At 33.1% G+C, this 69,391-nt stretch overlaps 4 protein-coding genes across 5 annotated transcripts; 2 read left to right on the forward strand and 2 right to left on the reverse strand.

Annotated features, from left to right (window-relative positions):
• Window positions 1-7,526: 7,526 nt before the first annotated feature.
• Window positions 7,527-8,914, reverse strand: LOC145624527 (transcription factor MYB59-like). Of its 2 annotated transcripts, none has more exons than XM_081677578.1 (3): window positions 8,699-8,914; window positions 8,473-8,602; window positions 7,527-8,339 (listed from the first exon to the last, which is right to left on the reverse strand). In XM_081677578.1, exons 1-3 carry the CDS (start codon window positions 8,811-8,813, stop codon window positions 7,817-7,819), a joined length of 768 nt encoding a protein of 255 aa, XP_081533704.1. In that variant the 5' UTR covers window positions 8,814-8,914; the 3' UTR covers window positions 7,527-7,816. The 2 variants fall into 2 exon arrangements, with proteins under 2 accessions (XP_081533704.1, XP_081533702.1); XM_081677576.1 differs by having other exon boundaries at window positions 8,670-8,806.
• Window positions 8,915-25,872: 16,958 nt separating this feature from the next.
• LOC145624528 (protein SOSEKI 5-like) lies at window positions 25,873-29,851 on the forward strand. Its single transcript, XM_081677579.1, has 3 exons — window positions 25,873-26,358; window positions 26,449-27,369; window positions 29,258-29,851. The coding sequence occupies exons 1-3, from the start codon at window positions 26,078-26,080 to the stop codon at window positions 29,418-29,420; spliced, it is 1,365 nt and encodes a 454-aa protein (XP_081533705.1). The 5' UTR covers window positions 25,873-26,077; the 3' UTR covers window positions 29,421-29,851.
• A 22,441-nt stretch (window positions 29,852-52,292) lies between these two features.
• LOC145619969 (methyl-CpG-binding domain-containing protein 7-like) lies at window positions 52,293-57,080 on the reverse strand. The gene is made up of 7 exons (XM_081674642.1): window positions 56,667-57,080; window positions 54,568-54,699; window positions 54,434-54,481; window positions 54,167-54,316; window positions 53,083-53,202; window positions 52,747-53,001; window positions 52,293-52,644 (listed from the first exon to the last, which is right to left on the reverse strand). Exons 1-7 carry the CDS (start codon window positions 56,859-56,861, stop codon window positions 52,606-52,608), a joined length of 939 nt encoding a protein of 312 aa, XP_081530768.1. The 5' UTR covers window positions 56,862-57,080; the 3' UTR covers window positions 52,293-52,605.
• Window positions 57,081-65,626: 8,546 nt separating this feature from the next.
• Window positions 65,627-66,750, forward strand: LOC145619979 (uncharacterized). The gene has a single exon (XM_081674649.1). The coding sequence runs from the start codon at window positions 65,755-65,757 to the stop codon at window positions 66,502-66,504; it is 750 nt and encodes a 249-aa protein (XP_081530775.1). The 5' UTR covers window positions 65,627-65,754; the 3' UTR covers window positions 66,505-66,750.
• The last annotated feature ends 2,641 nt before the right edge of the window (window positions 66,751-69,391 follow it).

The raw sequence follows: 69,391 nt of genomic DNA on the forward strand, positions 1-69,391 counted from the left end.
CCCAACTTTTATCAATTTTTCTACAATAATCCCAACTTTGGATTATTCTGGAATAATCAAAACTTTGGGGGTTCCTTTTTTTCATCAATCCCAAACCGGTCAACAAAAGTCAATGACCTATTATATCAGGTCACTTGACACGTGTCAAGCCCTGATTGGTCCATAACATTTAAAAATTATAATTTTTTTTAAAAAAAAACAAAACAAAAAACCTAAAAAGCCCCAACCACCACCAGCCACCTCATCTTCCCCCACCGACCCACCCTAACAACCACCTCACTGACCAGCCTGCCGCTCGTTAGTTGCCGACCATCTGCGTAAAGCAACCTCCACCGCCTCGTCGTCTTCCTCCCTCCCCAAAACACCCCCTATTCCTCACGAAATCACCAACAAAACCCGAATCCATCACCCCGAAACCCCAAATCCACCGACGAAACCCCTCCCTACTGCCAAATTAAAACCCCCAATCGTTTTTCCCACCACCCCGAAAAACCCTAAGCGGCTAGGGGTTTCGACGGTGGGGGAGGAGTTTTGGGGGGTTTCGGGTTTCAGAGAGGAGGTTTTAAGTAGGAAGGAGGTTTTCGGGTTTGCGCAGGGGGAGGGAAAGGGGAAAGCGGCGAGAGGTAAACCGTCGCCGGTGAAGGGGAAGGGGAAGAGGAAACCGGCGCAGGGGAGGGGTTAGCGTCGCCGTTTGGGTTAGACTAGTTGTTGGGGTTGGTTGGTGGTTTTTGGGGTTGCTGGTGGCTGAGGTTTGGTTGTTTTTTTTCTTTTATTTTTTTAAAAAATTTGTTTTAGCCAATTCAGTTGTGACACGTGTCACTTTAAAAAAAAACAAAAAAAATATTAACCTATTCAACCGGTCACCGGTTTTTGGGATTGAAGAAAAAGAGGAACCCCTAAAGTTCGGATTATTCCAGAATAAATCAAAGTTGGGATTATTGTAGCAAAATTGATGAAAGTTGGGATTATTATTTCTAATTTTTCCTAAAAGTAAATTACGTGTCATATATATACTTTCAAACAATTCATTTTAAATTTTTTATAGTTATGAAAGGCGATTAAAGTGTTACCTGATCTAAATTATGCATTGGTTAATAAGTTTGTATTGTACAAATTATCATTTAACTCGAGTGCACCTGGTTTTGTCGTAACTTAAATGGTGCAATCTCTATCCCGATCTTATAAAAAGTACTCATTCCGTCCCATTATACTTGAGACGTTGGGGTGGACGCATAATTTAAGAAAACTACAAGTGGGTCTAGTAAAAGCATTTGTTTATTGTACAAAGGAACCTCTTTTGTAAGTTTGTATTGCAAAAAAAGGGGGGGGGGGAGTAATGAGGGAGAAAATGATAACAAGTAATTCTATGTTAATTAGTTATACCGCACACATCACAAGTGTTGAAATCCCTATTTAAAAGAAAAACATAAACAAACAAACCATGTGTACTTAGAGCCCTTTCCCTAAATAATGTTGGAAAATTATCTAATTCTCAAATTACAGCTAGTCTTTTTTTAATTCCCACCATACCGTCCACGTCACCGGTTCAGTGGGAATTTTTTTAAAAAACGGGTTTATTAGAAAACCGCTACTTCAAGTAGCGGTGTGCTACTAAAAACTGCTAATTCAAATAGCGGTTTACGTATTAGAAACCGCTACTTGAAGTAGCGGTTTGTATTTACTAATTACTGATTTACAGATATTTTGATTTTAAAGAAAACTTACCAAACAAACCCATAAACCGCTACTTGAAGTAGCGGTTTTAATTTCATAAACCGCTACTTCAAGTAGCGGTGTTTTGAGGAAAACCGCTACTTGAAGTAGCAGTTTATGAAATTAAAACCGCTACTTGAAGTAGCGGTTTGTTGCTGGACCGAGAAAAAAAAATCGGTTTGTTTTTCTTAGCTGACGTGGACGGTATAATGGGAATTAAAAAAAGAGTAGCTGTAATTTGGGAATTAGATAATTTCCCAACATTATTTAGGGAAAGGGCTCGTGTACTTATCATTAAATTATATTACACTTATAAACCTTTTCTTTAATGACGTTGTTAATTACTCTTAATTACTATAGTTATTTTTATGTAGGATGCATACTCTACCCATCACAATTCCAAGTGGGTTAAGATTTTTCCCAACGAATTAGTTCCCCATCGCTTTCGTTGTGGCTTTAGATGTGCAAACTTCCAAGTACAACATTAAATAAGAAATTAATGACGATTAGGTACTACAACAACAAGTCAACAACAAACTCACTTATCTAAAAGACTAAGGGTCTATTCAGTAATCAGTATAGTTCAGTTCAGCTTCAATTAGTTAAGTTCAGTTTGCTCCTAATTTCCTTCTCTTATAAACTATTCATTTCAACTCTATTCAGTTCAATTTAGTTCAGTTCTTAAGTTTCCTTTCTCATAAAGAATTCGTTTCAGTTCCAATCCGTTCAGTTTAGTTGTTTTCAGTAAATCAAACACAGGTCCTAAAACCAATTACTCCTTTCATACCAATTGGCCCATTTTCCTCTTGAGTAAAGGGCAAACAATTGGAAATAGAGGAATCATGTACTTCGTATATTGAATGATCCACAAAGCATTTGATGTTTTTCTACATATCACCTATAAATATTAAACATCAACATTTTCACATACACTGAAATACACTATTAAAAAAAATGTTTATTATAAAGGAAAATTTGCCATGAATAATACCACCTTTCACCGGTCTTCCAATAATAGAACCACCTTTGGATTATCTCAAAATAACACGACCTTTGACACACATCTTCCATAAATGGAACAAAAAACCGGTAACCTTTTTTACAAGTTACATTTGCCACGTGTTGCGTCATCATTTGTTAATATTTTATATTTTTTAACATTTGTTAAATATTAATGGTTTAATTAAAAAGAAAACCTTAAAACTAAAATAAAAAAAAATAAAAAATCCCTTTACCCAGCCCCCTCCCCCTTTCACCGGAATACACCTGCTCCCTCCACCAACCTTCTCCCCGGAAACCCCATTCCCCTTTCCTTCCCACTTTTTGGTTCCCCCTCCCCTTCTCGCCATTGTTTCCGACCCCCCCCATCCCCTTCCCATTTCCGTTTCCGACCACCCCTCCCTTTCCCGTCCTTGATTGTAACACCCCATTCCCACCATGTCCGCGATTTCGGCCCCCCTCCCTTTCTTGTCCTCAACCGCGGCCCAACTTCTACCTCATCCTCAATTTGCGCAGCCTCTATCCTTTCCCAAGAGGTTAGGGTTTCGGGGAAATGGGTTTCGATAATGTGGTTGTGCGGCCATAGGAGCGGAAGAAGGAAAATGGTTTTGAGGTCATTTCTGGGAAGGGTTGCGGGGTTGTTTTCGGTAAGGAGAGAGGTCCGAAATTGCGGAGGGGAAGGGGTGGTGCCGGGATTAATGGGGACGGGAAAGGGAAGGGGTTTGGAATAGGGTTGTGGGCTGGTGGAAACCGATGAAAGAGAAGGGGAAGGGGGTCGGAATCGGGGACGGGAAAGGGAGGGGGTCTGGAATCAAGGACGGGGTAGGGAGGGGGTCTGGAATCGAGGACGAGGAGGGGGGTCGGAAACGGGGACGGGAAAGGGAGGGGGGCCGGAAACAGGGACGGGTAAGGGAGGGGGGCCAAAAACAGGGATGGTAAAGGGAGGGGCATCGGAAACGGGGATGGGGGACTAGGAAGGGGGTGGTTTCCGGGGGTAGTCTGGTAGGGTAGGGGGTTGTTTAGGGGTTTTTTTTTTTTTTTTTAAGTTTTAAGTTTTTTTTTTATTATTATTTTTATTTTATTTTTAGTTTTAAGGTTGTTATTTTTTTTTAAAAAAACTGACCAATAACATTGTAACACGTGTCATAGGTAACCTATTAAACAGGTTACCAACAGGTCACGTTCCATTTTTGGCGGATGCGTATCAAAGGTCGTTCCATTTTGAAATAATTCAAAGGTTGTTCCATTAATGGAAGACCGGTAAAAGGTGGTATTATTATTGGCAAATTTTCCTATTATAAATGCCTAAAGTTCTCTTTATTCTCCTTATGAAAATTCCAAATGAATCAAACAAAAGGAAATACAGGAATAATAATAATAATAATAATAATAATAATAATAATAATAATAATCACATGTCTAATGAGAAAATACCCCGTATAAGTTCGCCCAAAGTCAAAATATGTTGGGAAAACAACATTATAATGTTAATTTAAGGACGTTACATTTCATGTTAGATAATTCTGCAACTTGAACTTGTTACCTTAAGATTAAAATGTTAATCCTCCACAAGCTCACCAAACATGCGTACATATTCGATGTATCAATGACACGAATGGAATACTAGAGCACATTTTTTATTTTTAAAAATGGTAAGGAAGACCTAAATTAGACTTCAACCATCGTAGTTTTTGGTCCATTATTTACGAGCTACGTACCAACCTTAAGGTTAAAAAGTAACAATCTTATCACTAAATCAAGCTTAGTTTGGTTGCCGGTAGTGTAAACTAGTACGACTGTACGAGTATTTCTATACTAGAGCACTATTTGTAGGTTACTCGTACAATTGACGAGGTAAACTATTTCTACAATTTTCTATTTTGCAGTAAAATAAAAAACAAAACCAACCCAAAATTCAACCGAAAAACCTTTACGCGGGAGCTTCTGTAATGTCATTGAGTCGATCAAACCCTAAAATCTTCGCGCCATTGGTACTTCACTTTCTCTCTCTCCTCCTCCAATCTTCAATTGATTGCTCATTTTTTTTTGTTGATTATCAGGTTATAATTAATGGCGATTTCTACAATGGCGTCCTGAATCGGCGAATTCTGCTGAAGGTATTTTCAAAATTATGATGATTACTTTACATTTTTCTGCAAATCTGCAATTCGTTGTTATTTTAGCTTTTTGTAATTGTGTTTACTACAATTGTTGCTAAAACTTCGATTTTAATTGAAATTATGTGAATTTATTGGGATTTACATGAAAATTTGGAGTTTTCTAGGTTGAAATTTCCGAATTAATTGACGAAGAAGGTGGGGTAGCTATTGTCCCTACTGAAATAACAAGAATAGTAGTACATTAGGAAAGTCCAATGTTTCTCTGATATTAGAATGCAGAACATAATCTCGGAATCATGATTAGAAACCACTAGTTAAAATTGATAGGGATCTATGAAGAACAAATGATTTGTAGTTGGAAAATAATTCAGCCCAAACACGTAAAACCACAAATTCCGCCATCATTTGTCGTCATTAAGTGTATTTATGCGCCATTGCGGTCCCGAGTTATCATCATTGTTATCTTTTCTTATCAGACGTGACTTAAGTCGTTTCAGTTTGCTAAGTTGATGCTTGATGGGAATAGTATGTAAAGAATAGAGTATAATCAGTTATATTCCTTTAATTTTTTTTATTATATATATATTTTTTCATGTAGAGAAGTTAAGTTTTGCTTCTTTAAAGGGAAAAATGGCTTTATAGACACTATCTTTTTGCTTACTTTTCCAGCTCAAAGGAGGAATTGAAGCTTTATGTGTGCTGTTTCTATTCAGATTCCTGTGTTAATATTCTCACTACAGTTGACTAATCAAAGTGGAATCGTTTTTTTTAATTGCGTGTGTGTGTGAGTTCTTGGGGGCTTTTTTTGATAAGTTTTTGATTTTGGCTCAAATGTCATTTTTTTTTTTGCTTGACTACCGGAACCACTATGAAGATATCAATTTTGAGACACTATGTTGGTTTAGAATTAATATATTCTTATGTGAAAAGAAGATCACTCCGATTTTAATTATTTACTCAAAATATTGTTTTAGTTGGTACTTAATATAATAGTAGTAGGTGGACAAAGAATAAAGTGATGATCATAGATTATACAAAAGGCTATTTGCTATGCTTTGATAATATGCTGAATTTATGTATGAGTAAGGAGGAAGTATCATGCTTTTAACACATTTGTACTATAAGACATTGAATGGAGTATCCAGCCAGAAATTCTTTACTGCAACTGCGGAACATAGGATGCTTTAAATTACTTTGTGCTGTTATATCATCTTCAAAAGCCTTAGTAATGAAGTTGGTAGAACAAGAGAGTAGTAGTTTCGTCTTGACCATTATCAAAGAGTTTTATGATTTTTTATTTTTAACTTTTGTCATAGTTTTTGCGTCTCCTGTCTAGGCATTATAATTGACTTGACTCATTCCAAACACCATGCATTACTCATTCCAAACACTATCATGGCATCACATAATATTGAAACTCAAGGAAATGTGATCTAATTACCCTTACAACCTGTTTGGCAGGTGAAATTAAATGGCAGTAACATGAATAAATCGACGTATAAGTTTGATTAGAAATTATCATCCTAATGTCCATAGTATTGCTATTGCATCCCCAAATTTGTAATTTCCCATCAATTATGGCTATTACCCCTTAAGTGATTATATATGGTATTTGAAAAATATGAAGAATAAGAGAGGATGAACTAGCATCACCACTTGCATTGACATAGTACTTACAAATATTTTAATTTAGATACAAACTCATTCTCATTACCACTTGTCAGATTTTTCTGTCATAGCATTTGATGAAACACTTTTTTTTTTTTAGACTTTGATGATTTGCACGCATAAAGAATTAAATTGGACTTCGGTGTAATTTAAAATAAGGCTCCTACCTTTGCTATTCACAATTTTAATGTTTACCTCTCCTTTGCTAATTTTGGAGTAAAGGTTGTCTTTTTTTTTTTTTTTTTTTTTTTTTTTTTTTTTTTTTTTTTTTTTTTTAAAAAAAAATTGTGTCAGATTCAGCCAGTATTCGGAAATTTATTCTTTTATTCATATTTCTACTTTGAACCTTTTTGTTTCCTTTTTCCAAATTTGTATCTCTTGAGTCTTGATAGTGATCTTAAATCATCTTGTTGAAAATCATTGTTAACACAGTGATATTGCTCAACGAAAGTATGAAACTACTAGTATGAAGCCTGAATTAGAATTTAGAACTAAGATAACCAACACTAAAGGAGAGCAGGTGTAGGAAACTAAGTGAATCAGATGTTTTGTATATCCTTTTAATGAATTCCGTATTAAAGATCACACAATTGCTTTATGATGATAAACATAATGCTTACCAAGTACCAACTGGTTGGTTGTTTCTCAGTTTGTAGGAACTTTGACTGCCACTTTCAATCCATGCATGATTATTGTTTATAGAGTGAAAAAGGAGTTAATTGAACAAAGAATAAGGGAAATAAGGGGATGGAAAGAGAGGGTCAAGTTAAAGGCAGGATAAGCACTAACTTTAGGGCTTTATATGCTCTAAGAGAATGTATTTGGAGGATATATCATCTCTGTTTCTTCCATAGCTATTATTCAAACAAAGAATGTGATCCATCTCTTCTTTTATTTACACTTCTCTTACGCCCTAGCATAAAGAACTGTTATAGTGGCATTGTTATTTTTGTCATTTGTGACATATTGAAGTAATTGAACACACACATATCATACACAATCAAGGGAAAAGAGAATTCTGGAGGGTGATAGTGGAATACATGAATATACTTTCTCGTTCAACTTCAACATAAGTGATATGCTTATGATACATTGTTTTTAAGGCACATACAACTTATTGGAACTCATACAAAAGCCAGGAACTAGAAAGTGAAAATAGGCACTACCTAAGGGCTAGATGTATATTGTTACAATGCTCATTGGACTATGGGTGGTGAAAGAAAGCTAAGTTTTCTATTATGGGCCCTTACTATACAGGTCAAAGTTCATTGACATGATATTACCTATTTTGACATAGATAATATAATTACGCTAAATTAACCAGTTAATGACATGTTCTTTTGCTGGCAACTGGGAACAAACTGATCAGGGGAGGAAAACATCTTACTTTCATCTACATCCATTCTCCATAGTGTGTCTGGACAATATTCCCACAAAGGAGAAACCATTGTTGAGCAAGAAAAATTGCTTCCTTCGCGGTAGCCATCGAGAACTGGTTTTATTGGTTCTTCTGAAGTGATGTCTTTCCATATGTCATCCATGGAATAAATTTCTTCCTCCCCGCTCTCATCTTTCTGAAATTTCTTTCCTTGCAGAGCTGATGTATCAGGAACTACTGTGCTGTCAAAGCTTTCTGTTGTCTCAGTAGCAGTTTTTGAATTCACTGCTCGATTGTTTGACGAAGAGGAGAAATTTGATGTTGTTGTAGTTGTTGATGATGATGTTGATGGAGATGTTTCTCGCTTCTTCTCTTGTGCTTTCTTCCTCATATGCGTCCTCCAGTAGTTCTTTATCTCATTATCGGTTCTCCCCGGTAATCTTCGGGCAATCCGTGACCATCTGCATGGGATCAGAAGGTAAACTTAACAGTTGTTAAGCAAATGCTTGATTTTGAACTTTTATGTATAATATAGTTTTGTTAATATTAGATATTGAATTATTAAATTTTACTGTAGGATACTGAAATACATACCTATTTCCCCACTGAGAATGAAGTTCAAGGACAAGTTTTTCTTCATGAGGAGTCATCTTTCCTCTTTTGAGCCCTGGATGCAGGTAATTTACCCATCTTAAGCGGCAGCTCTTACCTGTTCTTTTCAAACCTACAAGAAAACTGTGGTTAAAATGGATGCTCCTTTTAAAAGCTCCCCATTCTTCAAACAAGCATACCTATCATTTTTCTCCCGCCACCTTCAAACCTGAAACTTTAGCTATGAAATCCCATCGCCGGTCCCCAAATAATCCCACAAAGCAGACCAGTTGAAGGTCTTCTTGCTCTGTCCATGGACCCTTCCGGATTTCTTCTTGAACCATTCTGACCTTTTAGTTTCTTTTGCTCCGACTTCTTCTAAGATTGGTTTTATCTAGTAATGGTCTTATGGATACATGGGGAGTGCTACATACTACTGGTATTTATATTAAACAATTTACAATATTTTAAACTTATAAGATAATCTTGATATTATTTGAAAATGCTGAATTTTATCATCACCTTACATGTGTTCCCCACACTTTTGTCTTTTGATAGGCAACTTATGCATGTGATGTAAGCCACTAAAAATTAATTTATCTTTAGAAGAATTGATATATGGCTATTAACGTGATTGGCTGTTGTTCTCATCATATTAAGTCATAGTGATATTACTTGTTATTAAACCGGTTAGGAAGTCACACTTTTTCCATAGATACAACAGTTTTAACTTTTAAGTGTTGCCTCTGTAAGTCTGTAGTTTGTATAACCTAAAATTAAGTCACAGTGTTATTATATGTTTTAGAACCGGTTTGATTGTCACGCTTATGCATAAGTATTCCTTGTTTCATGTTTCTAGCTTTTCAGTTTATCCTTTTTCTTTTAACTATATATATATATATATATATTTTTTTTTTTTTTTTTTTTTTTTTTTTTTTTGGGGGGGGGGGGGGGGGGGCGGAGGGGGCGGCGTTGGGGGTGATTTTGTTCACACCTGTCCTGTGCTCTAGATAAGAATTCAAAGAATCAAGTATTCCCTTACTTATCTGAGCAAAAGCATTGTCAGTTTTGTCGCTCTAATTATATAAAATAGATAGTTAAATTTGAAGGAATAACTAAAACTGGAAATCTATTTTGGTGTCTGTCATTTTTTTAAGGTATTTACTTTTTTTTATGAAGTTGGTAGATCAGCGCCCTACCCATCCAAATTGTGATGTGCTGGTGGCATGCCTTGACTTTGGTGGAGGCCACCCATATGAAGCTGGGGATAAAGGAAAAGTAGATAAAGACAAAATCTTAAAAGTAGTATTTGCTCTATTAATCTCTGATAGTTTGTTTTTTCAGCAGACTTTTCTCTGCTTAAAAGAAAAAATAGTATTCCTTTTTAATTTGATATAATACTGCAGCATATGCTGCTGCTAAAATAAAGCTTTTAAATGATTGCAATTATGGAAATGACAAGCTATGGAAGCTTATAATTCAATGATGTTTTTAAGTTTTAGTTTCTTAAGTGTACTGATAGATTATCTGAATTTGTAGTGAAGAAAGTTGCTTTGAAGTTTCCAGATATTTATGTGATTATCGATATACCATGCTTAATCCTAGTGGAGCTGGTATATATTGATAACTACATTTTACTATGTGAAGGATGGCAGGATGCTATGATCTTAAACATCTAATAAAGCAATAAGAAAGGAATTAGAATTAGATTTACATACATTTATTTACTATCATAAAGGAATTAATGATTTGACAAAGAGTGTTGCCTCTATATTATTTATTTTCTTTCTTTCCTTTTTTTTTTTTTCCTTTGAGAATCTAGTGCTTGGATTGATTGAGAAACGTAAACAATTAATGATTGGGAAGTAGAAGTACTTGGTTCATGGAGTGTGGAATGGGCATGAGATAATATTTCTCCATATTTCAGCCTCTAAATCTCTCTCTCTCTTTCATTTTTTGTTTACTTTAATTTGGTGAAAGATTGTTTATGAAGGCAATTAGACAAATATTGTATGCCAATGATAAAGATCCCTGATATTTGGTTTAATGATGAGTTGTATATTCATAGACTTGTAGAGGCCTTGTACGAAGAGATTGGTCAGCTTTATTTAATTCCTTCCTTTATAATTTTTGTTTCTCATCTATTCTCCATCAGAAAGTAGTCATTCTTCCTCCAATACATCTACTTGTTTGTTTATAATTATATGCTCCTTCTGTTTTACTATGATTGTCGTATTTTCCTATTTGAGATGTTTAATGTCGCTACCATAGTTACAATCTTTTTCTCTATGCGTTGAAGCCTTATTCCTTACAACATCACTTCGTACTTTTATCGTTCTTTTGACTTTCTCAATATATATGCATTTATGGTCAATTATGACAACTAGTAAAAGAGAGTTATTAATATACTTGATAACTTTAATTCTGATTTTTTTCTCCATTTTTTTTCTTGTTCTGCGCCAGTAATATTTGTTATCAATACACATCTAAAAGCTCTCCATGCAAAGAGGGGGAAAAAAAAAACACATAGCTCTGAAAATTAAAGATGAAATGCTTTTTCAAGCACTGCAATTTCTATGAGTAGATCTGTAGATGTGATGCCGTCCTCTTTGATGACAAAGATACTACTACTCAGATTACTTTTGTCCTTGGTTAAGTATATTGATGATTGGGGTTGTAGCAGTTTCATCTAGGAACTGAGATAATATTTAAAATTCCGGAAAAAGAAAAAGACAATTAATTTCTTTGCATTCGATAATCTTATTTGATGGCTGATGTGTGGCTATAAAAGTTCCTAGTGAGATAATATTAACTAATTGAATTCATAAAATGTTTCTTTATGTTAAGGCTCACAATTTGGATGATTTTGGGTTGAGCTAGGTGCCTAGGTGTACTCTTATGGAATAGCAAATTTTCATTTTTGATATTTAATTATGTATCTGTTATATGATGATATTGTTTTTTGTTTTTTTTTTTTTTTTTGTTTTTTTTAAGCTTTTCAAAAAAATTATAAAAGATATTGTTTTTGGTGCTTGTGGATGTCTGTGATAACTGGTAATTGAAGTGCTCTATATTGACTTGCCTAATGTCTACAATCTATTTATCATTGCTTTCCAATTTTAATGCTTTTATCCCTTTTTAGATCACTTGCTAACCCCCCTGCTTTAGTTTGTTCGAATGTGCCTTAACTTTCAATTATTGTTAAGAGATCTGGAATTGAGATGCTTGGTTGAAAACAAAGAAAAGCTGTGGATCTCCATGGCTTACAAAATTACAATTACTTTCATAGGAGCATACGATATTCTTTTCTCTTCTAGAAATTATATACTTAGGCAACTATAAGGTAGCACTGTGAAATTGTAAGATGGGAAGATGTCACTATATGGGATATGGTATTTTATAAGCCATTGGCATAATTTCCAATATCTTGTTTGTGGTAGGGATGCTTGCACTGTATTTGTTATTGTGTTGAAAGAATGATCCATTAATAAATTAGATACAATTGACAAACATGTATCAGGTTGCTTCCGTGTTCGTGTCAAAGTTGAACGAGTTGAAATACTTGTTTAATTAAACGTGTCATGTCATGTTGATCTGCTTAGTTAAACAGGTTGGAAATCTTTGACACTAACTTGCTTTTCTTCGTGTCCGATTTGTGTTGAATAAAATGAAGTTGGCTCGTACTAAAGATTTTGTATGGATTTCAAAATTATATTAAATCATTTGTTATTTCTCTTAGGTGGGATAAGTCGTGTCAATTTCGTGTTGGAAATCTCAAAACTAATTGGACCTGTTTAACTAAACGTGTCATGTCATGTTGACCAGCTTAATTAAATGTGTTGTAAACCCATAACACTAACTTGTTTTTTTGTGTCTTGTTCGTGTTAGCTTTTGCCAGCTCTAAAATTAGATTCTCTTTCGTATCTTTAGGGATCAATATAGTGGAATGAGAGTGAAATCGATTGCAAGAAGATGAACCAGCATGATATATTGATCACACATGAAGTCGACTCATAATTTAACCTTAAATTTTATAACATCTGGTATGAGGAGGCAGCCAAAAGAGACTCTTTTGACTACAAACCACGGAAGATGAGAGAAACTCGTCTACATTATTACTTATTGATCTTCCCAGCCTCTTGAACCCTCACAAAAATACTTCAGAAAGATACGAAGTAGTAATAACTGATATGACAAAATAATCTAATGCTGATGCCACTTCTTGTTTTTTGCCTGTTTATCAGTTTGTTTAGCTGGTTTACTTTATCTCTGGCCTAGTTCGTTATCAGATGTGGAATATCATGTAATTCTTCAACTTAATTATTGTTTATCTTGAATAATTTATGCCACTCCTTATCTTGTGCAGCTAGTGTTGTAACCACCACAAAGGAAAAATCCAGATAAAAATAGTATTCCTTGATAAGCTGATATCAAGCTCTCAAAATACTAGGACTGGACCACTTGCTTTGTTCAAAAGGTATGCTAAGCATTCATATTATATAAAGATTAGATCTACCATGATATGGTTTTTAATGATACCTAATATATTGTTTTATCATACTCTGCCTCTTTGGTTTTATGTGCTCATTTTTGAGGGTGAAGGATGTGATTAATTCTATTGTTTCTGAAGTTATTTTGGAATATTGTCTAATTGTCTGTTTGAGGAACACATGTGTCTGAACACTACTGATTGATGCCATGGCTCCTGGAATCTAGGACTTTGTCGCATAATAGGATCTATTTTATCACTGTTATTCCTGATTTTGGGTTTAATATATATTATTGTTGTATTTAAGGAGCCTCTGATAGTGACATTTGTGATATGTACCTGTATACAACCTTAGTGTTTGGCCTTTCCTTCCTGAAGAATCGATTGAGAGTCATGATTATCATGATTAATGAGTAGATAATAAGTGAAATAACCTGTGTGTGTACAAGTGCCGAAAAGCTTAGGTAGTTATCAAGGAGCCATTGTTAGGATTAATTTTTTATGACTCCTTGTGTCCACTGTCGGATTGTCGCAGGAGAGAATGGTACTTAGAATGCCGTCCTCTTCTAGCAAGAATTCATGCCCTTCCTAATTTTTGTATTGTTAGTGATTCCTTATGTCTCAAAAAGAAAGTTCCTATTATTATTTTTGAATGTCCTAAAATGAAGTTATTCTTTCCTTTTCGAGGTATTACTGTTAAATATATCCCCTTAATGATTGGCTGTTTGGAATTATTGATATTTATAATGTAGGCTGATCCAAAGAGTACTAAAAAGCGTATTAGTTACATGACAGGCCTTAATATGTGTGTCATAAGTGAAGATAATCTTTATTTTGGGACAAAGGAAGTAATGTATTGAAAAAGAAATTGAGGGAACGAATCTCAGTAGAAGAGCTCTACAAATTATATGTTGAGAAAAATTGTTGAAAACTTGAATTTCAGCATGGAATTATATGTTAACATGTTGAGTTGGATAGTAGATATTTACAATATCAAAGGAATTCTTAGTTCTTCATAGTTGATTTATTTTATTTCTGCTTATTATATTGGGTGCCAAGTGCATGGTTATTATTTTTTAATCTAAAGGAGAATTTTATTGCCATTTTATATCTCAAGCTAGTAGATTATACATTGGACTGGCCTTACTTTCTCTGAAGCCGTAGAGCAAGGACCATGCCTTTCTTCTGTTATTCCCCTTTTTTTTTCATCAACCTGCTCTTTATAATTAAACTTGAGAAAAAGGGGAGGAAATGAGGGTGGGGGTGGTTAAGGCTTAGGCTATATATATCAACTCTTCTGCTGAACTGTAAATTGACTCTTCTGCAACAGTAGAGCCAATGCTGAAAGGTTTGTTCAATAACCGATGAACGCGGTTATGTAATAGTTTTTGTGATAGAATTTGTGAAAAATGATATCCTAGTGTTGCTTTGAACGTTTACTTCCTCCAAAACTTTTGCTTTATTACACAAGCTGATAAGTGCTATATGATGTTGTGCACGTTTATCTGCAATAAAAATTTCTGCACTAGTGTGAGGGAGAGTGCGATATTGTGACAATTCCATTCAGCAGGTATAACGTAAGCATTTATTTTCTCCATCAAAGTTTATTAGTAGGTGGGGTGTGGGTCCAATTTGTGTTTTGTGCTGTTTGACATGGATGGGGTCAGTAATCTCTAAATACTTTCATATTTTGTGGTGGGAATTTTAAATGAAATTCTTTACTTGAAATTTAAAGTGATTACCCCAAATTGTGATGGGACTCTTGGGAGAATGACAAAATTGATTTTTAAATATGTGCACTTAGCAGTAGTATAATGTGGAACTTGGAAAAATACGTTTCTTCTTAGGCCAATTGGCCAAACATGGTACTTGAAAAGATGTAGCTATTAGATCTATTTGTGGATTAAAATACTAAGGAATTTCTTTTATTGCTTATCTTTTTGAGATATGAACTACTCCGTATTGAATGTGTGCCTTTTAATGGTATGAGTATTATATTTGTCTATTTGCTGAAAAATTATTATATGCATTCTGAATTAACTTTAAAAAAATACGTTTTTTCTTCTAAGGCCAAACATGATATTTGAAAAGATATGAAGTGGTATTAAAATACTAAGAGATTTTTTTTAAAATGCTAATCCTTTTGAGATATGAACTACTCCGTATTGAACGTTTGCCTTTTAATGCTGAGTATTATATGTGATGAAACATTATTATATGCATTCTGCATTCTATTATTTGTCTGGTTATGCAATGCATGTACAGTGTTGTATGGGTGTACGGTGTTGTATGTGGGCAAAAAGGGATGTAATGAGAAGTCTTTTATTCTGGTCTATTAAGATCCATACACTACTGTGGAATAGCTTTGATCTCAACTCTCTTTGCCAACTAATCTAATTAGCATCCTCATAATCTCATTTGTGGAAGTAGTAATAAGTCTTTAAGATTGAGAAAGCAAGATTAAATTGCTTGCACTTGGATTGACCAAAAAAATTTAGCTACTTTTTTGGGGACTAAGTAAAAAGGAGGGGAGCTTTTCTTTTGATGAGGCTATTCTAGTTTTGGTTTATACTCTTGGGCCTATTAGCCAAAATTGCCAAATTATTTGAGTATTTTTTAATAAGAAAGGGCAAAATGTGTGTAATTGGAGACTCTTGTATCTCCAGAATATGATTGGGGGCACTTTTATCTTATTAATTCACCCCCAAGTTCTTCATTATTTTTTTGTAGTGGTAAAAGTATTTCTTGCCATTGCATTACATATTTACATGAACACCTTGAACCAGCTTCGTAAATTTTGATCTGATCTGGAGCAAAAGGTCCCTAGTTGAGTAATCCTTGAGGTTCAACTTAGCTACCTTCAAACCTTTTATTTATCTAGATCTATGTAAATTGAATTACTTTCACCTCCTTCTTCATTGAAGTTTTTATACTTCGTACTTGTATTATTTCCAATTGTTAACCAATTCTGTCTTTCCTAGTTATAACTGTTGGACAGGACCTTTTAATGTGTATTTGTTTGTAATTCTGGAATGAGTGAAGTTTGCTGTATTGAATGTCTTATAGTATAACTTAAAACATTCTAATGGTATACACTATATGCAATATGAAGGCTGCTGTATTGACTGTCTTATGATAACGAGGAACTAGATTAAATTACCATAGGATTATCATGTGTGATTCCTAAGATTCAAGTCAAGTTGTGAGATTGCTAAATTATGTATGATATACAATCTCTGAATTATTTTTGGAAATTTCTGATATGAACAAAACAACAAGTTTGAAGATGGAGTTGCATTACCAAAATACCATCAACTAGCCTGAAAACTCGAAAAATATTACTATGTATTTCATTGTTATTACTCTTATTACTGCTTACCAAATTGGTAATCGAGATTTTAGCTGAGAGATCATTTTGATGTTTTTCCTGGTGTAATCTAGACTGATGAAAAGCCATAGTCGGTAACTCTGTGATCAACCAGCCACTGTCCACTGTTACAATGGTACCCTTTCTACTCCTATAGTTCTATTTACCTGAAAAAGGAAATGATTTTGGCACATCAAAATTGATTTTGGCACACCTCTATGTAAGAGCACAGTTTTCTATGCTCTTCTCACACAAAGTGCTCTTCTCATACAAGAGTGTGCTAAAATTAATTAAGGGTGTGCCAAAATTAATTTCTCCTGAAAAAGTAGCAACAGTCTTAAGATTTCTATTAGTCATCACCAAACCTTAAATACTTGTGTTGGGCTGCTTAATGTGTTTATCAAAATGCAATTAGACCGAGCAAGAAATACTGTCGGCAGGTGCCAGACTGCCTTTCTTCTAGCTACTTTTCCACTTTGATTTTTTTGTTTCTTTTAATTTAATTTTCTGGATGATTAGCAAATATAGCATGGTCTCTGTCTTTTTGGGAACTTTTTCTCTAACATCTAATGACCGTTTGGTAATTGGTATTAAATAATGGTAATGAAAATGAATTTATACATAAATTTGTATGAGACTTAATATCCAGTCCCATGGGCCATGGTAATGAATAATGATAATGAACCTTAAACTGTCTCTTTTTGTTCACAAATTTCTATTATTAGTGGGATCGGGTGGTAATGGACATGTATGAAGGAAAACAAAAGTTTGAGGATGAGCTTATATTATTGACATATGAATGTTATTTTGCTGGTTAAATTACTATTGAATTCATTCTCATTATTAGTATTTATAACCCGATTACCAAGTAGGGTTTAAGAGTATGTTTTTTACTGTAATTTCCTCTTATGGCATTGAACCTAATATTCCTGTTTTGTACCCTTTTATAGTCATGAGTTGTACTTTTAGTTTTAGCCCTTATCTGATCTATTAAGACTATTTATACTTTTATAGTGCTTTCAATCAATCAATCAATCAATCAATCAAAGCCTTAATCCCAATTTATAGTGCTTTGTGATATGTTTTTATTTTCCTCCACATACATTTATTTTGAAAGGTTTACAGATTAAGGCCTTATATTTTTATTTAATATTTTGAATTCAACCTGTAGCTTAAGGCCTTAGACATAATTTTCCTTGGCTGATTGAGATTAGTTATAATGAGTAATTCGAGTTAAGCAATGTTAAGAAATATTTCTTTCTGTGACTAATCAACCCTTTGTTGAGCAATTAGTTAAGCGTTAGATAGCTCCGGCCTCCGGTAGACCTCAAAATTGTCCTGAAATCGAACCTTGTATATAATTTGAACTTCATTCCAGATGTCCTTGAAGTATATTCACCTCCTGCTTCAAATTCTTGACCATCCAGGAGCATAATTTTCTTTTATTTAGGCATTGGAGAAATTGACGGAATCATGGTTGTTGGAAATATTACATTTTGGATGTTTGCCAATCGACTATTCAATTATAAGCGTAGCTCTAGTGGAATAACTTGTACCTTTTTTTTTTTTTTTAACCTTTTTGACGTAAAAATGTAAGAGGTATATTCTCACTTTTGGTACCTTTTGTAAGAGGAAAGCCTATTGAAATGTAATTTTAGTAATTTGTGGAAATCTTTTTGTTACATTTTAGTTATTTTTTAATTGTTTACGCACCAAATAAAGGCCACCACCAAAAAAAATATTGTCCGCAAAACATCAAAAACTTTGCAAAAATCAGTACCCATTAAGGATTTGGAAAGTCATCCTCAGTCTTGATCCTGATATGGCAACAATCCACTATACTCACCTTTTCTGCTTTTCGGCACAATTCCTTTCCACCACAAATCTTTGGAGAACCAAAATCATATACGTAAATCACCTGTATATGACAAATTTGTGTGTTTGAGTGTGCTTTTAGGCATTAGTAGATGACAATATGTGTGAATAGTGGCAACAAAAATGACAAATTTTTAAGGAGTACTATCTATTATACACGGATTTTTATTATATTATTATAACCATTAAATTAAGGCCTAATTGGTGATATTTATATGGTACTTTGTATTGTAAAGTGATAAAATTACAAACAGTAAATACTATACTTCAAAGAAAATATACTAGTACATATTTTAAAAAGACCTATATTTAGAATAATAACTTACAAAATCAAGAAATTTTGCGTATAAAACAAAAGTGCTTATACGAAAAAGAATGTCTTTTTTTTTTTGAAAAAATAAAAAGCCCTTGGATTTTAAGGTTGTTTAAGTTATATTGTACTTGACAAATTATTTGAGCTAAGCTAAACTGAATTTATTATTAATTTATTACTTAGGGTTTGTTCACATTTTACTTCAGCTTCATTTCATTTCAGTTTGGTTTAGTTCCAATTAGTTCAATTCAATTCAGCTCCTAATTTTCTTTTGTAAAATATTAATGTTAGCTTTATTCAGTTCAGTTCAATAAATATGAACAGACCCTTAAATAATATAGAATAATTACATTAACAATAACAATAATTGTTTTTTTTTTTTTAAATGACCTTAACTGAGAAAAGTTCAAAAGAATTAGGCGTAACTTCACAATTATTAAGTAATGGCGATTTCACTTGAGCAATATGGCTACCTTATTGTAATAGAACTCCGCAAGTCCTTATTGGCTATCATCTTGTCCGTATATCATGTAATGGACACTACTACTTGGACTTGGACTTGGACTTGGACTAATGTCTCAAGGGTGAGCGACAAATGTAGGACTTTAGCTGTAAATGGGTGTTTGATGTGGGCTTCCTTAGTTATTAATTATTCCACGCTGGCCCAAAAGTTAGCGGGTATCAATTTAGACATTTGTTGGGTTTCACTATCCAAATATTTGGGCCCATTTTTTTTTATATAAAATACCAATGTAGCTTATAGCCCATTCTCTTATTTGCTTGAGAAAGGTTTTTTTTTTTTTTATAATTTTTTTTTTATATATATAATTTTATTTTATTTTTTTTTAATTTTTTGAGTAAAGAGAAAGGTTTTTATTTGCTGAGGTATGAGTTTTCAAATTTTGCAAATTAATCTATTTGTCTATCATATAATTACCCTACCTTCTTGAAATAAAAAGATTCTCTAGTAAGTATACTATCTATCTCTGTAAAGGGAGATGATGTAGACGAAAATGTTATCCCCCCCCCCCCCCCCCCCTTATTAATGGTAAACCATAATTAATTTAGGTTTATCCTAAGGAATCAATTTCAAAAATCATAACTATCCCTCGTTGTTTGAATTTGTGTGTTTTCCGCCATACTAATGTAAGTATTTATTTGGGATACTGTTAAATAAGCTCTGGTAAAAGAGTGTAGGATGTGACTTTTTAAAAGTGTGAAAATCAGCTTAATAATCTGGCAAATAGATGTTGTGTACCCTCACACTAATACTGTGATTGGACTACTCTAACAAATATTATTGTGGGTGTGTTTGAGCACTAATACCTGGATTTGACTACTCTTGTATTATTCACATGACTGTCCCTCTTTTTTTTTTTTTTTTTTTTACCATCCTACTTTTATTTTCATGATTCTGTAACTGTAGAATTTCAAAAATAAAAAATTACTTTAGTAGATGGATAGTATATAATTGGGTACAAATATAGTTCATCAATTGCCTGATCATTGTTGTGCTTTTTTGTTTGTTTGTCTACTTTAGGAGGTTACTTTGTCATTTTAAATTTGTCTAGAACTACTGAATTCTCCATTATTCAAGATTCTAATTTGAGTTATTTCTAGGCAATTGTGATTAATGATTGATTTCCTATGTGTGGTTAGTGAAAGATCATAGCTTGTTATGGTTTATTTCTAACCTGTAAGTATGCTCGATTTCGTGTAAGTTCTAACTTTCTAAGAAGCCGATTGTTTGGTTAAACAAAGGAAGTATCACATTCAATTCCATGATGTAAAACTTCCCGCTTTCTAAGCGAATTGTTGCATAGTAACTTATCCTGTAGTCTTGCTCTGCCTTCCTCTCTACGAGTAGGTTCCATGAATGAGTATCAAACAATTATTACTAGTACTGTAAGTGTTGTAACTAATTGAGTAATTGTGTTAATTGAGAAAACAATACTTGAATGTAATTTTTGTCTATTTTAGAATATCACTGCAGTCCTTGTCTTTCCTATATTTGAAAAAGTGATGCATGCTACTGGCCACTGGGCCATCAGAATATAATTATGTGCCATTTAAGTGTTGTGTTTTTTTAGTTTGCTAAGGACTGATATCATTATATGGAGTATGGATTATGGAGTGATAATCGATGAGATATTAGTTTTAAAATATTGTTCACGGATGAATTTTAGACAGTAGAGTCAAAATGACTTTATTGTATATGTAGGACTCGAGAGTTACAGCTTGGCGACTACATTATGAATTTAACATAATAAAATTGACGTAAACATTTTTTTTTAAGGGTGTTTGAAGAGCCACAAGGACGAATGATGATCTTAGGATCTCGTGGAATTGAGAAAGAATTTTTAACCGCTTGAGTTATTCTTTACTCTCACGTAAACAAGTTTGAATCTAGTCCCTCCATTTTATATGATTGGGGACAATTCGGGTAATTGGAATAAATCAACCAAGGTTCCTGCTTCTATCATGGAATTGAATTATATAATCACAAAGAATTTCTCTTTGATATCATGCATATGCAACGCCGTCAAGACTAAGGTCGACTATTCAAAATTCCGCCGATAAATTGGACTGTCCACCCTATAAATGATCTGCATGAATGAATTTAATCCGATGCTACACATATTTCCAAACACTCCCAAATCTTTGACAACTTTGGATTTATTTGTACAAATAATAAAATGGACCCTATAAACATTATATTGGTCCCATTTATTAACCTTTGATTATTACTATACGAAAAGGATGTCCTATGCGTGATAGATCAAGAGTCAAGCCATTGATTCATAACAATTTAGTGTTTTACTAGAAGATAACCAGTTATAATGTTCTGAATTTTCACTTATCTTTATTTATCTACAAGTAGTATATTTAAGAAGTATGTGTGTATATTGATGGCAATGTGAACCATGTATTATATTGCTCTTACAAAGTATTGTCATTTTCTTGTTATTTAATTAATTGGAATTGGCACATTAAAATCTAAACTTTAAAACCCTCTAAATTCATATATCTCATAATCAATTTGTTTGACTTATTAGAGTTAGTTTGACTTTTTACCAAAAAAGTTTTACACTAGATTGTATTTGTATTAATGCATGAGAATACGGGATACTTCTAAAATTGTTATATACACAGTAAAAGATAAACAACACTTTTTAAAATACGGTACTAAGTTAATGTAATACAAATTTTAACAATATATGGATGAGATTGACTGATTTGAATGTAAAATTAATTAACAACACTTTCCTTTATAAAGGCTCACATATAATTAGGTGCTTCATACAATGTCTCTCTCACAAGAATTATAAGAAAGAGGTAGAGAAGAGGCCAAGGATAACACATTGGTCGGAGATTGTGATATAGGTGAAAGAACTAGAATTCGTATACTCTGTAGTCCGTATTATTGGATATATATTTTTAATACTTTGAAATATTTTAAAAAGTATGATGTTCAACACAGCCTATGATAGAGTTTCAAATATGCACGTATGCTCTATGCACAAAATCATACTACTTCTGTTACATATTATTTGCAACAATTAGACATTTTTTCTCTCTACTTTATGTCAAATTGTTGCAAATAATATGTAACGGAGATAGTATTATGAGTAGTAATCATTTTCTAGTTTGAAATCTTTCAAATATCTCTGTTCATGTCTCAAATTTTTGTAAGAAAAACTTGAATTGAACAATGAAAGTGAAGAGAGGGATGAGTATGGGTATCTCAAAGTCTCAAAGATAGATTCTTACGCCTAAGATATGATATGATATGGTGCAGTTGATTATAGAATCCTGATCATGTCAAGGCCGTATGATGACGTTGTCTCATCAATCAACAATCATTCATTTTATATCTTAATGTTGAATTTTATGGACGGCAGTCAACGCAACCTCTAACACGTGTCTTTGTGGGCCAGGGCCTTGTATTAGCTGGACTGATGACATGTCAAGTCCATTTTATATTTATTTAATTTTGTTGGGGTTTGGTGAGACGTTGAGCAGCGCATTCATCGCAAGTAGCGACTTGAGTCAATGGTTAGGTGGCAGTCAAGTTTAAACCAAATGCTACTGTACTATACAGACCACTACTAGTCCTAGTACTATATTTAGTCAACGCTTTTTTCTATTTTTATTTATTTTTAGTAAACCTTGTTTGAATTCTTAATGTGAAATCAAACTCTTTGCTGTAGATTCTCACTTTTTCTCTATCTATCTTAAGACAAATTTAATTAACTTTCTAAGTAGGGTTTTGTGTTTTTTTTTTCAGCTTATCATGGAAGACTTTAGCATTTCGAGGTACTATGTGGTATATTTTCTTCTATGTTGCACATAAACAAAATTATGAAAAGTGGCTTTTTAATAAAATGATTGGTCAAAACTCAAAAGAAGTGATTAATTTGTGAGCAGCCCTATTACTGTAATTTTAGAGACCTTGAGAGTATGTAGTACAACTGTACAACGGCGTAGTCTATAGTCCATACATGTGCTTGTTGTTCACACATAATATTGATTGTAATGTTGTACCCCGTACTATGTATAATGTATTTAAACTAATTAAAAAGCTCCATTTTTTAGATTTATTTTCAGTTAAGTTCATTTTATTTACAGTATTATTTTACTTCAAATTAGTTCAATTTAACTCAAAAGAACATGGTTTAAGAAGAGAAGTATATTCACCAAGTATGCAACATTATAGAAAAATGCACATTCAAAAATTCTACTTACAATAGTTACAACACTTTAAACCATGTATTAATGAAACCAAAATTTTTGACTTTCAATTTAATTTTATTTTTTTGCAGCAAAGTCTTCTTTGATGTTAATTGAAAGAAAGAAGAATTTAACCATTATTTTCAAAATTGCTGGGTACTCCTTATTAATTAGAATTTGCAAAACTAAGATCAATGTGAAGAGACCTAATAAATATTGGTACTTGTATTCTAATTCAAAGTTATTTTCAAAATAGAGTACTCCCTAACAAGATGAGTTGGCCTATTCATTTGGAAATTATAAGTCTAGGTCTTGTTTTCAGTTGGATATTTTAAAAATTTTGGTCTATTAATTGTTTGAAATGGGAAGATGAGTTCCTCGATAAAGATTTTCTTCATTGATTGATGTTAAGTATAGTCAACATATTACAATGGTTGTAGTTTAGTTATACATTTATGAGGATACAAAGTGGTTGCAATTGATATTTGTGATTAAACATAATTGGATTTGACCGATTGTTGTATTAGCAGTTAAATTTATAAATGTAGCATAATTATATATTGATTTACGAAGTACTAAATTCATGTGAAGTATTATATGTTGCGTAATATTTCAAAGTATTGTGTCAATAATTAGCACTTAAAATAAAAAGTGATGTTGTAACAAAAAAACCATATTATTATAAAACTAATCGATAAAGTATATCTTGATTTACAATATTGTTATATGATGAAGTTATGTATTATGATGTTAATTAATTAAACCATAAATTAATATGATTAATCGATTGTGAACACTTCTATAAGTCTATAACGGAGTAATAGCCATCAATGAGAAGACCTGCAAACTCAATTCATTTGGGTAAGCTAACATTTTCAAGGATCATTGTAATACTTTTTTTTAGTGTAGTTATTACCCTTATGTTTGCATGATTTAATGTCAAATGTTATAAGATTAACAATTTACAGTCGATGAGAGGAATTAGGGCCTGTTCTGATTTACTGAGCTGAATTAAACTGAACCTAACCGAACCGAACTTAGGCCCTGTTCTTTTGAGCTTCTGGGCAGAGCAGAGCAGATTTCAGCAGAGCAGAGCAGAGCAGAGCAGATTTCAACAGAGCAGAGCAGATTTCAGCCGAGCCGAGCAGAGCAGAGCAGAGCAGATTTTATTATTATTATTATTATTATTATTATTATTATTATTATTATTTTATTATTATTATTATTATTATTATTATTATTATTATTATTTTATTATTATTATTATTATTATTATTATTATTATTATTATTATTATTATTATTATTATTATTATCATCATCATCATCATCATCATCATCATCATCATCATTATTACTACTACTACTACTACTAATATTATCGCATTATTATTATAATCATTAAATTTTTAAAGTTAAATATTAATTATTATTATATTAATTATAATTATTATTAAATATTATTTAATTATTATTATTAAAAATTAATAATTAGTATTATCTTTAAATATTAGTCATTATCTTAATATTAATTTCTATTATAAAAATCAATTATTGTTATTATAATTAATATTATTAGTTACAAATATTATTATTACTGTTAGTATAATTACTATTATTATTATTACTATTATTATTATTATTATTATTATTATTATTATTAAATATTAATTATTATTGTTATTATTATTATTATTATTATTTTTATTAATAATTTATTATTATTATTATTATTATTAAATATTAATAATTATTTATTATTTTTTTATTTTTTTATTAAATATCAATAATTAATTATTGTTATTATTATTATTAAGTATTAATTATTATTATAATTAAATATTAATTATTTATTATTATTAAATATTATTTATTTATTATTATTATTATTATAAAATAGTAATTATTATTATTATTAAATATTAAATATTAATTAATTATTATTATAATAATTTAATATTAAGTATTAATTTTAAGTAGAGCAGAGCAGGGCAGAGCAGAGCAGAGCAGATTTCAGCAGAGCAGAGCAGCTCTAAAGAACGGGGCCTTATTGAAGCTGAAATAAACTGAATATTTTATGAGATTAGGAAATTAAGAAGTGAAGTGAAGTGAACTGAACTTACTGGAGCTGAGTTGAAGATAAACGGAAGAGAATAGGCTCTTAGTGCTTTACATTGCAATCAACTTACAAAAATCACTACCATGTTACTTGCTACAATACAATCCTTTGAATACATTTATTAATCCATCATTATCAATTGACTAATTACATCTTAACTTTCTTAAACATACAAAGTCACTTCTTGTATCTTAGCATTCACATGCAAAGTCATTGCACTAAACACCACTTAAATAAATTTATTATAAGATTAATCAATTTCATTTAAATATAAATCCCTTTCATAAACCATGATCCATAAAAATGAGACCACCAAACTAACCTTATTATTATTATTATTATTATTATTATTATTATTATTATTTGTAAAAATCTCATCTTATATTCTATTGAGTTCAATTCAACCATAAGTTGAAAAAAAATGAATAAAACCAAAACAAGAATTACTTGTATTAGAGCAAAAACCTCTGACTATAAACTCTGCCAAATTAGTACTGAATTTTAAACAAATTCCACCTTTGTTTTCTTCCTCTTGTCTCATTATATTTCCCCCTTTCTCTCTCCTCATTTCTCCCCCTTCTTATTTTGAATCCCCTCTTCACCCCCCAAACCAAACCTCCCTCCATTTCTCCATTTCCTCCCAAAAAAAAAAAAAAAAAAAAAAAAGAAAAGAAAACCCATCATTTTAATTTAAAGCTTCTGTAATTCCTCATCAATGGCGGTAACATTGAGCAGAGGAAGAAGCGAGCAACTTCATCTCCAGAAATTCAAAGAAAAACAAGAAGATTACATAAATGATCAACAAAATCAGCTGAAAAAAGCAAGTGTAGTTCCAGTAGTTTATTATCTTTCCAGAAATGGTCAGCTTGAACATCCTCATTTCATGGAGGTTCCTCTCTCTTCTCCTCATGGTCTTTTTCTCAGTGACGTCATTCATCGCCTTTATCTTCTTCGTGGTAAATCCATGCCTTCTCGCTACTCCTGGTCCTCCAAACGGTAATTAATTAATTAATCGTACTTAAATTAATAACAATTAATTTGTTGATTAATTAAAATTTAATGTTGATATTTTGATTGATTTTTTAGGAGCTACAAAAGTGGATATGTATGGCATGATTTGGCGGAGAATGATTTCATACATCCAGTTCACGGAGGAGAGTATGTTCTCAAAGGTTCCGAGATTCTGGTCGAAAATACAATTTCTTCGCCGACTGCATCCAAATCATCTGAAACGACGTCGTCATCTTCAAGCGCGAAGAATACTCCGGCAGCCGGAGATTCTGATTTTCCGGCGGTGAGGAATCGCCGGCGGAATCAGTCTTGGGGAGCGATTGACTTGCACGAGTATAAAGTGTATAAGACTGAGTCAACCCACGAGTTCGCCGGAAAAGCAGCGGCTGACGCGTCAACTCAGACTGACGAGAAACGACGTCGTCGGAAGGCGGTCGTTATAAAAGAAGAACCCGAGGAAGAAAAAGCCGAGGAAATACAACAGAGTACGGAGTTGAGTAGGGATGAGATTTCACCACCACCGTCGGATTCAAGTCCGGAGACATTAGAGTCGTTGATGAAAGCTGACGGTAGATTATTACTAGGTTCATCATCGTCGTCATCAACTTCATTACAAGCTGCTAATCAAGGTGATCATAATAATAATAATCAGACGATTGGGAGTTGTCCAAGTGGCAGAATGAAAGCGTCTACTGTTTTAATGAGCTTGATTTCATGTGGATCGATATCGTTTAAAGACTGCGGGGCGGTCGCAGTGAAAGACAACGGGTTTTCATTGGTGTCTCATTATAAGACGAGGGTACCACGTGGCACATTAGTCGAGGACGGGGGTAATGAGATGATGATGGTGGAGATGGAGAATAATGTGAGTAGTAAGTTTGCGAAAATGGCGTTGGAAGATAAAGAGTATTTTAGCGGGAGTTTAATCGAGACTACGAGTAAGAAACAAGAGCTTCCTACTATGCTTAAACGATCTTCTTCTTACAATGCTGATAGGTAAACACTCTTAATTTAATTATGTTATTTGATGGGTGTTTTAATTTTGTTACAGTAGTAAGTTTGGGTATGAAGTGTACGTTTGGTTTATCTACTGTGTGAATGTTCAGTGGTCTAATTTAGAGTAAGTTTATATGACATTTGAATTTTACTTGTTATGATGGTTTTGAAGGTACGATTCTTTTTTTGTAGAGAATAAGCCATACGTACATTTTTTTTAATTATTGGGCTGATTTCTGTGTTCTGATCTTGTTGCAGCTAGAGTTTCGGTAAATTTATGATAGACTGATATTACCCATTCTCTCTCTTTTATGCATTGTAGATTTGTACTCCAGTATAATGAGAGTATTTTTTGTGCAAATCTTGTTGCTTAGGTGCTTATAACTTGTATGATTAGAATAAGTTTTAGATTGTTTAGTACTTTAGTTGAATGACAATTACAATATGATAATATGATACCCGCAGTAATAGTTTTACCTTTGATAATGATAACTTTAACTACGTTACTTTATGATTACTCGTAATAATTTTGTTCACCATCTTTTCACTCTGAAAAGATAAATAATAACCATAATAATATGTTTAAGATAAAGTTGTGTACGACTCATAATTTCACGCAATAGATTTTTCGAATGTGTTAGACAGTAACAAATCGTGGTTTTGTGATAAATTGCAAGCAAGTAGAGTTACACAAGATGATAAGCGTAAAATTTTAAAAAATGTGATGGTGAAGACAAATATTTTAGAGTGAGTTGTATAAGTTACTTGCAAGTAAAGGCCCCTACCCCTGCTACTTCAAAGGCTATGATATAGCGTTAACCTGAGGCCAGTAATTAGGTAGTACCCGTACTATCTTTTTTGCAAGATTCCTGCTGATCTAGATCATATTCATTATTCAAGGACTGTAGTATTTATTCAAATGTCATTATTCATTTTTTTATGATATCATCTTTCTGTGTTCTGATCCCTGCTTTTATTTTACTCGTAGTATATGTTTTTTCAGACATATAATTGATTTCTTTACTACTACTACAGTTTCCATCATTCAATTTTGCATTATCTTATGTATGTTCCGTGTTATTAGCCTCATTTTGCTCCTCCCTAAATGATTGTTTAGGATAGCAGAGTTAATAAAACTCTTGCCGTTTTCCTAGTGGCCGAGGTTCGAACCCTGAACCTCACCTTGGGTTAGACATGTTACACTTGCACACACTTAGCTTGCATTCATTACGGAGTACTAACCAAAAAAAAAAAAAAAAACAAAGATTTTTATGGATCTATTGTAATAAGAACTACAGCAGCATGTGCCAGCATTGGAGCATATGCATGCGTTCTCAGACCAAAAAAAAAACAATGTTACATTGCAGTTATATAATTGTATTGGACCACAACAATATTCAATATAGATTATATATTATGAAAGTACCAGTTGTTGGAAAATGAGGTTTGTAATTGTCATCAATTGACTGATTGTCAAAGGTGGTAAAATTGTGAAAGCATAGGTGAAGATTTAGTTCAGAAATCCAGATTATTAGCATTTAGGACAGAGTAGAGTAACTAGGAACAAATCAAGGGGTCATGTTGGCCGCTTGTCACATGCTATGTTAGCCGACATCTCTTTCGAGTGTGAACTCTTATACGTCCTGTTTCTTTCGCCTTTGTGCATTCACATGGAAAATAGGAGTCTTGATCTTTCTACATATTTCACTATGATATGTGTGATTAAAATCGTGCTTGTGCATGCGATTATAATATACGAAGTATATAATAACTCGTAATGAACACCCAAAACGCTACATGTGTTGAGGTTTGATTGTTTTCTTAATTCTTTTGGTATGATCAAAACACTATAATTGATTGTAACAATTGGATTTGTTTTATTCTATAGGAGTGTGCATATGAAGTTGGAGGAAAAAGAAGTGGAAGGAGTTAGAGCAAAATGCATACCGAGGAAACCAAAGACTCAAACAAGTACTAGTAAGAAAGAATGTCACACGGATTCTACTCGTGCTACCATCAACAATACTTGTCAAGAGCGAAATCAATGTTAAGCGCCTTGGTCACTACTGATTCCATAATGTGACTTATTAGGATTTCTTATATCAGTTATATGTAATGTGATTTCCTCTTGTCTAACCTACAAGACTATTATATTTATTAGTGGTAAATTATATCATTAGGAAGAATGATGGAAATTAACGAGTTAGAAGGTTGAAAAATCAAGGGGACAAATGTTCATACGCCGTGACTAGTACGGTGGATAACGTACATTAACATTGTAGGAATTTCTGTAGTAGACTAGTAGTAGCAACTGTAGTGGTAATTTTGGGAATTCGGGAAAGCTTTTGCATTTTAGAAATGTGCATGAAAAAAAAACCATGAAAGCTCCTTTTTCATGTGAATTGACTTTTATTTATTGAATTTGGAGCTCTAATACAAGTACTCGTATTAAAAATGAAAATAAAAAGCTTGTCTTTTTAGACTTTGAGTTTTGGGCCTTTGATTCTTATATTTCCCTCTTTTGGGCTGTTGGTTATGGGTAGTGGAAAATTTTAAGCAAAATTATGCATTGAGTTTAGTGTTTTTAGTACAATTATGAATTAAATTAATAATTTAGCTGTAATAGAATATGATTATTATACTGATTAGAAGAAAGTTGTTTTATTAACTTCTGAGTTTGGAGAAAATTGATGTGCCTGATGAACCGGAGAGAAACAAGGAAAAGCAGGAACACTTCTAAGATTGATGTACTCCACTAGATTTAAATCATTTAATGGGTTAGTAGTTTATTAGAGCTTTTTATACTCCATAAGCTACAATATAAAACTAGTCATAGATAGACGGATAGTAGTACATGCAATGCATTAACACAAGTTATTTGTTCTCAATAAGCTTTGATAAAAGTCTTGATGTAGCTAATGCAGCTATTATTGCTATTCCGACTTATTATTTTCTCAGTTGCGGGTTGTTATGATTAATCAACTTTAAACATAAAAAGTCAAATGAAATACGTAGTATTGAGGTATTATGTATCTCTAACTTTTTCGCAAAATAAGAGAACACATAACTAATGAAAAATCACAATATGTTGATTTGTCCGTGTGACATGTAATAACAACGTAATAATAGATTTTGAAACTAATTGACATTGTAAATACATACAAAGTAGGATTATTAATCGAATAAAAACAAAGGTACTAGGTAGACTATTCATTAAGAAATGTTGGTTTATATTTTCAGAGGTTTATTCCTTAACACAATAAGCCTTAGGCGTCGTATGGGTAATCCTAGGTTGGTGTTGGTGAAAATCTTCTTTTATCATTCATCAGGATGCACTTGTGCTAACAATGGGCTGATGCTAAATTTGCTAATAATGTTACTTATTAGCACTTCAAATATGCACTTATGCTAACAATGTGCTAACCAACATTTTGGTTGAGTCCTAACAGGCTTTGCCCTATCAATTCCGATCTGTTTTCAAAGTTACTCCGTAATGTCATACTCCCTCCGTATTTAATTTGCATTTTTTTTTTACAATATTCTAATCTATTTTGACTAATGTTTGTGATTTATATACTACTTGTTGGAATCATCTCAATAAATAGATTATTAATTTTAAATTGTCATAATTTATACTTATTGATAACTTAAAATATTATTGATAAAAAAAATTGATATCGTCATAGGTACCAAAAACATAAAGCAAGTAATAAAATACGGATGAAATACTCTTTAAACCCAAACTCTTGAATGTATAAATCCAAACATCCAACCTTACTTTTTTAGGTGGCTAATTAGCAAAGGAAGAGACAACTTAAAACAAAGACTAGCATAATGAATGGGAGGTGAACACACAACAATACATATTTAGGTCGTTAGTTAGCTAAGGAAGCAGAAAATATCAAACAAAAGCTAACATAGTCACTAGAGGGTAAAATTAACTTGGTATAATAGGCTATTACACTAAGACACATTTTTCCCATTTAGGCTATGAATTGAATGAAAGGAATCTGGCTGTGCAAACTTCCCTTGAATTGAAGAAGTGTAATTTTCATTCATTTGATCATCAAAATCATCTGCAAGTAGTCGCTTCTTTCCGCTTTTGAGTATTATGCTAAGCGTTGTAGGAAGAAAGGTTACAAAGAGGTTGATGACCATAACAAAATATATAGCCTTAGCCCTCAATTCTAATCTCATAGCCATGAGATTATAATATCTGTAACACAAGAAACTCTAGTCAGTCTTTTAATCGTATGATATGTATTAGTTTGCATACATGTTGACTTATAGTAACATATGATAATTAGAGGAAACGTGTGATCGTGATGACATAGATTTGTACATTTAAAAAGGAACGGATCATTGTTTAGCATATTGATTTATGCAAATGGGTTTTTAAAATTTTAATACGATGTGTAATTACACGTGTGCTATACTAGTTATATTGTTATAATTGAAATATTTAAGAAAGGAGAAAAACAAACTTGGTGAATTGCTAATGCAATGTTGGTGAAGACAAATGTCATTCTCTATGAAATTGGTTTCTTTTTTTTTTTTCCTTCTTTCTTTCTAACCAATACTCTTCGGCCAAAGTGACCATTGAAACTGGAAATTTAACAGAATTTGAACTTTCGAGGAAGCCTGTGGTTTCAAGAATTGGTTTGTGTTTTGGTTAATGGAATAAAGAGTAATGAGAATGGTTGTGTTGGATCAAGACCTATTAATAGGAGTTTGATATTACACATTAAGAAAAAATAATTATTGAGGTTTGTTGGATGAATCACTAGAGATATGATATGTTTCCATGTATAAGTTAACCTATTATGTTGAGGAAATTAAGATAGGATTGACAGGAAGGTCTGACACTGTTAATTGTACATGCCACGCATGCAAGAAATATTATTGGTTCACTACGATTGGATTTACAGGTAAGGACTGGCAATGCTGGACATACCTACAAGGTCTGTTGGATGAATCACTAGAGATATGATATGTTTCCATGTATAAGTTAATTTATGATGTTAAGGAAATTAAGATAGGATCAATTGACAAGAAGGTCTGACACTGTTAATTGTACATGCCACGCATGCAAGAATTATTATTGGTTCACTAAGATAGGATTTACAGGCAAGGACTGGCAATGCTGGATGTAGAGCTGTCAATTCGGGCAAACGGGTCGGGTTTGGGTCAGGTAAGAGTGGGTCGGGTCAACTCGGATTAATTCCATAACCTATGTGGGTCGGGTTTGGATTGAGTCATGCTTGAGTCGGGTCACGTCGTCGAGTCATACTTCTTATCGGGTTTGGGTCGGGTTAATAACAGGTTGGGTTACATTCGGGTCGGGTGAATAATAGCTCGGGTTTAATTCAGGTTTTCACAGGTTAAAACGAGTTAGGGTAATTCTCGGGTTCGAGTCAGGTTCGGTTCAAGTCAATAATTTGCGGGTTAGAATCAGGTCGGGTCATTCTCGGGTTTGAGTCGGGTTCGGTTCAAGTCAATGATTTGCGGATTATAATCAGGTCGGATCATTCTTGGGTTCAAGTTGGGTTCGGTTCAAGTCAATAATTTGCGGGTTATAATCAGGTTGGGTCATTTCCAAGTCGGGTCATTATGTGATTCAAGTCGGGTTATGTACAAGTCAATAATTTGCAGGTTACAATCAGGTCAGGTCATTTCTAAATCAGGTCATATTCGAGTTCAACTAATTATAAATAGATAATTATCATTTTTATCAAGCTAATTATTTCCTTTGAGTATAATATATATGGCAAAATACTAGGGAACTATAGTCTATAATTTAGGAAGATAGTTATCTCCTTTGACCATACAACATATATATACTATATTTAACTCTTAAATTTGAGGATGATGCTCCTTTCTTTTGTTGGCCTGGACCGACTTAGTCTCCCTAAACAAAATGCTTAGATCAACAATAATAAGGTGGTCTAAATTGCATTTAAAGTTATTTGAAATCGGTTCTGCAATAATTTAGGTTAGGTCAATAACAAGTCGTGTTAATTTCGAGTCGAGTAAGTAACAGATCAAGTTGAATTTTTGGGTCGGGTAAGTAATAGGTCTGGTAAAATTCGGTACGTGCCAATAACAAGTCGGGTTTAATTTAATTTGGGTCAGGTCAATAACAAGTTGGGTTGATTTCGAGTCGGGTTTATAAAAAGTTGGGTTCAATTCGGATCGGGTTAGGAACGGGTCGGGTTGAATTCATGTTAGGTTAATAACAAGTCGGGTTAAATTCGGGTTTTGACGGGTTAAAACGGGTTTGGGTAAATTTCGGTTAAAGTCGGGTTCGGTGCAAGTTAATTAAATTGGTCGTTGTAAACCGGTAAATCGGTGAAAGTTGTAAACCGGTAAATTGGTCGTTTAAAGGCAACTTGGATGGTTCCACCTACCCAATTGGAATCCCGGTGGGTACTAAGGAAAATGGTAAACATTTCGGCAATTTTTATATTCGAGCGAAAAAAGTCAAAAAATTCCAAAATTGAAGGCTAATATCCGCGTATTTTTAGAAATTTTGGAGGTTTCAGGACCCGGTGTCGAAAAGACTTGAGGTTTTAGGGAATACATCTCGGGGTAAAATAATGTCGTTTGGAACCAAATATGATAATTATTTGTTGTTATAAATGTTCGTGGTAGTCTTGATTTAATGAAATCGCTACAAGTTGTAAACCGGTAAATTGTTCGTTTAAAGGCAAATTGGATGGTTCCACCGAACCAATTGGACTACCGGAGGGTATTAGCCTATTAGGGACCTTGGTAAACATTTCGGCAATTTTTATTTTCGGACCAAAAAAAGTCAAAAAATTCCAAAATTGAAGGCTAATATCCACGTATTTTTAGAAATTTTGGAGGTTTCGGGACCCGGTGTTGAAAAGACTTGAGATTTTAGGGAATACATCTCGGGGTAAAATAATGTCGTTTGGAACCAAATATCATAATTATTTGTTGTTATAAATGTTCGTGGTAGTCTTGAGTTAATTAAATCGCTACAAGTTGTAAACCGGTAAATTGTCCGTTTAAAGGCAAATTGGATGGTTCCACCCAACCAATTGGACTACCGGAGGGTATTAGGGACCTTGGTAAACATTTTGGCAATTTTTATTTTCGGGCGAAAAAAAAGTCAAAAAATTCCAAAATTGAAAGCTAATATCCACGTTTTTTTAGAAATTTTGGAGGTTTCGGGACCCGGTGTCGAAAAGACTTGAGATTTTAAGAAATACATCTCGGGGTAAAATAATGTCGTTTGGAACCAAATATGATTATTATTTGTTGTTATAAATGTTCGTGGTAGTCTTGATTTAATGAAATCGCTACAAGTTGTAAACCGGCAAATTGTTCGTTTAAAGGCAAATTGGATGGTTCCACCCAACCAATTGGACTACTGGAGGGTATTAGGGACCTTGGTAAACATTTCGTCAATTTTTATTTTCGGGCGAAAAAAAGTCAAAAAATTCCAAAATTCAAGGCTAATATCCACGTTTTTTTAAAAAATTTGGAGGTTTCGGGACCCGGTGTCGAAAAGACTTGAGATTTTAGGGAATACATCTCAAGGTAAAATAATGTCGTTTGGAACCAAATATGATAATTATTTGTTGTTATAAATGTTCGTGGTAGTCTTGAGTTAATGAAATCACTACAAGTTGTTAACCGGTAAATTGTCCGTTTAAAGGCAAATTGGATGGTTCCACCCAACCAATTGGACTACCAGAGGGTATTAGGGACCTTGGTAAACATTTTGTTAATTTTTATTTTCGGGCGAAAAAAAGTCAAAAAATTCCAAAATGAAGGCTAATATCCACGTTTTTTTAGAAATTTTGGAGGTTTCGGGACCTGGTGTCGAAAAGACTTGAGATGTTAGGGAATACATCACGGGGTAAAATAATGTCGTTTGGAACCAAATATGATAATTATTTGTTGTTATAAATGTTCGCGGTAGTCTTGAGTTAATGAAATCGCTACAAGTTGTAAACCGGTAAATTGTCTGTTTAAAGGCAAATTGGACGGTTGCACCCAACCAATTGGACTACCGGAGGGTATTAGGGACCTTGGTAATCATTTCGTCAATTTTTATTTTCGGTCGAAAAAAGTCAAAAAATTCCAAAATTAAAGGCTAATATCCACTTTTTTTTAGAAATTTTAGAGGTTTTGGGACCCGGTGTCGAAAAGACTTGAGATTTTAAGAAATACATCTCGGAGTAAAATAATGTCGTTTGGAACCAAATATGATAATTATTTGTTGTTATAAATATTCGTGGTAGTCTTGAGTTAATTAAATCGCTACAAGTCTTAAACCGGTAAATTGTTCGTTTAAAGGCAAATTGGATGGTTCCACCCAACCAATTGGACTACCGGAGGGTATTAGCCTATTAGGGACCTTAGTAAACATTTCGGCATTTTTTATTTTCAGACCAAAAAAAGTCAAAAAAATTCCAAAATAGAAGGCTAATATCCACGTATTTTTAGAAATTTTGGAGGTTTCGGGACCCGGTGTCGAAAAAACTTGAGTTTTTAGGGAATTCATCTCGGGGTAAAATAATGTTGTTTGGAACCAAATATGATAATTATTTATTGTTATAAATGTTCGTGGTAGTCTTGAGTTAATTAAATCGTTACAAGTTGTAAACCAGTAAATTGTCCGTTTAAAGGCAAATTGGATGGTTTTACCCAACCAATTGGACTACCGGAGGGTATTAGGGACGTTGGTAAACATTTCGGCAATTTTTATTTTCGGGCGAAAAAAGTCAAAAAATTCCAAAATTGAAGGCTAATATCCACGTTTTTTTAGAAATTTTGGAGGTTTCGGGACCCGGTGTCAAAAATACTTGAGATTTTAAGGAATACATCTCGGGGTAAAATAATGTCGTTTGGAACCAATATGATAATTATTTGTTGTTTAAAATGTTCGTGGTAGTCTTGATTTAATGAAATCGCTACAAGTTGTAAACCGGTAAATTGTTCGTTTAAAGGCAAATTGGATGGTTCCACCCAACCAATTGGACTACTGGAGGGTATTAGGGACCTTGGTAAACATTTCGGCAATTTTTATTTTCGGGCGAAAAAAAGTCAAAAAATTCCAAAATTCAAGGATAATATCCACGTTTTTTTTAAAACTTTGGAGGTTTCGGGACCCGGTGTCGAAAAGACTTGAGATTTTAGGGAATACATCTCAAGGTAAAATAATGTCGTTTGGAACCAAATATGATAATTATTTGTTGTTATAAATGTTTGTGATAGTCTTGAGTTAATGAAATCGCTACAAGTTGTTAACCGGTAAATTGTCCGTTTAAATGCAAACTGGATGGTTCCACCCAACCAATTGGACTACCGGAGGGTATTAGGGACCTTGGTAAACATTTCGATAATTTTATTTCAGGCGAAAAAAAGTCAAAAATTCCAAAATTGAAGGCTAATATCCACGTTTTTTTTAGAAATTTTGGAGGTTTCGGGACCCGGTGTCGAAAAGAGTTGAGATTTTAGGGAATACATCTCGGGGTAAAATAATGTCGTTTGGAACCAAATATGATAATTATTTGTTGTTATAAATGTTCGTGGTAGTCTTGATTTAATGAAATCGCTACAAGTTGTAAACCGGTAAATTGGCCGTTTAAAGGCAACATGGATGGTTCCACCAAACCAATTGGACTACCGGAGGGTATTAGTGACCTTGATAAACATTTCGGCAATTTTTATCTTCGGGCGAAAAAAAGTCAAAAAATTCCAAAATTAAAGGCTAATATCCACGTTTTTTTAAAAATTTTCACTAGTAGAAAAATACAATAAGGCACCCCCATAAAGGCACCGGTTCAGGCCAAACCGGTGCCCTAAACCGGCTCAAATTTGGGCGCCATTTTACAAAAATATAAAAGGCACCGGTTCAGACCAAACCGGTGCCAAAAAGTAAAAGGGCACCGGTTTGAACCGGTGCCAATTGAACCGTTCCTTAATGTTAAAAAAACCGGTTAAACTAAAAAAAAAAAAAAAATCGGCCATATTTATACTCCCAAACCCTATTTCGCTTCACTCGCCGCTTCTCCTCTCCTCTTCTTTCCTACTATTTCTCTCTCCTCTTCTCCTCTCCTCCTCTTTCGCTCCACTAATCTCCTTCCCTTTCTCATCTCCTCCTTCTCATCTCCTCCTTCCCTTTCTTCGTTCTCCTTCTCCTTCAAGCTCACCACGAAGACCACCACGGAGACCACCACGAACACCACCGCGAGTACATGCAACACCACCACGGAGACCACCACGAACACCACAGCGAGCACATGCAACACCACCACGGAGACCACCACGAACACGTCTCCTCCTCCCTCAATTTCTGGGTTTTTGTTTTCTGATTTTGATATTTAATTTTTGAATTTTGTTTTTCGATTTTGATTTTTGATTTTTTCTGGGTTTTTTCGATTTCAATTTTTTTTCGTTTTTGTTTTATTTTAATTGATTTCTGGGTTTTTTATTTGTTCGTTTTTGTTTTCATTTTTTCGATTTCTGGGTTTTTCAATTTTTTATTTTTGTTTTTCGATTTTGATTTTTGTTTTTCTTTTTTATCGATTTTGATTTTTGTGTTTCGATTTTTACTTTTGTTGTCTGATTTTGATTTTTGATTTTTGTTTTTCAATTTTGATTTTTGTTTTTCTTTTTTTTCGATTTTGATTTTTGTGTTTCGATTTTTACTTTCGTTGTCTTATTTTGATTTTGATTTTTGTTTTTCGATTTTGATTTTCGATTTTTTCTGGGTTTTTTCGATTTCAATTTTTTTGTTTTTGTTTTTATTTTAATTGATTTCTGGGTTTTTTAATTGTTCGATTTTGTTTTTATTTTTATGATTTATGGGTTTTTTTCATTTTTTTCTGGGATTTTGTTTTTATTTTTTCGATTTTGTTTTTCGATTTTGATTTTTGTTTTTCTTTTTTTTCGATTTTGATTTTTGTGTTTCGATTTTTACTTTCGTTGTCTTATTTTGATTTTGATTTTTGTTTTTCGATTTTGATTTTCGATTTTTTCTGGGTTTTTTCGATTTCAATTTTTTTTGTTTTTGTTTTTATTTTAATTGATTTCTGGGTTTTTTAATTGTTCGATTTTGTTTTTATTTTTATGTTTTCTGGTTTTTTTTCATTTTTTTTCTGGGATTTTGTTTTTATTTTTTCGATTTTGTTTTGATTTTTTGATTTCTGGGTTTTTTCGATTTTGTTTTTAATTTAATCGATTTTAATTCGATTTTTTTTTTCTGGGTTTTTTTTTTATTTTTTTTGCAGCTTGTTTATTTTAATCAATTTATTTTTGATGTTTTAATTGGCTCAGGTATACATAATCCAAGAATCAAGAATCAAGAATATGGGGATTTTAAGATTGTGATGTTGTAATATTTTTTTTTATTTATATTGTAGTTTTTTTTTTATATGTTGTAATTTTTTTTTATTTATAAGTAATTTTTTTATTGATCTATGCTGTAAAATTTTATTGATTATATATTAAACAGAATCGTTTATAATTGATTGTGATGTTTGATTTATATTTTGTGTTTTTATTTAATTTAGTTTATTTAATTTTTAAGCAAAAAAAAAACAAAAAAAAAAATGATTTTTGGGGGTTTTTTGGCACCGGTTAACCGGTGCCAAAAACTTTGAAAAAAAATTTAGTGGGCCTTTTTGGCACCGGTTAACCGGTGCCAATTTCGATTTTTGGCACCGGTTTGAACCGGTGCCTTTTACAACCCCTTTTTGGCACCCCCCACATTGGCACCGGTTCAAACCGATGCCTTAGGCCGGGTTTGAACCGGTGCCAAATTCATTTTTTCACGTAGTGTTTTGAGGTTTCGGGACCCGGTGTCGAAAAGACTTGAGATTTTAGGGAATACATCTCGGGGTAAAATAATGTCGTTTGGAACAAAATATGATAATTATTTGTTGTTATAAATGTTTGTGGTAGTCTCGAGTTAATGAAATCGCTATTAGTTGTAAACTGGTAAATTGTCCGTTTAAAGGCAAATTGGATGGTTCCACCCAACCAATTGGACTACCGGAGGGTATTAGGAACCTTGGTAAAAATTTAAGCAATTTTTATTTTCGGGCGAAAAAAAGTCAAAAAATTCCAAAATTGAAGGCTAATATCTACTTTTTTTAATTTAGAAATTTTGGAGGTTTCGTGACCCAGTGTCCAAAAGACTTGAGATTTTAGGTAATACATCTCGGGGTAATATAATGTCGTTTGGAACCAAATATGATAATTATTTGTTTTAAAAATGTTCGTGGTAGTCTTGAGTTAATGAAATCGCTACAAATTGTAAACCGGTAAATTGTCTGTTTAAAGGCAACATGGATGGTTCCACCAAACCAATTGGACTACCGGAGGGTATTAGGGACCTTGGTAAACATTTCGGCAATTTTTATCTTCGGAAGAAAAAAAAGTCAAAAAATTCCAAAATTGAAGGCTAATATCCACGTTTTTTTAGAAATTTTGGAGGTTTCGGGACCCGGTGTCGAAAAGACTTGAGATTTTAGGGAATACATCTCGGGGTAATATAATATAGTTTAGAACCAAATATGATAATTATTTGTTGTTATAAATGTTCGTGGTAGTCTTGAGTTAATGAAATCGCTACAAGTTGTAAACCGGTAAATTGTTCGTTTAAAGGCAACACTAGTAGAAAAATTGAAAAAGACACCGCTCAATGGCCACCGGTTTTTGAAAACCGGTGGCTTAAAAAATGGGCGGGATTAGGCATATGTACATTGCCACCGGTTCACGCCGAACCGGTGGCATAAATGATAAAGGCCACCGGTTTTGAACCGGTGGCAATAATCAAATAATAAAAAAAAAAGCCCACCATTCTCTTTTCCCTTCCTTTATATACCCTAACCAATCTTCTCTCTCCTATATCGCCTCTCCTCCTGCTCTCCTCCTCCTCTCTATCTCCTTCTCTCTATCTCTCTCTCTCGTCGCCCTTCGTCCTCTCTCCTCCGTTCTCCTCCTTCGTCCTCCATCAAATCCGCACTACACAGCCACCATCAACCACCGAAATCACCCAACTTCACCCGAAAAAAATCCATTACCCACGAAATCACCACCACGCCATCACCACACCAGCAACACCAACATCAACAACACCGACAGATCTACATCATCAACACCAATTTTCGCTCTTTTTCGCAGTTTTTGGGTTTGATATTTCGAGGTTACGGTTTCTGGGTTTAATTGATTTTGTAATTGCTATGTTTAATTGATTTTGGAATTTTCTGGGTTTAATTGATGAGTGTTGATGGGTCTATGTTTCTGGGTTTAATTTGATTATTCAAGGGTTTCTGGGTTTATGTTTAATTCGAAATTGCATGAGTGTTCTGGATTTTTTTTAATATTTTTTATTTTTTATTTTTTTTCGTGTTTTTTGTGAGTTTTTATTTATTAATTTTAATCTTGGTGTTCTGATTTTCGAAATTGTACGAGTATTCTGGTGAAATTGCATGCGTTTTTTTTTTTTTAGGTTTTTTTGTTTTATTTTGAGTTTTCTGTTTTTTTTTTTTCGGGGATTTCTGGGTTAAATTTTTTTTTTTTTAATTATTAATTTGAGTTTTCTGGGTAGATAATGCATTTTTTTTTTAGTTCTTGAGTTTTATTAATTTTGGTGTTTTAATTGATACAGGTATTAGATTATGACTCCACGAAGAATCAAGATGTTTGTGTCAAAAAAAGATCAAGATGTTGATTTTGGAATATTGTTTTAGAACTTAATTTTATTTTTTTTGTTTCTGATGTAATTTTATTTATTTATTAATTTATTTTTATGTTGTAATTTTTTTTTATTTTGGTATTGTACAATAACAATTTAATGATAATTATATTTTGGATTAAATTTCGGTTGATTTCGATGTTTTTTTTCCGATGTTGTGTTTCTTACATAATTACATTGAATCGTTGGAGTATATTTCAAGTGGAAAAAACAAAACCAAAAAAAAATAATATATTTACATGCACATTGCCACCGGTTAACCGGTGGCCTTTATATATAATACCAAAAAAAAAAAAAAAAAGCTGGAAGGGTTATTGCCACCGGTTAACCGGTGGCAATACTTATTTTTGCCACCGGTTTTGAACCGGTGGCCTTTGCTTCAGAGTATTGCCACCCCCCAAATGACCACCGGTTCAAAACCGGTGGCATTGGGGGGTTTTGAACCGGTGGCCAATTCATATTTTCGCCTAGTGCAAATTGGATGGTTCCACCCAACCAATTGGACTATCGGAGGTTATTATGGACCTTGGTAAACATTTCGGTAATTTTTATTTTCGGGCGAAAAAAAGTTAAAAAATTCCAAAATTGAAGGCTAATATCCACGTTTTTTTAGAAATTTTGGAGGTTTCGGGACCCGGTGTCAAAAAGACTTGAAATTTTAGGGAATACATCTCAAGGAAAAATAATGTCGTTTGGAACCAAATATGATAATTATTTGTTGTTATAAATGTTCGTGGTAGTCTTGAGTTAATGAAATCGCTACAAGTAGTTAACCGGTAAATTGTCTGTTTAAAGGCAAATTGGATGGTTGCACCCAACCAATTGGACTACCGGAGGGTATTAGGGACCTTGGTAAACATTTCGTCAATTTTTATTTTCTGTCGAAAAAAGTAAAAAAATTCCAAAATTGAAGGCTAATATCCACTTTTTTTAGAAATTTTGGAGGTTTTGGGACCCGGTGTCGAAAAGACTTGAAATTTTAAAGAATACATCTCGGGGTAAAATAATGTCGTTTGGAACCAAATATGATAATTATTTGTTGTTATAAATATTCGTGGTAGTCTTGAGGTAATGAAATCGCTACAAGTCTTAAACCGGTAAATTGTCCGTTTAAAGGCAAATTGGATGGTTCCACCCAACCAATTGGACTACCGGAGGGTATTAGGGACCTTGGTAAACATTTCGGCAATTTTTATTTTCGAGCGAAAAAAAGTCAAAAAATTCCAAAATTCAAGGCTAATATCCACGTTTTTTTAAAAAATTTGGAGGTTTCGGGACTCGGTGTTGAAAAGAATTGAGATTTTAGGGAATACATCTCGGGGTAAAATAATGTCGTTTGGAACCAAATATTAGAATTATTTGTTGATATAAATGTTCGTGGTAGTCTTGAGTTAATGAAATCGCTAGAAGTTGTAAACCGGTAAATTGTCCGTTTAAAGGCAAATTGGATGGTTCCACCCAACCAATTGGACTTCCGAAGGGTATTAAGGACCATGGTAAACATTTCGGCAATTTATATTTCCGGGCTAAAAATAGTAAAAAAAAATTCCAAAATTGAAGGCTAATATCCACGCTTTTTGAAAAATTTTGAAGGTTTCGAGACCCGGTGTCGAAAAGAAATGAGATTTTTGGGGATACATCTCGGGGTCATATAATGTCGTTTGATACCATAAATGACCATAATATGTTGTCATAAATGTTCGTGGTAGGCTTGAGTTAATAAAATCAGTGCAAGTTGTAAATCGGTAAATTGGTCGTTCAAAGGCAAATTGGATGGTTTCACCCAAACAATTGGACTTCCGGAGAGTATTAAGGACTACGGTAAACATTTCGGCAATTTTTTATTTCCGAACGAAAAAAAAGTCAAAAAATTCTAAAGTTCAAGGCTAACATCCACCCTTTTTAGAAATTTTGGAGGTTTCTAGACCCGGTGTCGAAAATATTTTAAATTTTAGGGAATATATCTTGGGGTCATATAATGTCGTTTAGAACCAATATGATAATTATTTGTTGTCATAAATGTTCGTGGTTGTATTAAGTTAATGAAATCGGTGCAAGTTGTAAATCGATAAATTGGCTGTTTAAAGTCGAATTGGATGTTTTTATCCATCAATTAGATTACCGAAGGGTATTAGGGACCACAATTAACATTTTAGCAATTTTTATTTTCCGGAACACGGTTAACATTTCAACAATTTTTATTTTAAGGACCACGGTTAACATTTCGGCAATTTTTATTTTCGGGCGATTAAAATTCAAAAAATTCTAAAATTGAAGACTATTATCAACGTTTTTTGAGAATTTTTTTGAGATTTTTGGGAACGATGTCGAAAAGCTTTGAGATTTTAAGGGATACATCTCGGGGTCATATAATACTGTTTTAAACAATAAATGATCATTATATATGGTTTTAAAGGCAAATCGGATGGTTCCACCCACCCAATTGGACTCCCGGGGGGTATTAGAGACCATGGTAATCATTTCGGAAATTTCTATTTCCGGGCGAAAAAAATCCAAAATTAAAGGCTAATATCAACGTTTTTCTAGAAATTTTAGAGGTTTCAAGGCCCGATGTCGAAATTTTTTGAAATTCTAGGGGATATATTTCGGGGTCATATAATGTCGTTTGGAACCATATATGATCCTTATTTTTTGTCATAAATGTTAGTAGTAGCTTGAATTAATGAAATCGGTTCAAGTTTTTAACGGTAAATTTGTCGTTTAAAGACAAATTGGATGGTTCCACCCACCCAATTGGACTCGAGGAGGATATCAGGGAACATAGTAAACATTTTGGCAATTTTTATATCTGGGCGAAAAAAAGTCAAAAAATTCCAAAATTGAAGGCTAATATCCACGTTTTTTTAGAAATTTTGAATGTTTCGGGGACGTGTGTCGAAAAGAATGAGATTTTAGGGGATACACCTTGGGGTCATATAATGCCGTTAAGAACCATATATGATCATTATATGTTGTCATAAATGTTCGTGGTAGGCTTGAATTAATGAAATCGGTGCAAGTTGTAAACCGGTAAATTGATCGATTAAAGTCAAATTTGATGGTTCCACCCACCCAATTGGATTCCCTGAGGGTTTTAGGGACCATGGTAAACATTTCGGCAATTTTTATTTCCGGGCAAAAAAAAAGTCAAAAAATTTGTAAATTAAAGGTTAATATCCACGTTTTTTGAGAAATTTCGAATGTTTCGAGGCCCGGTGTCGAAAAGAATTGAAATTTTAGGGGATACATCTTGAGGTCATATAATGCCGTTTGGAACCATATATGATTATTATATGTTTGTTATAAATGTTCGTAGTAGGCTTGAGTTAATGAAATCGATGCAAGTTGTAAACTGGCCGTTTATAGGTAAATTGGATGGTTCCACCTTGCTAGTTGGACTAACGGAGGGTATTAGGGACCATGGTAAACATTTCGGCAATTTTTATTTTCGGGTGAAAAAAATTCAAAAAATTCCAAAATTGAAGGCTAATATCCACGTTTTTTGAGAAATTTTGAAGGTTTTGGCCTGGATGTACCCGCAAAGTTTGTTGGATGAATACTAGAGATATGATATGTTCCATGTATAAGTTAATCTATGATGTTAAGGAAAATAAGATAAGATCAATTGACAGGAAGGTCTGACACTGTTAACTGTACTTGCCACGCATGGAAGAAATATTATTGGTTCACTAAGATAGGATTACAAGTAAGGACTGGCAATGCTGGATGTACCTGCAAGGTCTGTTGGATGAATCATTAGAGATATGATATGTTTCCATGTATAAGTTAATATATGATGTTAAGGAAATTAAGATAGGATTGACAGGAAGGTCTGACACTGTTAATTGTACATGTCACGCATGCAAGAAATATTATTGGTTCACTAAGATAGGATTTAAAGGTAAGGGCTGACAATGTTCGATGTACCTGCAAGGTCTGTTTGATGAATCACGAGAGATATGATATGTTTGCATGTATGAGTTAATGTATGATGTTAAGGAAATTAAGATGGGATTGTCAGGAAGGTCTGACACTGTTATATGTACATGCCACGCATACAAGAAATATCAGTGATTCACCAAGGGCCTGTTTTCTTTAGATTATTTCAATTCAATTCAATTCAATTCTTAATTTCCTTCTCTCATAAAATATTTAGTTCTATTCAGTTCAGCTCATCTCAGTTCAGCCAATCAGAACATGCCCTAATGTTGAATGTATGTATTATGCATGCATGAAATATCATTAGTTCATTAAGATAGGATTTAGAGGTAAGTAGAAAATTTCATTGGTTTATTAAGAATTAAGGTATGATTTACATGTAAGGGTTAACAGTGTTAATTGACAAAATTTAAGTAGCATAAAATTTTAGGATAATTTAATTGAATACTTGTTATTCATATTTTTTTTCTATGATTATTTTTGTCACCGTGTAGTAGGGTATAGTTACTAAGTTAGTATATGTTGTATATATTATTAATTGGATGAATATTGGGTAAAAGATGAGGTAAGAAATACAACATTGTAAAATAAACTAGTATTTGGGTACTAGCAATACCCTGGATCATTGCACGTAGTGATATAGCTAACCATTATTATATATACATTTAATTTATGAATCAATTATCAAATCTTGTAATTGATTTTGCTATTTATATTGTCTTTCACTAAACAAACATTAATATATTGCGGGATTATAAAAAATCATAAAGTATGACATACTTGGTGGTAAGACATTGTGAGTGTGTTGAATTGAAGATCACGTGTTCAAATCTTGCCCCGTGTCATGCCGTGCCAGGCACCGAGCAGTCTTCACTCATACTACATACAAGAATACAAGATGCAAACTACCAAAAAAACTTCATACGGTGTATCGTGTATGCTAGGTACAATGTGTTCTACTTTCAATGGAAAAACTTTCATAACCCATGAACCCAAGATCAACTTATTGGGCCAAATTACTTCAATTTTGTACTTATATAGAAACTATGGGCAGGATGACCCATCTTAGGCCCACAATTTGATCATGGACCACAGCCCACAGGAGAAATCTTGAGCTTAATAATCATGATATTTTTACATCACTTTAGCTGTTGCGGGACTAATGTTTAGGTCCTGTTTCAAGATTGGGTTGGGCTCACCCTTGGTTGAAAACTAGAGGATATTTTCAACCAAAAAATTATTACAATGACTATACAAGTATACATGGCCTATGATTTCATTCACAAGAAAACATCTACGAGTAATAGTAATATAATCTGGTTTCACTCTTTTAATATTGCAATGTTTGTACTTTAAAAAAAAATTCATTGTCTTTAACCAATATTTACAAATGGTAATTTATAAGTTAGGAAAAGCATTCATAAGCTTTATAGGATTCAACTCCAAGTATAATAGTCATTTTATACTTTTAAGACGTTTTAGGCCGTCTAATATGTACTTTGACAAGTGTAATTCTACCAATGTCACGATATTAAAAGAGCAGAAGAAGTATGATTTACAAATTTTATTGAATGTTGGAAATCTTGGGAAATTAATGTGATGTAGACATCAATATCAAATTAACCTTTTTATGCGCGAGTAACGGCTAAAAACTCCATGTTTTAAGAATTAAAAGGTACTTTAATTGGTAGATACTTAAATGTATCAATATAACCATCACCTCCCAAATAAAGATTAAATGGTTCCTTTTCCATCTGGCATGTATTGTGCATCCAGTGTAACGCACAGTCTTTAAAATAATCTTAAATACATAATCACATAGGATCCTTTTCACACGATTTAATCTAAGCATGTCATTATTGGAGAGATTTGTGATGATTTTGTGTAGCATAACAAATTTTCATTTTGTTTAGTGCTTCTTTAGACTATTTTAGTTGTAATGAATATTTCAACTTTTATGCTATTTACACACTTTTATTATTTTTGATGATTTACAATTACTAAAATACAGTATGGGGTACTAGAAGTTTTTGAATGAGGATTGAATCTCTTCATAAGCTTAATAGTTGTACCCCCAATAAAAAATGCCAAAGCACACCCCTAAACTTACTACCTTTAAAAACGAAACAAACACTCGTATTATTCCGTATTTATCTACGGGTCGTGGTTGTATAAGTTCCAAACCCTTATAAATCCTCAAGCACCACAATAGGAACTCATCCTTGAAACTTATGTACTATATCTAAAAAGTCAGCATTACAGATACATCTTACGAACATTCAAATCGATCTAAACCAACATCATAATCATCATCCTTCTTATCATAAAAAGGTACAACCTAGTAATTTATATGCTAGTCAAAATTGGTCCAAGTAATATGTTAATGGCGTGACCATCAATTTTTTTTTTTAAACCAATCTATTTATTACTGCAAAAAGCTACAATTTCATGTGCAAATCAAGCAAGAAATATAATTTATTTTTCTTTCAATTTTTGCCATTTTTTTTTTTGTTCATAGTATAAAGGAAATCTCAAAAAACATGCGCTACTACAAATAAAAACCATAAATAGCTAGAAAAAAAAATACGAGTACTACTATCTCTTCCAACTTCCCCTCTTCTCTCTCTAAAAATCCATAAACTTGTAGAGAGAGAAACTCACTGTATGTTCTTCTCTTGCTACATTGTCCTAAGAAAAACCCATTGTTTTTGTTTTAAGTTATCCCTTTTTTTTTGACTAATTTTGCATCAAGAAAATACACCATTATTTTTGCATTCTATAAAATTCACATCTTCTTATGGTTTTGTGCATGGTTTATGTTACAAAACCCACCATTTTATACAAATTCTTTGCTTATGATCTTGTTTTAGTTACCTTTTATTTTATTATATGCTTTTGCATATTTTATATCTTATATAAACAAATGGTTGGTTTTTTTAATTGTTTTGTTTAATGGTTTTTTGGTTGATTTCAGAGTTTGGGTTTCAATTGACTCGATGGGGCCAATAAGAGGGTCAAAGAAGAAAAGAAAGGTAGATGTTTCAGAAAATGAAGAGTCTGGAGATTGGTGGGTTGAGTTCTCTAAGGGTATTAATGGTATACTTTTGCTCTTCAAATTTTGTTTATTGTCCCGTATTTCTATTTGTTCATAGCATGTTTTTGTAACTGGGTATATGATTTTTGTGTGAATTACTGTATTTGATCATATTTTGGAATGATTGGCATCTGGGTTTTTGTTATTACATAGTAAAATTCATGTTCATGGGTTGAATTTAATGTTAAATGTTGTAGATTCATCATTATTTTGCTCTGCTTGGTAATGAGTGGTGTTTGTAGCTTTGGATTGTAAATGTATTTGGACATTTCTTAAGAGGGGTTTCTAGCATTATCATCTTCCATATAGCTGTAGAAATTTGTTATCCTTATCTCCTAGTTTTAGTGAGTTTAATGATAAATTCGAGTTTGAGGATGATAAGATGTTGTAAAACTGCTGAACATGCTAGGGAGGTTGTGTTTTTTGGTGTATAGAAAGAGTTATAAAGGGTTGTGATGTAAACGAGATTCAATCTGAGGTCTTTATGCTAGCTGCCATACTATAGGGAGGAGGTACTTTCAGTAATTGTTGTAGATAACTGTTGTAGATAACTGAGATCCAAGTTATGCTCGCTTTCCGCTTATCCAAGGGAGTTTCTGTTGATCAGTGTATTGGCTTTTGGGTTACAATGACTTGAAATTGAAAGGACTCATTAGACTGCCCTCGTTTTCTTATTTGTTATATGTTTGAGGAATTGAGATAGTATATGATTGAGAGTATTTGTGGAAATAGCCTCTATGCTGTCCCAAGGGTATGAATGCATATATTCACCCCCCCTTTATCCACCTACAGCATTAATAAAGTAAGTGTGATAATGTTGAAGCAAGATATGTTCTGGAAAATGTATGGATATAAGAAAATATTAAGCTACAGTAATTCAGATCTGCAGGGGATTATGCTTTCAAACTTTCTGTGCTTTTTTAATTTTTTTTTTTTTTTTTTTAAAAAAACCCTTTTGGTGGGTCACTGCTTAAGTGCTTATTGGTGCAAGTTGGATGGTGTTAATAGCTCGAGATCTGCTGATCAGACCTTGACAGTTTTCCACTGTAATAGAGGAGATGAGCTTACGACTTTGTTCTCTTGACTGTTCAGTTAAGCAGGCTCTAAGACAGAAATCATTCCTGTAATCGATATCCCATCTGTTTTTGTAGATTATATTAGGCAGCTGATATCTTGAGAAACATAAGCTCCTCTATAGGCAATCTCCCAATCACTTCATGAGGGTTACATCACTAACATCAGGTATCTGAAATCTAATGTAAAACTTGTGTGGGGCATTCTTAGTAGATTTCAGATATTAAGTTGGAGATTACACAGGCATACAACTGATGTGCCAAGTGGGGGATTATGGATTTTTTTTGTTGGTTTGGGATTGGTTTGAGATCTTAAGACAGTAAGCAACAGCATTCTATGTGAATTATGGATTTTCTTTAGCATGCTTACTTTTTAAGCTATAAATGTTCCTTAGTCGCTGGTTTCACAATTTTCACTCAAAAGAATAGGAACTAGATTATCTTAATTAGGACTTTGCTTGTAGTTGACATTTTGGTTGTCTGGCCCATGTGACTCAGTGTTGATTTTCTGTTGTATGAAAGGAGGTAATTGGAATTCTTAGACGAAAAACGATTTAGTGAATGTAATTGGGGGCAGTTACAAAATCTGATCTAACTTATTTCTGTGGGAAGATGTCAGCAGACTGCAGAGCCTTGTAATGTGTAATGAACATTAAAGCTGAAATGAGAAAAAAAATTGCTGCAAGCTAGTAGAAGCTGTGGATCCATTATTGTATGGATACCGTATTCTAATTGGTTTATGAGTATGCAATTTTGATTTTTCACTACCTCTATGAAATTGTTTTATTTTAAAATTGGTGTTGCTAAAGGCCTAAATCATGAAAGAATTCAGTTGAATTTCTCTTATTTTCCCTGGAGTATGTTAAAGTCTTCTTCTTACCTTTGGTTGAGCATAAGTTATGGTGTAGCCTACTGAGTCATGGTGAAAAGTGGCAGGAGCTGAAGTTTTTGAGTTTTCACTTTGTTAAGATTAATAAAAGAATGATTGCTCTGAATGCCAGAGGGTGGAATTTGCTGAAAATGTATAGCATTATGTGCAAATAAATGACGGAAATATGAACTGATCGTTCAGACTTCAGAAAAATGAATTACAAGAAAATTTTCCGTCAGAAAAATAGAACAAAAAAAAAAAAAAAAATCTTCTTTCATGAAAAATGACCACAAATTTGATAGCAATTAAGAAAATATAACTATTGACTATTCATAGGTGTGAAGACTTATAGGTTTCTAGCAGTGAATGATTTGCATTGAGCTGTCTGAAATATGTCATGATTATCCTTGTGCAGATTCAAGATAACACTTGAGTCCTTAGTTAAGGTATTAACAAAGTTATGCAGCATAATAACATTTTCATATCAATCACCTGTCCTCTTCTGTTTAGTATAGCTGATTGTTTTAATCGTTTGCCATGCACAACTGACTGTGAGAATCCTATTATTAATTGTCATACATTGCCTGAGTATGATCTCCACTCCTATACAGGTCTTCTTCCTCCTTCACAAGGATTGGATAAGTTCGAGTTAGTTTTCAAGATATCAAGGAAGACATTTAACTATATATGCTCGCTTGTAAAAGAAGACATGTCTGCTAAACCAGGCCATTTTTCCTTCTCAAATGGCAAGCCTTTATCTCTAAATGACCAAGTAGCAGTTGCTCTCAGAAGACTTAGCTCAGGAGAATCCCTAATATCAGTTGGAGATCTATTTGGCTTGCACCATTCAACAGTCTCACAAGTTACCTGGCGTTTTGTGGAGTCTATGGAGAAGAGAGGACTTCACCACCTTCAGTGGCCTGCCTCTGATGAAGAAATGACAAATATAAAGGCAAAGTTTGAGAAAATCCGAGGATTCCCAAACTGTTGTGGGGCGATTGATACTACCCATATCACAATGTGTTTGCCTTTGGCAGACCCTGCTAATAAAGTATGGTTTGATCGCGAGAAAAACCATAGCATGCTGTTGCAGGCAATCGTAGATCCTGATATGAGGCTGCGAGACATAGTCACTGGATGGCCTGGAAAATTGAGTGATTCTATAGTGCTTAAAAGCTCAAATTTCTTCAAATTATGTGAGCAGGGAAAACGGTTAAATGGAAAATCAGTACTTTCTGAAGAATCGGAAATAAGGGAATACATAGTAGGAGACTCGGGATTTCCCTTGTTACCATGGCTAGTTACACCTTACAAAGGCAAAAGTCTTTCAGAGACTCAGACAGACTTTAATAAGCGGCATTTCGCAACAAGAATGGTGGCAAGGAGAGCATTGGCTAGATTGAAGGAGATGTGGAAGATAATACATGGAGCTATGTGGAGACCTGACAAGCATAAGTTACCGAGGATCATACTTGTTTGCTGCCTCCTTCACAACATTGTAATTGACTTAGAAGATGAAGTACAGGACGAGATCTCATTGTCGCATTGCCATGATGAGAATTATCGACAACAAACATGTGAATCTGCCGACTTGACTGCTTCCGACTTGAGAGAGAAACTCTCCCTCTACTTGACTGGAAGCTTGCCTTAGTAACAAAATTTCACCGGAGTTCAATGCTTTGCTAAACAGTACATTGCAGTTTAGTTGCTGAGGGATCATTTTATACTTTTTCTTTCTTCTAACATTCGATTTGAGCTTGTAAATACAAGTAAGATTTTTTCGATACTATGTTGCACACTGGCAACTGGACCATTGTATGCCATAACAGGAAAAATCCCAGATGAGATTATTTCGTATTGGTTAATTAATTTTGGCCTTTTTCAGACATTTTTTTTATGCTCAATATGATAAGTTTGCCTGGGTCATGTAGTTTTTGCTTCAAATGTCACTTGATTAGCTCGCTCAAAAGAGCAACATGGTAACGCTTCTAAATCCTGCACGGCCGCTTACATTTCAGCGTTCCTTTGCGTATCTAGAACACTGTCGCAATTAGCTGGCCCTTGTTAATCTAGTTCTTTTTGGCCTATTAATTTCTTATAACACAATTTAATTTTTTATGTTTACAAGTAAAATCACAACTAATCTATATTCTTCTTTCAACATCAGTATCACATATAAAAAACAGAGGAAATGATTTTGGCACCATTAAAAAAACAAGGCTTTATAAATAGTTTCAGTGTTTCACAAATCCATAATGCAACTGAAACACTAACACTCTTATTTCTGGTACCTATTGGGTAGGGGAAGCTTCCTCGGACACAATCATGAAGCCGCTGTATAGGCAACTACTTGAAAGGGAGGTAAACCCAATATTTGTTCAACATTGGCACCTAAGCCGCTAAGGGAAAACATTTTAACAGAGATCCAAATCCTCAACAATTCTAATACTGTACACATCAGTTCAGTTCAAGATAGATCAACCACGGATAAAATTTACAGCAGGAGAATGGATTCTCCACTCTATGCATTTGTTGCCTGAAGGCTCTCACCCATCGTCAACTGCATAATTCAGAAATTTGCCAGGCAATTAATAAATAATACGATACATATTTTTGGAAATGGTGATATGACAAGGGCTATTAATGACGGAAATAAAAGTACCTGTGGGACTCGATGCTTCCATCCATTCATACCAAGCAAGAAAGTTTCTTCCCACTGTTCTTTTATGTAATCTGGAAGCATGCATTCTTCTACTAGTGGGCTCCAGTTATCTGTCCCATCACCGCTATATACCCAATTAATCTTTTCTGGGGGATTTGTAAGATCAATAATTGACGTCCTGAATGTCCTGAACATTGACGTCTTGAACGTCTTAAGTGAAGTGTTCTTCTTCCTTGGAGCTGGACTTCGTGGAGCCTGTAAAGATGGCATTGTATCAATAATCAAAATACTGGTAGACACAACAGCAAATACATAAGAGTCAATTGTACTACTTACAGTTGAATGATTTTTCAAAGTTAATGCCTTGCTTTTAGAGCTATATTTATGTGATGCCAGATATTTCTGAACTTCTGGTACTGATCGAAATCTCTGTCCATTTCTTGGCTCAATATAATACTGCAATATAAAGATGTCAAATCTCAAGTTCACGACTAAAGCTATCATTTCTAATCATCCAAATAAACCAGAATCACAAAATACAGCAGGGAAAGACACTGCAGGGGAAAATCTTTACAAGAAACTAGAATGCAAGTATAAAGGTCATCAGAAATTAACAGTGCCCCACAATTTCAACTAATAAAAAGCAATACCAATAAAAATCATGATTAAATCCCACCAAAACCCTTTAACTGAAAAAATGTTAACTATTCTTCAGTCATTCCAATTGTCACCATGAAAGGAATTGTGATCTACATTCCCTCTCCCCAATTAAAATAAGCCTTACCTTCTGCTTCCAAATTAACACTGCAAAGATAAATTTTGCAATCAGCTGTAAATGTTGTAACTTGTCTCTTATTATCCCTAACTACCCAATAAAAGTAAGTGTTGCCTTATGCTACCACATTAATGCTGCAGAAAATAATATTTATAGATACAAAAGTATACAAACTCAAGTGGCCATGAGGGCCCATGACAGAATGTATGACCTCTAAATGTTGTACCTCAATTTTTAATATTCAAGCATGAAGACAAACCTAGAAAGAAAGAATTTATGATCGTTTTTCAGTATATAGACAGGTCTTTACAAGCAAGACTACTGATAGGTAAAATGAACAAAAGCAGAGCCATGTAAGAAACTGGCAAAATAACCATAATTAAATCACTCAAGAAAAGGATCTTGATTTTCTTAAGCAAAGCATCTCACTCTAACCCACAAACCTCTAAACATTTTCCGCAGCATAAAGGTTTTGTGAATGTAAACAAGACAAAAGCAATTATCTGAACTCAAACACTGGAATAATCAATCAAACCTTCACTTATAGACGATATACAAGCTTGATTTCATATAACTAGTAAGGATGAGTTTTGGAGGATAACAACATTTTTACAACATTGAGGCAAATATGGATAAAGAAAGTACCCTGTCACATCTAGTACCACATTTTCGTGGAATTTCCTCCACTATCCAGCCATCAGGAAGAATGGAAGATGATTTAGGTTGAAAAGTTTCAGGAACAATGTCATCCAATTTTGCTAGGCGTGCCTCCTCTAATTCATCTGGCCTCAAGACCTGGAGCCATTTGCAACGGTAATTGAGAATGATAAGACACCTTTGTTCTGGAAATTGAGAATTATCCTTCTGACTACTATTGACCAGAAAATGCAAGTTCATAAATTCATTATTTACCTTCCCGCCATAGACAATTCTCCTAACGGTACCAGAATGTTGATAAGGCTGAAAAAATATATACAACAGCAACCATAGTTAGCAAGATAAGAAGTAAAGTACAAATAAACCAATCAATCTCTAGAGTAACTCACCACCAGACTATTAGATGGCTGCTTGTTGGATGGCTTACTCCTGGGCACAACAACATGTTCCACTCCAGATAAGTACCGCTGGACAGATATCAGAGAACGGAACTTACGTCCAGTTCCAGGCTCATAATAATACTGAAAAAAAAGATAATCATAAATATCCCATTTTGATTAATACAAGAACAGGAGCAACAGATTGAATAGCTAATAACAAACTGAAGGCTGAAGTAGAAATGGAATAATACTTATGAAGATTAGCATAGCAAGAAAGAAAAGTTTGTATTAATAAAAAAATAATGCAGTAGACTAGTGAAGAAATCATACGCAGTATACTTTGCCAGCATCTCCAAAGGTTCTTTCAATTCACCAAGTTTTGAGATACAATTAAATAGCGAATTTATCACTCAGTTAGGTCATAACTTCCGTACAGAAAATTATTAAGGTAGCATTATTCAAGAACCATACAATTCCTTGTCGATGCTGGTGACTGGTGAGTGATCCTGAAATTTGTAGAGAAGTTTGTCTCCGGAGATATGGAATGATTAATTTGGCAGAAATCAGAAACTGATTGGAGACCATAAGCATGGAATGAAAGTACTATGTAGTTATCAAATAATCAGATCCTGAGAATAGATATTTGCTACCATGTTTTATGTGAAGATACAAGGAGAATACTTGTTTCAAGAATGAAAGAGCCAAGAGTTTCTCTTAGGAAATAGTACTATAGGGAAATAATCTCAAGTTGTTTGCAATAGGGGCTACAGGGCACATGGCAGTACGGCACAATGTCTGGTGTAAGAGTACACTATACTGATCGATCATAGAGACTAATACAATGGATACGCAAAATATTGGCAGGCACAAGTGTAAAACATATACTCCCTCCGTCCCATAAAATAGTTCTTGTTTTCCTATTTTAGAGAACCAAAATGTTGTTTTTGTTTCTATTTTTGGATAGTATGTAAAGACCATTATACCATCACTTTTTAACTTTATTCATTGTACTTTCTAATTTATTCTTGAATTTTGCTGTCTTGTACTTGTTTTCACTTTCTCACTCAACTTTTGTCTATGATTGTACTTTTCACTTTCATTAATGTATTTTATCCACTTTCTCCTCCTATTTCTTAGTTACTGTGAAAAAACATAAACAAGAACTACATTATGGGACAGAGGGAGTATATTCGTCAATTCGTCATAACATCAAACTGAATCACATAGGTTATGCACAAAGTCTGAACCACCTTTAGCTTAAGTACCTCTTGTATCAAATGGTAGCTAGTGAGTCCATGTTTTTGTATTCACTCCATAGCATGTTAATAAGTATGTAAAGCTAGGTAAAATGTACTACACAAAGTATGTGTTTCACATTTGCTTTACAATAATCAATCAATAATTTCCATGTAATTTCGCAGAATTGTAATTGAATGGTACTTTGTATATGCATGCAAAGAGTAACAAGTCGGTCGGAGCAATGTAGAGACATATCGTGATTACAACGTGATTGGACCATGTATCACATGTACATAACACAATTAATAATACTTATATATTGACTGCGTACGATACATGGTCCAATCACGTTGTAATCACGACTCTACATTGCTTCGACTGACTTGTTACTAAGTGATTGGAACGTGCTATCCACGCAGTCATATCGATAAAACCACGTACGCACCTTGCGAGAGGGGAGGGCGCGTAAATCCTACACGCCCGTGTTACACGTGCCACATAAACATCTAAATTGGGTCCAAACCAACAGCAACAAATCCTTTAAATACAGAGGAAATTCACATGAAACTCTAGAAAGTATTAATTCAACACACCCTTTACCTAAACAATATCAACTCCGCTAAACGTCAATCAAATTAAAAAAAAATCACAAAAAATCCACTTAAAAACAATACTTCACTGCACTTTAATCCTAACAATCAAACAGTACAAAAACCCTAAAACACTACAAACAAGTAAACAACCGCAAAACTCAATCAAAAAATCAATCATCACTTCCAGAACACAATATCAACAAACCAAGAACAGCAAATTATGTAAATTAAAAACACAATTGAACAAAAAAAGTAAAAATAAAGAAGAAAATAGACCTTGTCAGACATCTTAATGGAGGAAGTGGGACCACGAGGGCGGACTTCAACAACCCAGCCATCAGGAAGCTCGAATTCTGGAATGTTCGGAAGAATTGGAACCAATCTCATCTCCGGCCGCTTTCCGGCGCGAATCACCTCGATCGGCTCCGGTTGCGCCGACATTGTTGCCGGATATTTGGGCGGTGACCTCATATTCTTCGATCGGCGGCGGTTTCAACTCGGAACTCAGTGAAGTAGAGAGAGAAAGAGAGAAGTGGGTGGAAAGAGGAGAGAGAAAGAGGGTTTTAGTATACACTGAGTGACTCCATGAGAGTAACCATAGTTAAATTGGTTTGACCTGACTTTGAGAGTGATAAAAGGCATTTTACTCGATTTAGTTAACATACAATAATGTAGTCATCATAATTCTCAACCCACACTAAAATCTTAAGTCCTGAACTACTTGTATATGATCTACTTCATTTTTGGGCTTTTTGGTTATTTTAATTCCGGAATTTGATAATTCATCATACAAGTTCGTACGGTGTACTTGTTTGGAGTCCAGTTCTTTTTTCAATTTCAACCCGTGAGGTCGTGTTGGTGACTTAGAGAGTTAGGGGCTTAGGGCCATGGCATGATCGATGTTGAGAATCGAGGTCGTTGGAATTGTTGTAATTACGGAGAATGTTACTCTTGCACTTCATCAAGTACGAGCTATAGCTAATAGCTCGCTCCTATAACTCAAGGTTGTCCTGCGTGTAAGAGCGTGTGTGACTCTAAAATTTGCGCAAAATGACTTCTATACGACTTTTATTTTTCGATTATATATATTCGAGGTAAATATTGAGTCATGATACGCACAGAGAAACACCAAAAGGTGAAAAATCCTAAACATATATGCTCTCCCAAATCTTAGAGATCTATATATGTGGGTACGAGTCGTTGGAACGTAGTTGTGTTATATTATCGTGTTGGGCGATACGAGCAACAATCGCCAATGAGAACCTCATACTGATTGTGGCAAATTAAGCTTCTAGGCCAACCATAAAATAATGCATCTTTACCTATATGAAATCTACAATTGAATACTCGTATCTTTTTTCACGGCTACAATAACTATTATTTTCTCGACAAAGATGACATGATGGATCAGTTTAAACTCTAGGTTTTAGGGTGTGGCAAAAGTTTCTTTAAAGTAAAATTAAACCCTTTTCTTTCCTAAAAAAAACACCATTTCCCATATGAAGTACTTATATAAAATGGCTTCAACATTGCATAATAGCATTATGCCCTTATAGGTAAACATTCAGATTCCATGAATCAACTGTTTTACTTTATCTTTTTTCTTATATTTTTTCTTTTCTCATGTCCTCGATATGCAAGAATAGTGCCTTGAGTCGAGAACTAGGAAGTTTGGGAGTTAGAAAGCTTGTGTCGCAAAATTGGGAAGATATAGAAATGGAAAATATCGATAGATATATTGCTTTATTAGAATTTGTGTTTTAATCAAAGTTTAGCTAACTTTCATCTTGCTCGTCACACACAATTAGCTTTTATTTCAACTAGTAGTTTATCATTTTCAAATTTTTGTTCGTTATATTTGACAATACAAGCATATTTATTTGTTATATTTGACAAGTATATTAGCTAGCCTAATACGTAGCTACTATTACTGTATGTAATTATGTAAACTAGCTACTTTATACTAGATTGTTAGTGGTAATGTGGCATACATAAACTAAACATCGGTCAAGACCTAAATAAAGTGGAACATTCTTTGGCATTTCCCTATGTACTAACTCATGCCTTCCTCTTTCATTCTTTACTATTCTAATCAACTTCTTGCATTCTTTGAAATTTAAAAGAGGATATATATACTACTCGTATGTCCTTAATCTAGAAGGTCTAATCATAATGCACTGTTGGACATGCATTCCATCTAAGATTGCTTAGTCTACAACTACTACATACAAAGTATACACACTACACAGTAGAATAATATAAACCTCTAAAATTCATAAATGAAAATCTAATTAATTCAACTAAATATTAATGATCTTGTCGAATCCATAACTAACACAAATTTGTCAACAACGACTTTACCGTCCTAAGTATACCGTACCGGCCATCAACCACGCACATTGATTTGGCCTTCTAAGGCCATGCCTAAATCAACTATATCCACACTTTTCGCCTTTTTGGCGAAATCTTATAGCAATTCCCAAATATAATTGTAAGTTCGTAACGGACACGTGATTTAATACGATGTGTTTAGAGTGTTAGTGTTAGCTACATCCATAGTATATTCTAAAATTATGAACAATGCAATGTATTGCCTTAAAACAACTAATTAACACACTAAATTAACAAATTAAATGTGTTTTGATTAGAAGTTTAGAACCCACAGTCACATAGATGTACTGACTAGAAGATATGAAAGTGGTCAAGAAGAATACATAATAATTAGGAAAATTTGATAATTACCACCAACTATTGTTGCCAAAATTGAAAATACCACCTCAAGTTTTTTTTTTTTTTAATTTTACCGCCTAGTTTTTTCCAAAAGTTTTCGAATTCCCACCTTATGTGCGACATGACGTCATCATGGGCCCACACTTTCGTTTTCCCTCGATTTCCTTCTTTCTTCCCACGATTTCCTTCCAATTTCATCTTTCAATTTGATTTCAAATACAAAAATTTCACAAATTAGGTTATAATTGCTACAATCTAACCTACAACGAACTGAATTGACTAGTTTAATTAGGATATGGGTAATCAATTTGGGGGTTTTTGCTCAATTCAAAAAATTAGGGTTTATGAATTGATAATTGGACAATTTAACATGTAATTGGGGGAAAATATAATTTAAACAAGTAATTGGCGCATGTTTAAATTATGTTTTTCCCCAGTTACATGTTTATGAATTGATTAATTGGACAAGTGGCTGCATAATTTTTTGGGATGTAATTAGGGTTTATGAATTGATTAATTGGACGTTGATTGCCCCCAATTACATGTTTAATTGTCCAATTAATCAATTCATAAACCCTAATTTTTTGAATTGAGCAAAAACCCCCAAATTGATTACTCAAACCCTAATTAAACTACTCAATTCAGTTCGTTGTAGGTTAGATTGTAGCAATTATAACCTAATTTGCGAAATTTTTGTATTTGAAATCAAATTTAAAGATGAAATTGGAAGGAAATCGTGGGAAGAAAGAGGGAAATCGAGGGAAAACGAAAGTGTGGGCCCATGATGACGTCATGTCGCACAAAAGGTGGGAATTTGAAAACTTTTGGAAAAAACTAGGTGGTAAAATTTAAAAAAAAAAAAAAACTTGAGGTGATATTTTCAATTTTAGCAACAATAGTTGGTGGTAATTATCAAATTTTCCTAATAATTAATCAAGCATAAAAAAGTTGGTCACTTAATTAATTAATACATGCATTTTAAGGTCAAGCAAAGCCGTCATTAATATTGATTCTTGATTCTCACCGGCGTCATCCCATGCGTAATTTCTTTTTTTTTTTTTTTTTTTTATAAATTAAAATTGATTTTATCTAGAATTAGAAATCAGATTAGTGGAATTCTGGAAACTCAAGACTTTATTTGCTACGAGAGTATAATTAAGTATAGCAAAAGAAAACGAGGGTGTACTTTTTTGGAATAACTAGAACGAACTTTGATTCACATCGTTTTCAGAAGTAAGAACCTTGAGTTTATAATTATCAGTTAAGACTTTTAAAAGTATATTAACGAACTCTATATTTATTATCTAGATCTCGAGTAACGTAAGAGTATTAGATTAAATAAAACACTGAATAACAATTGACAAGTAAACGATGGTCACTATTTACCCACTCTAATATCTCATAATCGTATGTATTAAAGGACATTTGTTCCACCTGATTACATGATGAAACCCCTCATTTGATTGACTATGAACTAATCAAGTTTCATATCATACATTAGAGTATGTTCACATTTGCTGAATTGAACTGAACTGAACTGATTGGAGGTGAACTGAACTGAACTGAACTGAGCTGAAATAAATATTTTATGAGAGAGGGAAATTAGGAGTTAAACTGAACTAAACTGAACTGATTGGAGCTGAACTGAATTGAAATTAAGTAAATGTGAACATACCCTTAGTACATTACAATATAATTGTATCACCCCGGCTTACTTTACCCTAATTTTACCAAGTATGACTTTATTATAGTTACAGAATAACATAAGTAAATTATATACTAAGGGCCTTTTCTCATTAATTGAACTCAGCTGAACTGAATTGAGCTGAACTGAACTGAACTGAATTTCAACATAAGTAATACCAAGTACATTATTTGTGTTGAAGCATATTGATGAGTGTTTTCCATTGAGAAAAGAGGAAATTTAGTTCCATTTTACAACATAGAGGAGTTACTCTTACTATCACCCAATGACACAAATTATTCGTGCATGACTCTGATACCATGTCAAAAATAGAGAATAGGGAGAATAGTGTTTTGTGTTTTGTATTACGATATGCACAATATATTAGGGCTTATACATTGGCCCATTAATTATACACGATACAAGGCTTAACAAAGAAGTTTATCGATTTATTTACTTTATATAATTATTGGAAGGAAACTCTAAACAATCTAATTTATACTCCGTATTAAATTATTAAATATTATAGATGATATAAAATGGGCTAATAGGCAACCCAAATGAGGAAGAGGATAATTTGGTTCACAAAAAACAAGGTTAAAGTAGATTCCATATTAAAACCAATTTGTAATACTCCCAACATAATAATTTATGACTAATGAAAATGTGAATAAAATTTCCTCAAAAAAATAAAAATAAAATTGTCCCATCCATAACGATTTATTAGAAGAATGAATGTGAACATGAATGCAAAATGAAAGACAACTTAATGGCTACGACTTGGCGTCGCACCGCGTAGAATCGGTAGATACACTGGTGAGATTCCACTCTAATTTCGTGACGGCTTCAAACGTGGCACCCACGAAACCTCAACTTTTACTATACTTCTTTTGCATTACCTTTTTGCTGACTTGGCTCGCTTACAATCCTAGATTATTAGGATTATTATTTTCTTTAGTATTTCAATTGTAATAAAATTATTTAACAACGAAGTTTCTATGTTGCAAATAATACCCTACCAATACATAGTACTACGTACCATGCAACTCTTGTTTTTATTCTCCAACTCTTTCTACTTTAGGCTATATTTCTATTAAGTTTCTGTAAAGTACAATGAATAACTTATTAATAATGTGTGCCATTGAAACTTACTTAAAGTTTTTGGCAAAGATGGATCCGGAAACTTTGTAAAGGGTGGGCCGTATTAACTACTTTATCTGTGTTTTTACTTGGCTTGTTTCTTTTATCATGCTTGTCAATGCAAAACAATTAATAGCTTTAAATCTCTATAAGGAAAAATTATAAAAGTTGGAGTACTATATATTACTTATAAAAGTTATATAATACTAGTACTTATGAGACGAATTTAAAAATATCTCACAAGAATAAATTTTTCCTTACTTATTATTCACAAAAGATGATCAAAGAAAAAAAACATGCGTATGATCTTTACAAGATTCGAACATGCAACCTCAAACTCTTATATTAAATGTTTCACCAATAAGCTATGACATATTTTATGTATTCTTTGTCAAACAATATTTATATATCTAGTGTTGAAAAGGCTTTTCGTATCGATTTTTAGGATTTAGTGGCGATTGTAAATGATACGATTTCTCAAAATTATATAAATGTGTAAAAATAGTGTGGATATGTATTATTATGCTTTCCGTATCGATTTTATATGGGAAAACCATGGCGATTGTAAAAATGATACGACATCCTTAATTATTTCACAAACATACTTGCATATTATAGCGCGCGAATGAACAATCGCTACGAAATAATTGCTACGAAAAGTGATTTTTCTTGTAGTGAGAATGAAGGTAACAATAAGAATTATTTAAGTTGTGAGATTTGAATGAACCCCCTTTACCTAAGGCAGTAGATGGGTATGATTGACAAAAAGCAAGAACCAATGCAACTCAACTAATTTTTCTTATGCTTAACAAATGCATTAACTTAATACTCGAATATAAAACTACTACAAATTTTTTGGGAGGGGAAATCCGGCTAATGCTGGTTAGCTAATTGAATCACAAGAGGAGCTAGTTATTTTCATTTAGGTACATAACAAGTTTTTGCTTTATCTTACTCGGTACGAAGTATTAATTAAGGGCTTGTTCTCATTGATTGAACTCAGCTGAACTGAACTGAGTTGAACTGAACTGAACTAAACTAAACTGAACTGAACTGAACTGAAATGAAATGAATATTTTATAAGAGAAGGAAATTAGGAGCTGAACTGAACTGAACTAAATTTCAACGTAAGAGAACATACCCTAAATTTTGATATTTATAAATAAGTATTTAGCTTGTTATATTTATTTGGATAAGGGTTAAAATAAGTCAGAATATATAAATTGACATAGTTCAAGTATAATTGTAAAAGTAAGATTCTAACAAACCAAGGAGTTTTATAAAAATACATAAATTCTCTTTAACTTCAAAGAATAACTTTTCAAAAGTATACATAGTTGAATAATATAAGACTATCATACACAAAATCTAGCTTGTTATATTTATTTGGAGAGCATAAGTGTGAATTTAAAGAAAGACAAATATGAGAAGTTTCTTGACAATAACTTGCCGGCCAATCCGCAGTTTCTTACAATCATCAAATTGTCAAGGTATCTAGTTCGGTTTCGTGGGGCTAATGAAATTTCGAGGAAAATCAACATCAATAGCTCTAATTTGAGATTTTTAATATTGAAAATTTAAAACTTTGACTTAGCTTACTTGCTATGCAACCTGGATTTGTAACATGTTTTAATTTATTTGTACACATCTAGCTTTTAGAGAAATGGTAAACCTTGGTCAGCTACATAGTATAATAGTGATACAAGTTTGTCATGCTATCATCATAAACAAACCTATAGTTCGTAATAAACCAATTGGGTATGCATGCAGATTATTGTAGAATTTTAATTAATGAAGGGGAAAAACACGTACAATAAGGTGCAAATAAAATTTGAAATGTACTATTACATTTGGCAAAGGGAAATAATAATTATGAAAATAGTACACAACATATATACATTTGAGTCATTTGACATGTGTAATTATATATACAACTAATAAGTGAATGCAAATAAATATACACAAGTTTTGAGGTAATCTTATTATAAACTTAAGTGTGTACTTAAAGGATGATCAATAAATCATATCTACAACAACCATTTACATGCATTCTCATGTGTATTGTGTCGGGTGTGAATCGTGAGATGTGCACGAAACATTTGTTATACACACGACATATGACACTTGCGTGCATGTCTCGTGAGATTATGATTGCAGAACGAACATGACAGTTGTTATACACATCACAGCTGTCGTAAACACATGCAATACATGTATCGTCGGATTGTATGTACAATACACACAAAGAAAAGATAAAAGCGGACATGAGACGATAACACAAGCAATCGATCAATCACATAAGAAATACCATTTATGGTTATATCAATCTATAATCTTTAGTCACATAAATGACACAATAGTTAATATGAGATCTAGATTAAATTAGCGTAGTAATGATGTCATCATATGTCTCATCAAAATTAACACACAATAAAATCTTCTTAATTAAGGGGCTAATAGTATACAGATTAACAGGAAACACAAAAAATGAGCGAGAGAATGAACGTAGTACAAATCAAGGGCGGGGGCTAAGGTAAGTGGGAGTTGACTAGTGACTACGCGCTTAGCTTCTACGTGGGGCACGTAAACTTCGTGGCGAATGTATGTAATGTAATGTGAATGGATGACGTCATAGTAGGCTACAAACCGTGTAAAATCCAATAGCTTCTGGAATACAGTACTTAATTAACTAATTAAGGAATAATTAATAATAATATTATTAAAAATTTAATATGTGGATAATTATAATATTTAATTTAAATAATAAATGAAGTAGTAGTAGTAGCAGCAAGTAAGACGTACGACTTAGCTTGATCCCGATTGGGCTGCCGCTGATGACTCTGTGTTGTGATTGGTCATACAATTTACGCCACCTAATATTTGCAATTTGCCGTACAATCACGGATTATCTTATGTAATCACATATCTCACTATTACAATGTAATTAATCTTTTCTCTTTTCTAAACTGCTTGCTTTAGTTGATCAGTTCTAGATGAGCTAGATAAGATAATACTAGTCCAATTCTATGACCTTATTCACCTTGTTGATATTGAATAGATATTTTTTGACTTATAAATTTATCTACTTAAATAAATAAATAAATAATAAAAAATATATTTATGTTTCGTATTTTCATATACTACGTACTTCATAACATTTTAAATCTACTACGAAGTACGGAGTATATGCTTGTGTCTTCTGATTTTATCTTCATCAAATTAAAGTCAGTGATAATCTTGAAATTTTTTTATTTAAACAAATGTGCAATTAAAGTTATTAATGATCAAACTATCTGTATATCTTATCCATGATTTTTAATTAAATAATAATAATAATAATAATAATAATAATAATAATAATAATAATAATGAAATAAATAGTAATGACTAGGAAAAAAAAACGAGTAAAATTTTAAATTAGCAATCAAATTTAGTACCGACTTGGAGATTAGTCACATGATAATCCAAAACCTAACAAAAGTCTACTTCTCCAAATCTTCCTACTCGTATAATATTAACTTAACGTCCAAGTCAAAAAGGGTATACCCGTAATTTCACACCTCAGACAAAACACTCTTTCCTTCTCTCAACACTCCACACACCACAAAGTCGGTTAATTCAGCTGGCACCTCACAGCCGCACTCTATATATACCAGCATCCTTACCCACCAATTTACTTCATTACTTTGCTTACTTCTTCACAATCACTACTACTTGTATTCTCTCTCTAAAAATCTTTACTCTCTTTTTCTCTCTCTAAAATTCTAAAACCTTATTTTCTCTCTCTAAAATTCCTAAACCTAAAACGTGATGAACACGATAACAATGGTTAACAGAGGCGGCGCCGGAGAAATTGAGACTTCTGCCATGGCTAACTGTCTCATGCTTCTTTCTGCTCATTCCGCCGCCGTCAATTCCGTCGGAGGTGGAAATTCTGATAACGAAAACGGCGTTGGACGTATGTTCGCTTGTAAGACGTGTGATCGTAAGTTTTCGTCGTTTCAAGCGTTAGGAGGTCACCGTGCGAGTCACAAGAAGATTAAATCGCCGAATTCAGGTGAGTTTTCCGATGATATGACGAGTTTTCCGGCGAAACCGAAGGCTCACTCGTGTAAGATTTGTGGTGTTGAGTTTCCTACTGGTCAAGCTCTCGGCGGTCACATGAGACGGCACAGAGAAACCCTAGCTGCCGTCGGCGGTGGTTCTGCAGCGGCGGCGGCTGCGTTGAGTAGTGTGACTACCGAGGGTAGTATTGGAAATAGTGACGGAAACAATGGCGGTGAGAAGAAGAGGAAGATTAATAACAACGACGTCGTATCGGAGTTTCCAGTAATGATGAAATCAGGTAGTTGTAAGAGAGTTTGCTTGGATTTGGATTTGAATTTATGGAAGAAAAAAGAAGAAAATGTTGCTGCTGTTATTAACAACGATGATTATGAAATTGAAGAAGGTGAGATTGTTGAACAACATGACGAAAAATCTGGTGATGTGAAGAATAACGTTGAAGAAGAAAAAGATTTTCTGAAGCTGGAATTAAGACAGCCAATTAACTGCTGGTGATTGAGTTTGATTATGAATTCTTTGATTTAATTAGTGCTTAATTCGTTTTTATTAGATTAATTTTTCTGGTGTACAGATCATAATATTAGACCAGTTTTAATTAGGGGAAAATATTACGGAGTACAATATTTTTAGAATATAGTATGGTGAAAATTAGAGTTTTCGATTTTGTTATATGTTTACGTACACAGTACAGTTAGGCAATTATTATTTTATATTTTAATTCATGGGTTATTCTTTGATTTCTATGATATGTTTATTTTGTCAAAATTTGATTAATTAATTAATTTAATTACTTGTTGAATGCAATTGATTAGTTGTCTAGTATAGTAGTATAGGCCGGTGTATGAAATTTGCAAGGTAACGACACCTTTGCTTAATTAGACTAATTTTTAGCCTTTTAGGCCAGGTATTGTTGGTTTTCTAATCCAACCCTCGAATTTATATTCTTCTGTGATCAAATTAACTTAGGGCCTATTCTCATATGTTTATTTTCAGTTCAGTTCAACTCCTAATTTCCTTCTCTTATAAAATATTCAATTCAGTTCAGCTGAGTCAGTCAACTTGTACCTAATTCGATTAATCAATCAGTAAAGATACGTGAGTACATACTCAATTAAGTGAGTATCTTGATTTGATTAGTAAGGATACGTGAGTACATATCAGATTAAAAGAGTATATGATTAAGTGAGTATATGATTCAATCAGTAAGGATACATGAGAACATAATATTCGATTAAGTGAGTATATCGGATACGTGAGAACATAATATTTGATTAAGTGAGTATATATGATTCAATCACTGAGGATACGTGAGTACATACTTGATTAAGTGAGGATATATGATTCAGTCACTGAGGATACGTGAGTACATACTTGATTAAGTGAGTATATATGATTCAGTCACTGAGGATACGTGAGTACATACTTGATTAAGTGAGTATATATTATTCAATCACCGAGGATACGTGAGTACATACTTGATTAAGTGAGTATCTGATTCAATCAGTAAGGATATGTGAGTACATATCGGATTAAATGAGTATCTGATTCAATCAGTGAGGATACGTGATTACATATTCGATTAAGTGGTATGCTATGTATTCTTGATTCGCTCGATCATTCAGTGTAGAAAATTAAATTAATGAATAGATCAATGCATATTGTATAATTGGACTTGAAAGAAGTATATACTTGTTCAAACATAAAAGTCCAAATTAAAATACATACGGAGTACATGTTCCGTTACTCGTAGGTCATAAAGTTTTACTGGAGATAAATGGCAAATTTGATGGAAAATTTTTCCAAAATTCTTAAGCTTGAAAATTTTAGGCAGCGCCAATTGACTCCACAGGTTACAAATTACGGAAATACGGAGTATAACTTGGTCAAAAATTATGTTTTATCCAATGTTCAATAATAAAATCTGAGTACCAAATACAATAGTATGCTACGGAGTTCATTCGCTTGTATGTTGAATGTTCTGAATCAAGGAAAATTGTACGACCTCATTCACATCACCTTATTTTTGCTGAAATGCTGGTCAACCAAATTAGTCTAAAATCCTGGTCAACCAAATTAGTCTAAAAAAAATAAATAGCCAACTTCATTATATTCATATTATCAACATGTCCATTTGTACTGTCATTCCTCTTAATTCTGAATTTGGAATGCTAAGTGTATCTGCAATCCGTAATTGCTGCGAAAAATACGGGTAACAAGTTTATTTTCCCTTGTTATGCCAAAAAAAATGAATTGCAATTAATAAAGTATACTCCATAACTGTTTTCAAAAAAAAAAAAAAAAAAAAAAAGTATACTCTATAACTCCAACATGTAGGATATATATGAATTATCGAACATAAAAGAAAATTAACATGAATTACATAAGAATCATGATGGTACATAATTTGATAAGAATTACGACTACCTCAAATTCATTAAAAGATAGAATTGTCTCAAATCAAAACAATAGACAATTTTTTAATAAAATAAATAAAACTCAATCTAAATCACTGGTGCATTATAATTTGTATTGTAAATATGAATTAGGATGGTCGAGGAGAAAAGAGATTATATGGATATGGACGCATCCCCACCTGCTGATTATTATTCCTCTCACCCTCTCGATTGACCATAACTACACCATTAGAATTATTGGAGTCGTTTCGGACCGATTTAGGCTCCTTAGGGTTCGAACCAAAGGCGTCGTAGAATTCTTCTTTATTGAGTATCTAAGAAGGAAATTAAAAACATAAAAACATGGTTCCATATTAATATCATTGATAGATTAAAAACAATTTTTTTTTTTTTAATAATAGAAATAAAAACTGCATAATGGTCTTACATTGTAGGAGAAGAACGAAGAATTATAAGAATTTTGAGGTATTATCTCCTGCAAACGACGTCGTATTTCAAGGAACCTGGCTTGCTCTGCCTCCATCACTCTTTGTTGTAGAGTCTTTAGTATTTCCATTGTAAAATTCATCCAAGAGTTTGGCTTATAAAATTAAAACCTTTTATAGGATATATATGTGTAGAAAATATGTAAATATTATATTTATGTTAATTGGTTAGTGCTAACTATATAGATTTTATCTTCCTCTTTTTCCAATTAAGATATAATTTCTACAAAATATTTAATTAACATTTTCATCATATTATTATCAATTGGAATAACTTTAAGAAAGTTCATGCATATCTCATATGTATACAAATCTTAGAGCTTTACCAAAATATTACTTAAATCCAAAAAACATCAGGCAAGGAGATACTCTATAATATTTAATTTGGTAAGTAGAATCAATTTACATTCCTACTGAATCCACACTTCTTAATGGTCACATTGTCATGTGATGGTGATTTGTAAGGCTTGGAAATTTTACAAT

This window comes from Chenopodium album, chromosome 3, assembly GCF_948465745.1.
Source record: "Chenopodium album chromosome 3, dcCheAlbu1.1, whole genome shotgun sequence".
Classification (NCBI taxonomy): Eukaryota; Viridiplantae; Streptophyta; class Magnoliopsida; order Caryophyllales; family Amaranthaceae; genus Chenopodium; species Chenopodium album.

What these genes read in the sequence shown, in the direction of transcription:
- LOC145624527 (XM_081677578.1), bottom strand. Translation starts at nt 8,813, where the DNA reads ATGGTTCAAGAAGAAATCCGGAAGGGTCCATGGACAGAGCAAGAAGAC. An exon ending in TTTCATAGCTAAAGTTTCAG is followed by an intron (nt 8,603 to 8,698) that starts GTTTGAAGGTGG and finishes GTTTTCTTGTAG; the next exon opens with GTTTGAAAAGAACAGGTAAG. An exon ending in CATTCTCAGTGGGGAAATAG is followed by an intron (nt 8,340 to 8,472) that starts GTATGTATTTCA and finishes GATCCCATGCAG; the next exon opens with ATGGTCACGGATTGCCCGAA.
- LOC145624528 (XM_081677579.1), top strand. Translation starts at nt 26,078, where the DNA reads ATGGCGGTAACATTGAGCAGAGGAAGAAGCGAGCAACTTCATCTCCAG. An exon ending in TACTCCTGGTCCTCCAAACG is followed by an intron (nt 26,359 to 26,448) that starts GTAATTAATTAA and finishes TTGATTTTTTAG; the next exon opens with GAGCTACAAAAGTGGATATG. An exon ending in TCTTCTTACAATGCTGATAG is followed by an intron (nt 27,370 to 29,257) that starts GTAAACACTCTT and finishes TTTATTCTATAG; the next exon opens with GAGTGTGCATATGAAGTTGG.
- LOC145619969 (XM_081674642.1), bottom strand. Translation starts at nt 56,861, where the DNA reads ATGAGGTCACCGCCCAAATATCCGGCAACAATGTCGGCGCAACCGGAG. An exon ending in CTTTGAAAAATCATTCAACT is followed by an intron (nt 53,002 to 53,082) that starts GTAAGTAGTACA and finishes CCATCTTTACAG; the next exon opens with GCTCCACGAAGTCCAGCTCC. An exon ending in GGAAGCATCGAGTCCCACAG is followed by an intron (nt 52,645 to 52,746) that starts GTACTTTTATTT and finishes TGAATTATGCAG; the next exon opens with TTGACGATGGGTGAGAGCCT.
- LOC145619979 (XM_081674649.1), top strand. Translation starts at nt 65,755, where the DNA reads ATGAACACGATAACAATGGTTAACAGAGGCGGCGCCGGAGAAATTGAG.